General features: G+C 37.3%; 1 protein-coding gene and 3 non-coding genes across 4 annotated transcripts; 1 reads left to right on the top strand and 3 right to left on the bottom strand.

The window, feature by feature from the left end:
• Positions 1-4061: 4061 nt before the first annotated feature.
• LOC112764458 (small nucleolar RNA R71) lies at positions 4062-4165 on the top strand. Its single transcript, XR_003183206.1, has one exon. It is a non-coding gene; the product is annotated as a small nucleolar RNA R71 (small nucleolar RNA).
• A 22072-nt stretch (positions 4166-26237) lies between these two features.
• On the bottom strand, positions 26238-26345 carry LOC112764416 (small nucleolar RNA R71). The gene has a single exon (XR_003183160.1). It is a non-coding gene; the product is annotated as a small nucleolar RNA R71 (small nucleolar RNA).
• Positions 26346-40350: 14005 nt separating this feature from the next.
• Positions 40351-44361, bottom strand: LOC112726402 (3,9-dihydroxypterocarpan 6A-monooxygenase-like). The gene is made up of 2 exons (XM_025775779.3): positions 43434-44361; positions 40351-41193 (listed from the first exon to the last, which is right to left on the bottom strand). The coding sequence occupies exons 1-2, from the start codon at positions 44346-44348 to the stop codon at positions 40546-40548; spliced, it is 1563 nt and encodes a 520-aa protein (XP_025631564.1). The 5' UTR covers positions 44349-44361; the 3' UTR covers positions 40351-40545.
• Positions 44362-51870: 7509 nt separating this feature from the next.
• Positions 51871-51978, bottom strand: LOC112766181 (small nucleolar RNA R71). Its single transcript, XR_003184179.1, has one exon. It is a non-coding gene; the product is annotated as a small nucleolar RNA R71 (small nucleolar RNA).
• Between the last annotated feature and the right edge of the window lie 20111 nt (positions 51979-72089).

Genomic DNA, 72089 nt, shown 5'->3' with positions numbered 1-72089 from the left:
ATTTACCTGAAATCACAGAAAAACACACAAACTCATAGTAAAGTCCAGAAATGTGAATTTAACATAAAAACTAATGAAAACATCCCTAAAAGTAGCTTAAACTCACTAAAAACTATATAAAAACAATGCCAAAAAGCGTATAAATTATCCGCTCATCACAACACCAAACTTAAATTGTTGCTTGTCCCCAAGCAACTGAAAATCAAATAGGATAAAAGAAGAGAATATACTATAAATTCCAGAATATCAATGAATATTAATTTAATTAGATGAGCGGGACTTGTAGCGTTTTGCTTCTGAATAGTTTTGGCATCTCACTTTTTCCCTTGTAGTTCAGAGTGATTGGCGTCTCTGGGAACTCCGAATTTTGGATAGTGTTATTGACTTTCCTAGTTAAGCATGTTGATTCTTGAACACAGCTACTTATGAGTCCTGGCCGTGGCCCTAAGCACTTTGTTTTCCAGTATTACCACCGGATACATCAATGCCACAGACACATAACTGGGTGAACCTTTTCAGATTGTGACTTAGCTTTGCTAGAGTCCCCAGTTAGTGGTGTCCAGAGCTCTTTAGCACACTCTTTTGCTTTGGATCACGACTTTAACCACTCAGTCTCAAGCTTTTCACTTGGACTTTCATGACACAAGCACATGGTTAGGGACAGCTTGATTTGGCCGCTTAGGCCTGGATTTAATTTCCTTGGGCCCTCCTATCCATTGATGCTCAAAGCCTTGGATCCTTTTTACCCCTTGCCTTTTGGTTTTAAGGGCTATTGGCTTTTTCTACTGCTCCTTCTTTTTCTTTCTATATTTTTTTTGCCATTTTTTTTTCGCAAGCTTCCTTTTTCACTGCTTTTTCTTGCTTCAAGAATTAATTTCATGATTTTTTTCAAATCATCAATAACATTTCTCTTTGTTCATCATTCTTTCAAGAGCCAACAATTTTAACACTCATAAACAACAAGATCAAAAATATGCACTGTTCAAGCATTCATTCAGAAAACAAAAAGTATTGCCACCACATCAATATAATTAAATTAAATTCAAGGATAAATTCGAAATTCATGTACTTCTTGTTCTTTTGAATTAAAACATTTTTCATTTAAGAGAGGTGACGGATTAATGGATTTTATTCATAGCTTTAAGGCATGGTTACATACTAATGATTATGAAGTAGAGACACAAAACATAGATAAACACAACATTAAAAACAGAAAATAGAAAGAAATAAAGAGCAAGGAATGAATCCACCTGAGTGAGGGTGGCGCCTTCTTGAAGGTCCAATGGTGCTTTTTGAGCTCCTCTATGTCTCTTCCTTGCTTCTGTTGAATGATTCCTAGTAATTTTGGTGTTTCTACCCTTAGTTGCTTCCAATATTTGTGTGGAGGATAACTTATTCCCTGAGGTATCTCAGGGATCTCTTGATTTGCAGCCACATGTTCTACCACTGAGCTATGACGGCTTATATTCTTTCCATCTCCCAAGACTCATAGGTGGAAGCTTTTGTCTTCCCTTTGAGGTTTCTCTGGCCTTAGGTGCCATTAATGGTAATGGAAAAGCAAAAACGCTATGCTTTTACCACACCAAACTTAAAATTTTGCTCGCCCTCGAGCAAGAAAGAAAAGAAGAGAAGAAGAAGAAAAAGAAGAAAATGGAGGTGAGTGAGGGGAGATGGATTCGGCTATATGGGTGGGATTGGGTGGGAAAGAGAAGTTGAATTGTAAAGGTAGGTGGGGTGTATGGCGAAGAGTGGATAGATGTAGGTGGTGAATGAAAAATAGAAGGGATGACCATGAATGGAAAGAGAGAGGGCGAGGTAGGTGGGGATCCTGTGAGGTCCACAAATCCTGAGATGATCCTGTGGGGTCCACAGGTCCTGAGGTGTCAAGGAATTCCATCCCTGCACCAAATAGGCATGTAAATTGCCTTGGCACACCATTCTGGCGTTTAAACGCCCATTGGTGCACGTTCTGGGCGTTCAACGCCCATGTAAAGCATGTTTCTGGCGTTGAACGCCAGTTTCATGCTTGTTACTGGCGTTCAGCGCCAGTTTTTCCTCTCTGGGCACATTCCTGGCGTTCAGCGCCAGGATGTTGCTTGTTTCTGGCGTTGAACGCCGGCCAGATGCACCTTACTGGCGTTGAACGCCAGCCCGTGCGTCCTCCAGGGTGAAAATTTTTTTTCTTCTGTTTTTGACTCTGTTTTTAATTTCTTTGATTTTTTCGTGACTCCTCATGATCATGTACCTAATAAAACACAAAATAACAATAAAATAAAATAAAATAAAAATTAGATAAATAAAATTGGGTTGCCTCCCAACAAGCGCTTCTTTAATGTCAATAGCTTGACAGTGGCTCTCATGGAGCCACAGGGTGATCAGGTCAATTTTAGTGTGTAGTCCCAACACCAAACTTAGAGTTTGGATATGGGGTCTGAACACCAAACTTAGAGTTTGATTGTGGTCTCACAACACCAAACTTAGAGTTTGACTGTGTGGGCTCTTCTTGACTCTGAACTGAGAGAAGCTCTTCATGCTTACTCTCTTTTGTCACAGAGGGATGGCCATGTGCTTTAAACACAAGGTAGTCCCCATTCAATTGAAGGACTAATTCACCTCTGTTGACGTCTATCACAGCTTCTGCTGTGGCTAGGAAAGGTCTTCCTAGGATGATGCATTCATCATCTTCCTTCCTAGTGTCTAGGATTATGAAATCAGCAGGGATGTAAAGGCCTTCAACCTTCACCAGCACGTCCTCTACTATTCCATAAGCTTGTCTCATTGACTTGTCTGCCAATTGTAATGAGAACAAGGTAGGTTGTACCTCAATGATCCCCAGCTTCTCCATTACAGAGAGTGGCATAAGATTTATCCCTGACCCCAGATCACATAGAGCTTTTTCAAAGCTCATGGTGCCAATGGTACAAGGTATTAAGAACTTGCCAGGATCTTATTTCTTTTGAGGTAGAGTTTTCTGAATCCAAGTATCTAGTTCACTAATGAGCAAGGGAAGTTCACTTTCCCAAGTCTCATTACCAAACAGCTTGGCATTCAGCTTCATGATAGCTCCTAAATATTGAGCAACTTGCTCTCCAGTCACATCTTCATCCTCTTCAGAGGAAGAATAGTCTTCAGAGCTCATGAATGGCAGAAGGAGATTTAATGGAATCTCTATGGTCTCTATATGAGCCTCAGATTCCTCTGGATCCTTGATAGGAAACTCCTTCTTGCTTGAAGGACGTCCCAGGAGGTCTTCCTCACTAGGATTTTCGTCCTTCTCCTCCCTTGTGCATTCGGCCATGTTGAGTATATCAATGGCCTTGCACTCTCCTTTTGGATTCTCTTCTGTGTTGCTTGGGAGAATACTGGGAGGAGTTTCAATGACTTTCTTACTCAGCTGGCCCACTTGTGCCTCCAAATTTCTGATGGAGGATCTTGTTTCATTCATGAAACTAAAAGTGGCCTTTGACAGATCAGAGACTATATTAACTAAATTAGAAGTATTTTGTTCAGAATTCTCTGTCTGTTGCTGAGAAGATGATGGATATGGCTTACTATTGCTCAGCCTATTGCGTCCACCATTGTTAAAGCCTTGTTGAGGCTTTTGTTGATCCTTCCAGGAGAAATTTGGATGATTTCTCCATGATGGGTTATAGGTGTTTCCATAAGGTTCACCCATGTAATTAACCTCTGCCATGGCAGGGTTCTCAGGATCATAAGCTTCTTCAGGAGCTACCTCTCTAGTACTGTTGGATGCATGTTGCAATCCATTCAGATTTTGAGAGATTATGTTGACCTGTTGAGTCAACATTTTGTTCTGAGCCAATATGGCATTCAGAGCATCAATTTCAAGAACTCCTTTCTTCTGAGGTATCCCATTATTCACGGAATTCCTCTCAGAGGTATACATGAATTGGTTGTTTGCAACCATGTCAATGAGTTCTTGAGCCTCTTCAGGCGTTTTCTTCAGGTGAATAGATCCACCTGCAGAATGGTCCAATGACATTTTCAAAAATTCAGAGAGACCATAATAGAATATATCTAATAGGGTCCATTCTGAAAACATGTCAGATGGACATCTTTTGGTCAACTGCTTATATCTTTCCCAGGCTTCATAGAGGGATTCACCATCTTTTTGTTTGAAGGTTTGAACATCCACTCTCAGCTTGCTCAGCTTTTGAGGAGGAAAGAATTTATCCAGAAAGGCAGTGACCAGCTTATCCCAGGAGTCCAGGCTATCCTTAGGTTGTGAATCCAAGCATGAGTCTGTAGACTTCAGGATCAACTCCATTCGTCTTTACAGTCTCACAGATCTGCAAGAACTCAGTTAAAAACTGATAAGGATCCTCAGATGGAAGTCCATAAAACTTGCAGTTTTGTTGCATTAATGCAACTAGTTGAGGCTTAAGCTCAAAGTTATTGGCTCCAATGGCAGGAATGGAGATGCTTCTTCCATCAAACTTGGATGTTGGCTTTGTGAAGTCACCAAGCATTCTCCTTGCATTATTATTATTATTATTTTCGGCTGCCATCTCCTTCTCTTGTTCGAAAATTTCTGAAAGGTTATTTCTGGATTGTTGTAATTTAGCTTCTCTTAATTTTCTCTTCAGAGTCCTTTCAGGTTCTGGATCAACTTCAACAAGAGTGCCCTTTTCCCTGTTCCTGCTCATATGAAAGAGAAGAAAACAAGAAAAGAAAAAGGAATCCTCTATGTCACAGTATAGAGATTCCCTTATGTTAGTAGAAGAAGAAAGGGGTATAAGAAAGAAGAAGGATGGATTCGGATTTTTGGATGAGGAGAGGTGAAGAGAAGTGTTAGTAATTAAATAATTAAATAGAATAAGAGAAGAGAAGAGAAATTTCGAAAATAATTTTTGAAAAAGAGGTTAGTAATTTTCGAAAATCAAAGACAAAATATAATGAAAATTAAAATTTAAAACAAAAAGAATTTTTGAAAAAGGGAGGGAGAATTTTCGAAAATTAGAGAGGGAAAAGTAGTTAGGTGGTTTTGAAAAAGATAAGAAACAAACAAAAAGTTAGTTAGTTGATTGAAAAAGATTTGAAATCACATTTTGAAAAAGATAAGAAGATAAGAAAAAGATAAGATATTTTGAAATCAAATTTTGAAAAAGATAAAATTTTTGAAAAAGATAAGATAAAAGATAAAAAGATATATTTGAAAAAGGATATTTTGAAAAAGATTTAATTTTAAAATTGACTTAACTAACAAGAAATTACAAGATAAGATTCTAGAACATAAAGATTGAACCTTTCTTAACAAGAAAGTAACGAACTTCAAATTTTTGAACCAATCACATTAATTGTTAGCTAATTTTCGAAAATTTGATATAAAGATAAGAAAAAGATTTTTGAAAATATTTTGAAAAATAATTTTGAAATTTTCGAAAATTATATAAAAAATGAAAAAGATATGATTTTTGAAAAAGATTTTGAAAAGATAAGATTTTTAAAATTGAAATTTTGACTTGACTTGTAAGAAACAACTAATTTTAAAAATTTTTGACCAAGTCAACCCAAAATTTCGAAAATTTGGAGGAAAATAAGGAAAAGATATTTTTTTTGATTTTTTGAATTTTTAATTATGAGAAAGAAAAACAACAAAAATACTCAATGCATGAAATTTTTAGATCAAAACAATGAATGCATGCAAGAATGCTATGAATGTCAAGATGAACACCAAGAACACTTTGAAGATCATGATGAACATCAAGAACATATTTTTGAAAAATTTTTGATGCAAAGAAAACATGCAAGACACCAAACTTAGAAATCTTTAATGCATGAAAAATATGAATGCAGGAATGCACATGAAAAACAACAAAAGACACAAAACAAGAAATCATCAAGATCAAACAAGAAGACTTGTCAAGAACAACTTGAAGATCATGAAGAACACTATGAATGCATGGGATTTTCGAAAAATGCAAGAAAATTTTTAAAGCATGCAATTGACACCAAACTTTAAAATTAACACAAGACTCAAACAAGAAACACAAAATATTTTTGATTTTTTATGATTTTCTAATTTTTTGTATTTTTATTAATTTTTTCGAAAAACATTTTTGGAAAAAAAACGAAAAATAAAAGAAAAATTTTTGAAAAAGATTTTTGAAAAGAAAATTACCTAATCTAAGCAACAAGATGAACCGTCAGTTGTCCATACTCGAACAATCCCCGGCAACGGCGCCAAAAACTTGGTGGACGAAATTGTGATCAATGTTCTAACTATTTTGTATGAAATCATTATTATGGCACTGGTTGAATTCACAACTCCGTTCAACTAACCAGCAAGTGTACTGGGTCGTCCAAGTAATAAACCTTACGTGAGTAAGGGTCGATCCCACAGAGATTGTTGGTATGAAGCAAGCTATGGTCATCTTGTAAATCTCAGTTAGGCAGATTAAATTGGTTTATGGGTTTTGAAAATAGAAATAAGAAAATAAATAATAAAAGGGATAGAATACTCATGCAGATTCATTGGTGGGAATTTCAGATAAGCGAATGGAGATACTGTATGGCTCAAGGACGCCTGCTCTCCTACTGCTTCAACTCAATCCTTCTTACTCCTTTCCATGGCAAGCTGTGTATAGGGGTTCACCATCAGTGGTGGCTACTTTCAATCCTCTCGGGAAAATGATCCTATGCGGCTGTCACTCGCACGGCTAATCATCTGGAGGCATCACCCATGGTTGATGGCTACATCCCATCCTCGCAGTGAAAACTACGCTCACGCACTCTGTCACAGCACGGCTAATCACTGGTTGGTTCCTGCGCCTACTGGAATAGAATCCCTTGATTCTTTTGCGTCTGTCACTAATGGCCAGTGATGAGCGGATAATTTGTATGCTTTTTGGCATTGTTTTTAGTATGTTTTTAGTATAATCTAGTTAGTTTTTAGTATATTTTTATTAGTTTTTAGTTAAAATTCACTTTTCTGGACTTTACTATGAGTTTGTGTGTTTTTCTGTGATTTCAGGTATTTTCTGGCTGAAATTGAGGGTCCTGAGCAAAAATCTGATTCCGAGACCAAAAAGGACTGCAGATGCTGTTGGATTCTGACCTCCCTGCACTCGAGGCGGATTTTCTGGAGCTACAGAAGCCCAATTGGCGCGCTCTCAACGGCGTTGAAAAGTAGACATCCTGGGCTTTCCAGCAATATATGATAGTCCATACTTTGCCCAAGATTTGATGGCCCAAACTGGCGCTCAAAGTCTCCCTCAGAAATTCCAGCGTTAAACGCCGGAACTGGCATAAAACGTGGAGTTAAACGCCCAAACTGGCATGAGAACTGGCGTTTAACTCCAGAAAAGGTCTCTACACGAAATTCCTTCATTGCTCAGCCCAAGCACACACCAAGTGGGCCCGGAAGTGGATTTTTCTGTCATTTACTCATTTCTGTAAACCTTAGGACACTAGTTTACTATTTTATAGGATCTTTTGACATTGTATCAGTACGCTATGCAACCTTTTGATGACCTTATGACATTTTACACGTTTTCGTCCATAGCATGAGTCTCTAAACCCCATGGTTGGGGGTGAGGAGCTCTGCTGTGTCTTGATGGATTAATGCAATTACTACTGTTTCTCATTCAATCATGCTTGCCTCCATTCCAAGATAATACTTGTTCTTAATCCGGATGAATGTGATGATCCGTGACAATCATCATCATTCTCAACCATGAACGTGTGACTGACAACCACCTCCGTTCTACCTTAGATTAAGTAGTTATCTCTTGGGTTCTTTAATCGGAATCTTCGTGGTATAAGCTAGACTGATGGCGGCATTCAAGAGAATCCGGAAGGTCTAAACCTTGTCTGTGGTATTCTGAGTAGGATTCAATGATTGAATGACTGTGACGTGCTTCAATCTCCTGAAGGCGGGGCATTAGTGACAGACGCAAAAGAATCACTGGATTCTATTCCGGCCTGATTGAGAACCGACAGATGGAATGCCGTGCCGTGACAGGGCATTAGGAATCGTTCCAATGAGAGGATGGGAGGTAGCCATTGACAACGGTGAAACCCTACATACAGCTTGCCATGGAAGGAGACTTGCGTGACTGAAGAAGAAGACAGTAGGAAAGCAGAGATTCAGAAGATGGAGCATCTCCAAACCTCAACCTATTCTCCATTACTGCAAAACAAGTAACCATTTCATGTTCTTTTGCTTTTCACAATCAATCCTGATAATTTCTAATATCCTGACTAAGATTTACAAGATAACCATAGCTTGCTTCAAGCCGACAATCTCTGTGGGATCGACCCTTGCTCACGCAAGGTATTACTTGGACGACCCAGTACACTTGCTGGTTAGTTGTGCGGAGTTGCAAAAGTGTTATTGTAATTTCGTGCACCAAGTTTTTGGCGCCGTTGCCGGGGATTGTTGAGTTTGGACAACTGACGGCTTATCTTGTTGCTTAAATTAGGACTGTTTTATTTTTGTTGGTTTAGAGTCTTTTAGTTGAGTCTAGTTTCATATTCTAAGTTTGGTGTCAATTGCATGCTTTTATTTTTCTTTTAATTTTCGATTTTTACATGTTCTTAGTCCCATTTTGATTCATAAAAATTCTAAGTTTGGTGTCCTCTTTGTGTTTTTCCCTTAAAAATTTTCGAAAATTTTGTGTTTGATTTTCTAAAATTTTAAGTTTGGTGTCTTTTTGTGTTTTTCTCTTTCCTCTTTTTAAAAATCAAATCTTTTTCATAAAAATTTTTCAATCATATCTTTCTAATTGCTGTTTTCAAAATCTTTTTAATTAACTAATTGATTCAGTTTTCCATTTGCTTTGATTTTATTTTCTTTTTGATTTTCGAATTTTTACTTTAATTTTCCTTTGTTTTATTTTATTTTTTCGTTTATTCAAAAAAAAAAAACAAAATTTATCTCTTTGCAATCATTATCATTTCTCTTTTGTCCATCATGGACTTAAGTGGGATCAATCAGTCCAAAAGGACTCTGGGGTCATATGCTAACCCCATTACAGCTGCATATGGGAGTAGCATCTGTACACCTCCCATCAAAGCAAGCAGCTTTGAACTAAATCCTCAACTCATTATCATAGTGCAGCAAAATTGCCAGTATTCCGGTCTTCCACAGGAAGAACCTACTGAGTTTCTGGCACAATTTTTACAAATTGCTGACACAGTACATGATAAAGAGGTGGATCAGGATGTCTACAGACTATTACTGTTTCCATCTGCTGTGAAAGATCAAGCTAAGAGGTGGTTGAATAACCAACCTACAGCAAGCATAAAGACATGGAAACAGTTGTCAGACAAATTCCTGAATCATTTTTACCCTCCAAAGAGGATGACACAGCTAAGGCTGGACATCCAAGGCTTTAAACAAGAGGATAATGAATCCCTTTATAATGCCTGGGAGAGGTATAGAGGTATGTTAAGAAAATGTCCCTCTGAAATATTTTCAGAGTGGGTACAGTTAGACATTTTCTACTATGGGCTTACAGAAAAAGCTCAGATGTCTTTAGACCACTCAGCTGGTGGATCTATACACATGAGGAAAACAATTGAAGAAGCTCAAGAGCTTATAGACACTGTTGCTAGAAACCAATATTTGTACTCTAGCAATGAGTTCTCTCCAAAAGAGGAAGTCATGACAGTAGCCACTGACCCTAGTCCTCAAGAACAGATAATTGAGCTTAATCAACAATTGCTCCTGATAACAGAACAGTTAGCAGATTTTAAAGAGATGCTCAATGAAACTAAAGTTGCTAACAAGAGCATAGAACTGCAGTTAAATCAAGCAAAACAGCAAATATCTAAACAGATAACAGAGGAATGTCAAGCAGTTCAATTGAGGAGTGGGAAGACCCTGAGTAACACTGCTCAAAAGAGTAAAAAGTCAAACAAGGAACAATTGACAGAGGACAACCACACCACTGTTCAAAATCCCTCTGAGGACAGTAAGAGCCCAGAGAGGAATGCTATTGGCGTTCAAACGCCAGAAAGGGAAGGAAAGCTAGCGTTAAACGCCCATTCCTTGCCCAGTTCTGGCGTTCAAACGCCAGAAAAGGGAGAGAAGTTGGCGTTTAACGCCCAAACTTCACCCATTCCTGGCGTTCAGACGCCTGAGGAGAAGCAGACACCTGAGAGTGCTAACAGTAATCCCTCTAACAAGGCTTCTTCAACCACTTCTGTAAGGAATAAACCTGCAGCATCTAAGGTTGAAGAATATAAAGCCAAGATGCCTTATCCTCAAAAACTCTGCCAAGCGGAACAGGATAAGCAATTTGCCCGCTTTGCAGACTATCTAAGGACTCTTGAAATAAAGATTCCGTTTGCAGAGGCACTTGAGCAAATACCTTCTTATGCTAAGTTCATGAAAGAGATCTTAAGTCATAAGAAGGATTGGAGAGAAACTGAAAAAGTGTTTCTCACTGAAGAATGCAGTGCAGTCATATTAAAGAGCTTACCAGAAAAGCTTCAAGATCCAGGAAGCTTTATGATACCATGCACATTAGAAGGTGCTTGCACTAAGACAGCCCTATGTGATCTTGGAGCAAGCATCAATCTAATACCTGCATCCACTATCAGAAAGCTTGGGTTGACTGGAGAAGTCAAACCAACCCGGATATGCCTCCAACTTGCTGATGGCTCTATTAAATACCCATCAGGCATAATTGAGGACATGATTATCAAGGTTGGGCCATTTGCCTTTCCAACTGACTTTGTGGTGCTGGAAATGGAGGAGCACAAGAGTGCAACTCTCATTCTAGGAAGACCCTTCCTAGCAACTGGACGAACTCTCATTGATGTACAAAAAGGGGAAGTAACCTTGAGGGTCAATGAGGATGAGTTCAAGTTGAATGCTGTAAAAGCTATGCAGCATCCAGACACACCAAATGACTGCATGGGCGCTGACATCATTGACTCTCTGGTAGAAGAGATCAATATGGCTGAGAGCCTAGAATCAGAGCTTGAGGACATCTTCAGAGATGCTCAACCCGATCAAGAGGAACTAGAGGAGGCAAAGGAATTTTCGAAAATTCCTCAGGAGGAGGATAAGCCTCCCAAGCCTGAACTCAAACCACTACCATCATCCCTGAAATATGCATTTCTGGGAGAGGGTGACACTTTTCCAGTGATTATAAGCTCTGCTTTAAATCCACAGGAAGAGGAAGCACTGATTCAAGTGCTAAGGACACACAAGACAGCTCTTGGGTGGTCCATAAGTGATCTTAAGGGCATTAGCCCAGCTAGATGCATGCACAAGATCCTGTTGGAGGATAATGCCAAACCAGTGGTCCAACCACAAAGGAGGCTAAATCCTGCCATGAAGGAGGTGGTGCAGAAAGAGGTCACTAAATTACTAGAGGCTGGGATTATTTATCCTATTTCTGATAGCCCCTGGGTGAGCCCTGTCCAAGTTGTTCCCAAAAAGGGAGGCATGACAGTGGTTCATAATGAAAAAAATGAACTGGTTCCTACAAGGACAGTCACAGGGTGGCGCATGTGTATTGATTACAGAAGGCTCAATACAGCCACCAGAAAGGATCATTTTCCTTTACCATTCATAGACCAAATGCTAGAAAGACTAGCTGGCCATGATTATTACTGCTTTTTGGATGGCTATTCAGGCTACAACCAAATTGCAGTAGACCCCCAGGACCAAGAGAAAACAGCATTCACCTGCCCTTCAGGCGTGTTTGCCTATAGGAGAATGCCTTTTGGTCTGTGCAATGCACCTGCAACCTTTCAGAGGTGCATGCTCTCTATCTTCTCAGATATGGTAGAGAAATTTCTGGAAGTCTTCATGGATGACTTTTCAGTATATGGAGACTCATTTAGCTCCTGTCTTAATCACCTAGCACTTGTCTTGAAAAGATGCCAAGAGACTAACCTGGTTTTAAACTGGGAGAAATGTCACTTTATGGTGACTGATGGAATTGTCCTTGGGCACAAAATTTCAAGCAAGGGAATAGAGGTGGATAAGGCAAAGGTAGAGGTAATTGAAAAATTACCACCACCTGCCAATGTTAAGGCAATCAGAAGCTTTCTGGGGCATGCAGGATTCTACAGAAGGTTTATAAAGGATTTTTCAAAAATTGCAAAACCTCTTAGTAACCTGTTAGCTGCTGACACACCATTTGTGTTTGACACACGGTGTCTGCAGGCATTTGAGACCCTGAAAGCTAAGCTGGTTACAGCACCAGTCATCTCTGCACCAGATTGGACATTGCCATTTGAACTAATGTGTGATGCCAGTGATCATGCCATTGGTGCAGTGTTGGGACAGAGGCATGACAAGCTTCTGCACGTCATTTACTATGCCAGCCGTGTTCTAAATGACGCACAGAAGAACTACACAACCACAGAAAAAGAGTTACTTGCAGTGGTCTATGCCATTGACAAGTTTAGATCCTATCTAGTGGGATCCAAAGTGGTTGTGTATACTGACCATGTTGCTCTTAAATATCTACTCACAAAGCAGGATTCAAAACCCAGGCTCATTAGATGGGTGTTGCTTCTGCAAGAGTTTGATATAGAAATAAGAGACAGAAAAGGGACAGAGAACCAAGTAGCAGATCATCTGTCCCGAATAGAACCAGTAGCTGGGGCGTCCCTCCCTTCTACTGAGATCTCAGAGACTTTCCCAGATGAGCAACTATTTGCCATTCAGGAAGCTCCGTGGTTTGCAGATATTGCAAATTTTAAAGCTGTGAGGTTCATACCCAAAGAGTACAGTTACATGCAGAGAAAGAAATTAATTTCAGATGCCAAGTACTACCTCTGGGATGAACCATATCTCTTTAAGAGATGTGCTGACGGAGTGATCCGCAGGTGTGTACCCAGAGAAGAAGCACAAAGGATCCTATGGCACTGCCATGGATCACAGTATGGAGGACATTTTGGAAGTGAGCGAACAGCCACTAAAGTCCTCCAATGTGGCTTCTACTGGCCTACTCTCTATAAAGATTCCCGAGAGTTTGTGCGTAACTGTGACAGTTGCCAAAGAGCTGGTAACCTGCCTCATGGATATGCCATGCCTCAACAAGGGATATTAGAGATAGAGTTGTTTGATGTATGGGGAATTGACTTCATGGGGCCATTCCCACCATCATACTCAAACACTTACATTCTGGTGGCAGTGGACTATGTATCTAAGTGGGTAGAAGCGATTGGTACACCCACCAATGATACTAAGACCGTACTGAAATTCCTCCAGAAAAACATTTTCAGCAGATTTGGCGTTCCCAGAGTGCTAATCAGTGATGGGGGCACTCATTTCTGCAATAAACAGCTACACCTTGCTATGGTTAGATATGGAATTAGCCACAAAGTGGCAACTCCGTATCATCCACAGACAAATGGGCAAGCTGAGGTCTCTAACAGAGAGCTAAAGAGAATCCTGGAACGGACTGTGATGGCCCGAAGAAAGGATTGGGCAAAGAGCTTGGATGATGCTCTGTGGACATACAGAATAGCATTCAAGACTCCTATAGGAACCTCTCCATACCAACTGGTGTATGGGAAGGCCTGCCATTTGCCTGTGGAACTGGAACATAAAGCCTACTGGGCAACCAGATTCCTAAACATGGATGCACAGTTAGCTGGTGAAAAAAGACTGCTCCAGCTAAATGAGCTAGAGGAGTTCAGACTCAATGCCTTTGAAAATGCAAAAATTTATAAGGAAAAGGAAAAGAAATGGCATGACAAGAAGTTGTCAACCAGAGTCTTTGAGCCAGGACAAAAAGTTCTGCTCTTCAACTCTAGGCTCAAACTGTTTCCAGGAAAACTCAAATCCCGTTGGAGGGGTCCGTATGTGATTACAGGAGTGTCACCATATGGATATGTTGAGCTTCAGGATATTGATTCTGACAAGAAGTTCATTGTTAATGGACAGAGAATCAAGCACTATCTTGAAGGAAATTTTGAGCAGGAATGCTCAAAACTGAGACTTGAGTGATTCTCAGTGAAAGTCCAGCTAAAGACAGTAAAGAAGCGCTTGCTGGGAGGCAACCCAGTCATTAGGAGGTTATATGATTAGTTCCTACAGAGGCAAATATCAAAAATGAAGGAATTCACAGAGTTACAGAAGGATTCAGCTCAAAAAGCAGAGAAAATGAGCTTACTGGCGAAAAAATGCCAGTAAGGGGCATTTTGGGCGTTAAACGCCAGAATGGGTACCATTCTGGGCGTTTAACGCCAGGAATGGTGCCATTTTGGGCGTTAAACGCCAGAATGGGCACCATTCTGGGCGTTTAACGCCAGGTGTGCAGCATCACTGGACGTTCAGAAAAACGCCCAGTGAGGAAGGTTTTCTGGCGTTTAACGCCAGCCAGGGCACCTGGATGGGCGTTAAACGCCCAAAAGGGGTGCCATATGGGCGTTAAACGCCAGAATGGGTGCCATTCTGGGCGTTTAACGCCAGAAAGGTGGGGGGACCACACTTTTGTTTTCAACTCAATTTTTTTCAAACTTTCCTCTTTTTACCCATACTCTTCTACATAAATGCACTTCAACCTTTCATCATTCACTTTCAAATCTTCACAAATCAAAACCATTCTTCAAATCTATTTCAAAATAATCTCAAATCTTCTTCAAAAACTCACCCTTTTCTCAATTTCTTTCCATATCTTTTCAAATTCCCTTTCAAATCTCTCTTTTGGTTTTCGAAATTCTCCTCCCCCCACTCTATAAATGAACGTTCCTCACCCCTCCTTCCTCACACCATTCGAATTTCCTCTCCCTCTCTCTCTCTCTTCTCTTCTTTCTTTTCTTTTTGCTTGAGGACAAGCAAAACCTCTAAGTTTGGTGTGCTTTTCCGTGATCACTAAGCCAAGACTCATCAAGATCATGGCTCCTAAGGGAAAACAAACCAACTCAAGAGGAAAGAAAGAGACTAATCCAAAGAATCTTTGGAATCAAGAGAAGTTCTTAACCAAAGAACATGAAGACCATTATCACAAAATAATGGGTCTGAGGTCAGTGATCCCGGAAGTTAAATTTGATCTGAAAGAAGATGAATATCCGGAGATCCAAGAGCAAATTCGAAACAGAGGATGGGAAGTTCTGACCAATCCTGAAATAAAGGTTGGAAGGAACATGGTTCAGGAATTCTACTTTAATCTGTGGTTGACAGATAAGCAGAGAATGACTGGAACTGCTTACCATACCTACAGAACCATGGTCAGAGGGAAAGTTATGTACTTTCATCTGGACAAAATAAGAGAAATCTTCAAACTACCTCAACTACAAGATGATCCTGACTCCTTCAATAGGAGGATGGTGAGAGTAGATAAAGGGTTGGATCAAGTTCTAGAGGACATTTACCTCCCTGGGACTAAGTGGATAACCAATTCAAAGGGTGTCCCAAACCAACTCAAGAGGGGAGACCTCAAGCCAATTGCAAGAGGTTGGCTAGACTTTATTGGGCGTTCCATATTGCCCACTAGCAACCGTTCTGAGGTCACCATCAAGAGAGCAGTGATGATTCATTGCATTATGCTTGGAAAAGAAGTGGAGGTTCATCATGTGATTGCTTGTGAGATTTACACAATTGCAAATAAGAATTCCACTGAAGCCAAATTGGCCTACCCAAGCTTGATTTCCTTGCTCTGTAAAGAGGCTGGGGTGAAGATGGGAGTAAATGAGTTTATACCCATTGAACACCCAATCACCAAGAAGTCAATGGAAGGACAAGTGCAAGACAACTCCATCAAGAGGAGGGCGCAGGAATTCCTCCCTGAATTCCCAAGAATTGACTACTGGTCCAGCCTAGAAGCATCTATTAACAAGCTGCAAGAGACTATGGAGCAACTGAAGGAAGAACAGCAGAATCAGAACTGCATGCTCTGCAAATTGCTGAAGGAACAAGAGAAGCAGGGGCGTGAACTCCAAGAGTTGAAACGCCAAAAGCTTTCCTCTCAAGCTGAGGGAGCATCCACTTCTCAAAATCAAGGTTGTTGAGTCCTAACTCTGTGAAAACCTCTATCATTAGGAGCCTCTATTTTTTTGTTTTATTTTCCTTTGTTTTGTTTTCTATTTTTATTTTTAGTTTCATCCTATATCTATTTTTTGAGCTTTGTTTTAATCCATAATTAATAAAATTAAAAATTTTATGCCTTAAAGATATGAATGTCCTATGAATCCATCACCTCTCTTAAATGAAAAATGCTTTAATCACAAAAGAACAAGAAGTACAGGATTTCAAAATTTATCATTGAAACTAGTTGAATTAGCTTGATGTGGTGACAATACTTTTTGCTTTCTGAATGAATGCTTGAACAGTGCATATGTCTCTTGAATTTGTTGTTTTGAGAATGTTAAAATTGTTGGCTCTTGAAAGAATGAGGAAAAAGAGAACTGTTATTGAGGATCTAAAAATCATTAGACTGATTCTTGAAGCAAGAAAAAGCAGTGGATACAAAAAAAAATTTCGAAAAAAAAAAAGAGAAAAGAAAGAAAGAAAGAAAAAGAAAAAGAAAAGAAATAAAGTTGTGATCCAAGGCAACAAGAGTGTGCTTAAGAACCTTGGACACCTCTAATTGGGGACTTTAGCAAAGCTGAGTCACAATCTGAAAAGGTTCACCCAATTATGTGTCTGTGGCATGTATGTATCCGGTGGTAATACTAGAAGACAGAGTGCTTTAGGCCACAGCCAAGACTCATACACTAGCTATGTTCAAGAATCATTATGCTCAATTAAGAGAATCAATAACACTATCTGAGTTCTGAGTTCTTATAGATGCCAATCATTCTGAACTTCGAGGGATAGAGTGAGATGCCAAAACTGTTCGGAGGCAAAAAGCTACTGGTCCCGCTCATCTAATTGGAACTATGTTTCCTTGATATTTTGGAGTCTATAGTATATTCTCTTCTTTTTATCCTATTTTGATTTTCAGTTGCTTGGGGACAAGCAACAATTTAAGTTTGGTGTTGTGATGAGCGGATAATTTGTATGCTTTTTGGCATTTTTTTAGTATGTTTTTAGTATAATCTAGTTAGTTTTTAGTATATTTTTATTAGTTTTTAGTTAAAATTCACTTTTCTGGACTTTACTATGAGTTTGTGTGTTTTTCTGTGATTTCAGGTATTTTCTGGCTGAAATTGAGGGTCCTGAGCAAAAATCTGATTCCGAGACCAAAAAGGACTGCAGATGCTGTTGGATTCGGACCTCCCTGCACTCGAAGCGGCTTTTCTGGAGCTACAGAAGCCCAATTGGCGCGCTCTCAACGGCGTTGGAAAGTAGACATCCTGGGCTTTCCAGCAATATATGATAGTCTATACTTTTCCCAAGATTTGATGGCCCAAACCGGCGCTCAAAGTCTCCCTCAGAAATTCCAGCGTTAAACGCCGGAACTGGCATAAAACTTGGAGTTAAACGCCCAAACTGGCATGAGAACTGGCGTTTAACTCCAGAAAAGGTCTCTACACGAAATTCCTTCATTGCTCAGCCCAAGCACACACCAAGTGGGCCCGGAAGTGGATTTTTCTGTCATTTACTCATTTCTGTAAACCTTAGGACACTAGTTTACTATTTTATAGGATCTTTTGACATTGTATCAGTACGCTATGCAACCTTTTGATGACCTTATGACATTTTACACGTTTTCTTCCATAGCATGAGTCTCTAAACCCCATGGTTGGGGGTGAGGAGCTCTGCTGTGTCTTGATGGATTAATGCAATTACTACTGTTTCTCATTCAATCATGCTTGCCTCCATTCCAAGATAATACTTGTTCTTAATCCGGATGAATGTGATGATCCGTGACAATCATCATCATTCTCAACCATGAACGTGTGACTGACAACCACCTCCGTTCTACCTTAGATTAAGTAGTTATCTCTTGGGTTCTTTAATCGGAATCTTCGTGGTATAAGCTAGACTGATGGCGGCATTCAAGAGAATCCGGAAGGTCTAAACCTTGTCTGTGGTATTCTGAGTAGGATTCAATGATTGAATGACTGTGACGTGCTTCAATCTCCTGAAGGTGGGGCGTTAGTGACAGACGCAAAAGAATCACTGGATTCTATTCCGGCCTGATTGAGAACCGACAGATGGAATGCCGTGCCGTGACAGGGCATTAGGAATCGTTCCAATGAGAGGATGGGAGGTAGCCATTGACAACGGTGAAACCCTACATACAGCTTGCCATGGAAGGAGACTTGCGTGACTGAAGAAGAAGACAGTAGGAAAGCAGAGATTCAGAAGATGGAGCATCTCCAAACCTCAACCTATTCTCCATTACTGCAAAACAAGTAACCATTTCATGTTCTTTTGCTTTTCACAATCAATCCTGATAATTTCTAATATCCTGACTAAGATTTACAAGATAACCATAGCTTGCTTCAAGCCGACAATCTCTGTGGGATCGACCCTTGCTCACGCAAGGTATTACTTGGACGACCCAGTACACTTGCTGGTTAGTTGTGCGGAGTTGCAAAAGTGTTATTGCAATTTCGTGCACCACCCACCACTTGCAAGTTTGAAGCACGTCACAGTCATTCATTACCGGAATCCTACTCGGAATACCACAGACAAGGTTAGACTTTCTGGATTCCCAGGATCCTACTCGGAATACCACAGACAAGGTGAGACTTTCCGGATCCTCATAAATGCCGCCATCTATCTAGCTTATACCACGAAGATTCTGTTGGGGAATCTAAGAGATACGCATTCAAGCTCGGTTGCATGTAGAACGGAAGTGGTTGTCAATCACGTGCGTTCATAAGTGAGAATGATAATGATCGTCACTTTCATCATTACACTCATCATGTTCTTGGGTGCGAATGAATAACTTGGAATAAGAATAAGAGAGATTTGAATAAAAGACAATGGAATTGCAATAATACTTGAGGTACAGCAGAGCTCCACACCCTTAATCTATGGTGTGCAGAAACTCCACCGTTGAAAATACATAAGTAAAAGAGGTTCAGGCATGGCCGAATGGCCAGCCCTCTCCATGATCAAGTGACCGAATATTCAAGAGATTAAACTGTCAAGAGATGTCTAATACAATAGATAAATGTTCTATTTATAATAAACTAGCTCCTAGGGTTTACATAAGTAAGTAATTGATGCATAAATTCACTTCCGGGGCCCACTTGGTGTATGTTTGGGCTGAGCTTGATTAATCCACGAGCTGAGGCTTCTCTTGGAGTTGAACTCCGAGTTATGACGTGTTTTGGGCGTTCAACTCCGGATCATGACGTTTTTCTGGCGTTTAACTCCAGACAGCAGCATGAACTTGGCGTTCAACGCCAAGTTACGTCGTCATTCTTCGAATAAAGTATGGACTATTATATATTGCTGGAAAGCCCTAGATGTCTACTTTCCAACGCCGTTGAGAGCGCGCCAATTAGAGTTCTGTAGCTCCAGAAAATCCATTTCGAGTGCAGGGAGGTCAGATTCCAACAGCATCAGCAGTCCTTTTGTCAGCCTTCTTCAGAGTTTTGCTCAAATCCCTCAATTTCAGTCAGAATTTACCTGAAATCACAGAAAAACACACAAATTCATAGTAAAGTCCAGAAATGTGAATTTAACATAAAAACTAATGAAAACATCCCTAAAAGTAGCTTAAACTCACTAAAAACTATATAAAAACAATGCCAAAAAGCGTATAAATTATCCGCTCATCACTGGGCGTTCAAAACGCCCAGTGAAGAAGGACAGACTGGCATTTAAACGCCAGCCAGGGTACCTGGTTGGGCGTTTAACGCCCAAAACGGTATAGTTTTGGGCGTTAAACGCCAAAATGTGCACCATTCTGGGCGTTTAACGCCAGGATGGCACAAGAGGGAAGATTCTGTTTTCAATGCAATTTTTTTCAAGTTTTCAAAGTTTTTCAAAATCAAATCTTTTTCAAATCATATCTTTTCAATCAAATCTTTTTCAAAATCAATTTCTCTCTATTTTTAAAAATACTTGCTATCAATCAATGATTTGATTCAACATTTCTAGTATGTTGCCTTTTCTGTTGAGAAAGGTTTAATGTTTGAATCATATCTTTTCTTGTTAGCCAAGTTTTTAATTTTCAAAATCAAATCTTTTTAAAATGTTTTTTAAATCATATCTTCTCAATCACATCTTTTTAAAACTAATCATATCTTCTTAACCACATCTTTTTCAAAATAGTTTTCAATCAATTCTTTTTGATTTCTAATTGCAAAATCTTTTTCAAAAATCACTTGATTTCTTTTCCACTTTCATTTTCGAAAATCAATTAGTGTTTTTCAAAAATGTTTTCAAAATCTTTTACTTAATTTTCGAAAATTACTTCCCTTCTTCTTACATCCTTCTATTTATGGACTAACACTATTCCTTAATGCAAAATTCGAACTCCATCTCCTTTGATAAGTTCGAATTTTCTACTTCTATCTTCTACTTTTCTTTTCCTCTGACACCTGAAGGAATCTCTATACTGTGACATAGAGGATTCCACATTTTCTTGTTCCCTTCTCTTTCTTATGAGCAGGAGCAAGGACAAAAGCATTCTTGTTGAGGCTGATCCTGAACCTGAAAGGACCTTGAAGAGAAAGCTAAGAGAAGCCAAAGCACAACTCTCTGTAGAGGACCTAACAGAAATCTTCAAAGAAGAAGAACCCATAGCAGCCGAAAACAACAACAACAATGCCAACAATGCAAGGAAGGTGCTGGGTGACTTTACTGCACCTACTCCCAACTTTTATGGGAGAATCATCTCTATCCCTGCCATTGGAGCAAACAACTTTGAGCTCAAGCCTCAATTAGTTTCTCTAATGCAACAGAATTGCAAGTTCCATGGACCTTTTACTATTGTATTTTCAAGAGTTTGCCTGACTAAGATTTACAAGGTGACCATAGCTTGCTTCATACCAACAATCTCTGTGGGATCGACCCTTACTCGCGTAAGGTTTATTACTTGGACGACCCAGTACACTTGCTGGTTAGTTGTGCGAAGTTGTGTTTATGCCATGGTATTGAACACCAAGTTTTTGGATTCATTACCGGGGATTAATTGATTTGTGAAAAGTATTGATCACAATTTCGCGCTATCAGAAGGTTTGTCTGTGAAGTTGCGTTACCCAGAGTTGGGATTTACTCCAACTGGTTGGGACTGTCCGTCTTGAAAATCTCTTGAAGGTTGCCCAATGGACTAGGTTGAGGAAGTTTCCGATTACCTAGTAACATTATGTAATTATTTAAGTAATTTTCATCTTGTAGAAAATAAAGATGATTCTTCTAATGAAGTAGAATCACATAGGGTTAGTAGTTTTTATAATTATCATTATATCAGCTCGATTTCTTCAGTCGAGTCTTGTCATGATTTAGATATTTCTTCTATATGTAATGAAAGTGATGCTTCAAATCCAATGGCTGATTTAATAGCAAAAGCACATTATAGTGGAAGTCGAAGTGATATTAATAAAGTAAATAATTCTGTTTGTTCTATTTCTAATGAAGTTATTGATTTCACCTTTAACTGCATCTATGATTTAGAGCCTTTGGGTTTCGAGAAACATTATGTAAAACATGAGAAGGGATTGGATTCTCAAGATCCCTTAGAAGAAATTAATTTGGGAACTACTGAGGATGTTCGAATTACTTATATTTGCAAAGGTCTTGCTGATCCTTTTTGAACTGAACTTTTTCATCTTTTACATGAGTTTAAAGACTGTTTTGCTTGGGATTATCATGAGATGCTCGCTCTCGATCGTTCTTTTGTGGAAAATCGGTTAGCATTAAAACCAAATGCTAGACTTGTGAAGCAAACTCCACGATGTTTTGCTCCAAAAATCAATGAAAATATTAAAGAAGAAATAGAACGCTTGATTAAAGCGAAATTTTTTCGAACTGCATGCTATGTTGAGTGGGTTTCGAATATTGTCCCTGTGATGAAGAAAAATGGGAAGTTAAGAGTATGCATTGATTTTCGAGATTTGAATAATACTACTCCAAAAGATGAATACTTTATGCCAATTGTAGATATGTTGATTAATTTTGCAGCAGGAAACGAAGTATTAAGTTTTATAGACGGTTATTCAGGATATAACCAAATCTTCATTACAGAAGATGACGTGTCCAAAATTGCTTTCCTTTGTCCGAGGGCATCAGGTTCTTATGAATGGGTAGTTATGCCTTTTGGTTTAAAGAATGCAGGTACAACGTACCAGTGAACAATGAATGCTATTTTCGATGAGTTTATTAGAAAATTCATGGAGGTGTATATCGATGACGTTACGGTCAAATCGATTTCAGTGATTCAACACATTGACCACTTAAGAAAGGCATTTCTTACCATGAGGAAAAATGGATTAAAAATGAACCCTTTCAATTGTACTTTTGGGGTATCGGCTGGAAATTTCTTGGGTTTTGTTATTCATAAGAAAGGAATTGCAATTGATAAGAATAAGGCAGATGCAATATTAGCATTGTCTGCACCTAAATCGAAAAAAGAGGTGCATCCCTTCTTAGGTAAGGTGAAATTAAAAAATGATTCATAGTTTGAATGGACGAATGAACATCAATTAACGTTCAATTCGATTAAGATTTATTTTTCCAAGGCTCTGATTATGGCAAATGTTCGTTTGCATGAGCCTTTGAAATTATACATTGCAGCATCTAAAGACACAATTGGGTGCATTGATGAGCGGATAATTTATACGCTTTTTGGCATTGTTTTTAGTATGTTTTTAGTATGTTTTAGTTAGTTTTTATTATATTTTTATTAGTTTTTAGTTAAAATTCACTTTTCTGGATTTTACTATGAGTTTGTGTGTTTTTCTATGATTTCAGGTATTTTCTGGCTGAAATTGAGGGACCTGAGCAAAAATCTGATTCAAAGGCTGAAAAGGACAGCAGATGCTGTTGGATTCTGATCTCCCTGCACTCGAAGTAGATTTTCTAGATCTACAAAAGCCTAATTGGCGCGCTCTCAACTGCGTTGGAAAGTAGACATCCTGGGCTTTCCAGCAATATATAATAGTTCATACTTTGCTCGAGATTTGATGGCCCAAACTGTCATTTCAAATCAGCTCAAAACTGCCCGGCGTTAAACGCCGGAACTGGCACAAGAATGGGAGTTAAACTCCCAAACTGGCACAAAAGCTGGCGTTTAACTCCAAGAAAAGTCTCTACACGAAAATGCTTCAATGCTCAGCCCAAGCACACACCAAGTGGGCCCGGAAGTGGATTTTTATGTCATTTACTCATCTTTGTAAACCCTAAGCTACTAGTTCTCTATAAGTAGGACCTTTTGCTATTGTATTATCATTTTTAGATCTTTGAATCTTTTGATCACGTTTTGGGGGCTGGCCTCTCGGACATGCCTAGACCTTGTTCTTATGTATTTTCAACGGTGGAGTTTTTACACACCATAGATTAAGGTGTGGAGCTCTGCTGTACCTCGAGTATTAATGCAATTACTATTGTTCTTATATTCAATTCGGCTTATTCTTGTTCTAAGATATCACTTGTTCCTCAACTTGATGAATGTGATGATCCGTGACACTCATCATCATTCTCACTTATGAACGTGTGCCTGACAACCACCTCCGTTCTACCTTAGATTGAGTGGATATCTCTTGGATCCCTTAATCGGAATATTCGTGGTATAAGCTAGAATTGATGGCGGCATTCAAGAGAATCCAGAAGGTCTAAACCTTGTCTGTGGTATTCTGAGAAGGATTCAACGATTGAATGACTGTGACGAGCTTCAAACTCGCGATTGTGGGGCGTTAGTGACAGACACAAAAGAATCACTGGATTCTATTCCGACATGATCGAGAACCGACAGCTGAATAGCCGTGCTGTGATAGAGTGCGTTGAACATTTTCACTGAGAGGATGGGAGGTAGCCACTGACAACGGTGAAACCCTACATACAGCTTGCCATGGAAAGGAGTAAGAAGGGTTGGATGAAGACAGTAGGAAAGCAAAGAGACGGAAGGGACAAAGCATCTCCATACGCTTATCTGAAATTCTCACTAATGAATTACATAACTATCTCTATCTTTATTTTATGCTTTATTCATAAATCATTCATAACCATTTGAATATGCCTGACTGAGATTTACAAGATGACCATAGCTTGCTTCATACCAACAATCTCCGTGGGATCGACCCTTACTCGAGTAAGGTTTATTACTTGGACGACCCAGTACACTTGCTGGTTAGTTGTGCGAAGTTGTGATAAAGAGTTGAGATTGCAATTGAGCGTACCATGTTGATGGCGCCATTGATGATCACAATTTCGTGCACCAAGTTTTTGGCGCCATTGCCGGGGATTGTTTGAGTTTGGACAACTGACGGTTCATCTTGTTGCTTAGATTAGGTATTTTTCAGAATTTTTAAGAATGAATTCTAGTGTTTCAAGGTGATGTTCTTATCATCACCAAAGCTGATTGATCTTCATCAATTTAGCTCTTGAATGCAATGTCCTGCTGAAGCTTGGCTAGCCAAGTCTAATTCCTTTAGACTGATGCTTTAGACTAACATTGCATGATTCTTGGAATTCTTATTAAAAATTTTGAATCTCTTTATTTTCTTTTTCCACATAATTTTTGAAAAATCCAAAAAAATTACAAAATCATAAAAAACCAAAAATATTTCTTGTTTGAGTCTAGTGTCTCATTTTAAGTTTGGTGTCAATTGCATGTTTCTCTTCTTCTTGCATTTATCATGTGTCTTCATTGATCTTCAAGTTGTTCTCGATGATTTACTTGTTCTGATCTTTAAATTATCTTGTTTTGTGTGTTTTATTGTTTCTCATATGCCTTCTCAATTTGTTAGTGTTAGTAGTATACAAACTTCTAAGTTTGGTGTCTTGCATGCATTGTTTATTTAATTTTAGTTGCATTTTGATTTTTTCTCATCATTAAAAATCCAAAAAAAAATTTAATTTGTGTCGTTTCAAGTCAATAATACAGAAAATTGAAGATTCAAAACATTCAGCAGAGGAAGTACACAGAAAAAGCTGGGCGTTCAAAACGCCCAGTGAAGAAGGAAAACTGGCGTTTAAACTCCAGCGAGGGTACCTGGCTGGGCGTTTAACACCCAAAAGGGTAGCATTTTGGGCGTTAAATGCCAGAATATATACCATTCTGTGCGTTTAACGCCAGGATGGCACAAGAGGGAAGATTTTTTTTTCAATTCAAATTTTTTTCAAGTTTTCATAATTTTTCAAAATCAAATCTTTTTCAAATCATATCTTTTCAATCATATCTTTTCAAAATCAATTTCTTTCCATTTTCAAAAATACTTGCTAACAATTAATGATTTGATTCAACATTTCAAGTATGTTGCCTTTTCTGTTGAGAAAGGTTTAATGTTTGAATCATATCTTTTCTTGTTAGCCAAGTCATTGATTTTAAAAATCAAATCTTTTTAAATTGTTTTCCAAATCATATCTTCTCAATCATATCTTTTTAAAACTATATCTTTTCAATCATATCTTTTTAATCACATCTTTTTCAAAATAAGTTTTCAATCATATCTTTTTTATTTCTAATTTCAAAATCTTTTTCAAAAATCACTTAATTTCTTTCCCACTCTTAGTTTTCGAAAATCATCAATCAATTTTCAAAATTCTCTTTCAAAATCTTTTAACTTACTTTCAAAAATTATTCCCTTCTTCTCACATCCTAATTCTTCTACCTCCTCCTTCTATTCCTCTGACACCTCAAGGAATCTCTATACTGTGACATAGAGGATTCTATATTTTCTTGTTCTCTTCTCTTTCATATGAGCAGGAGCAAAGGCAAAAGCATTCTTGTTGAGTCTAACCCTGAACCTGAAAGGACCCTGAAGTGAAAGCTAAGAGAAGCTAAAGCACTACTCTCTGTAGAGGACCTAACAGAAATCTTCAAAGAAGAAGACATGGCAGCCAAAAACAACAACAATGCCAATACTGCAAGGAAGGTGCTGGGTGACTTTACTGCACCTATCCCGACTTCTATGGGAGAAGCATCTCTATCCCTGCCATTGGAGCAAACAACTTTGACCTTAAGCCTCAATTAGTTTCTCTAATGCAACAGAATTGCAAGTTCCATGGACTTCCATTGGAAGATCCTCATCAGTTTTTAGCTGAATTCTTGCAAATCTGTGACATTGTCAAGACTAATGGGGTTGACCCTGAGGTCTACAGACTTATGCTATTCCATTTTGCTATAAGAGACAGAGCTAGGATATGGTTGGACTCACAACCTAAAGAAATCCTGAACTCTTGGGAAAAGCTAGTCAATGCCTTCTTGGCAAAGTTCTTTCCACCTCAAAAATTGAGTAAGCTTAGAGTGGAAGTCCAAACCTTCAGACAAAAGGAAGGTGAATCCCTCTATGAAGCTTGGGAAAGATACAAACAATTGATCAGAAAGTGTCCTTCTGACATGCTTTCTGAGTGGAGCATCATAGGATCTCTTCATCTGAAAAAGACGCTTGCAGAAGCTCAAGAACTGATTGAAATGGTTGCAAATAACCAATTCATCTACACTTCTGAAAGGAATCCTGTGAACAATAGGACGAATCAGAAGAAAGGAGTTCTTGAGATTGATACTCTGAATGCCATATTGGCTCAGAACAAAATATTGACTCAGCAAGTCAATATGATTTCTCAAATTTTGTCTGGAATGCAAGCTGCACCAGGCAGTACTAAGGAAGCTTCATTTGAAGAAGAAGCTTATGATCCTGAGAACCCTTCAATGGAAGAGGTGAATTACATGGGAGAACCCTATGGAAACACCTATAATCCTTCATGGAGAAATCATCCAAATCTCTCATGGAAGGATCAACAGAGACCTCAATAAGGTTTCAACAACAATAATGGTGGAAGAAACAGGTTTAGCAATGGCAAGCCTTTTCCATCATCTTCTCAACAACAGACAGAGAATTCTAAGCAGAGCCACTCTAACTTAGCAACTATGGTCTCTGATCTAATCAAAACCACTCAAAGTTTCATGACTGAAATAAGGTCCTCCATTAGAAACTTGGAGGCACAAGTGGGTCAGCTGAGTAAGAAAGTTACTGAACTCCCTCCTAGTACTCTTCCAAGCAATACAGAAGAGAATCCAAAAGGAGAGTGTAAGGCCATAAACATGGCCAAATTTGGAGAGGCGGAAGAGGTAGTGATCGCCACTGAGGAAGACCTCAATGGACGTCCACTGGCCACCAATGAGTTCCCTAATGAGGAACCATGGGAATCTGAGGCTCACATTGAGACCATAGAGATTCCATTGGATTTACTTCTGCCATTCATGAGCTCTGATGAGTATTCTTCCTCTAAAGAGGATGAAGATGTCACTGAAGAGCAAGTTGCTAAATACCATGGAGCAATCATGAAGTTAAATGACAAGTTATTTGGTAATGAAACTTGGGAGGATGAACCCCCTTTGCTCACTAAAGAGCTAGATGACTTGTCTAGGCAGAAATTACCTCAAAAGAGACAAGACCCTGGAAAGTTCTCAATACCTTGTACAATAGGCACCATGACCTTCAAGAAGGCTCTGTGTGACCTAGGGTCAAGCATAAACCTCATGCCTCTCTTGTAATGGAGAAGCTAGGGATCTTTGAGGTGCAAGCTGCAAGAATCTCACTAGAGATGGCAGACAATTCAAGAAAACAAGCTTATGGACTTGTAAAGGATGTTCTGGTAAAGATTGAAGACCATTACATCCCTGCTGATTTCATAGTCCTAGAGACTGGGAAGTGCATAGATGAATCCATCATCCTTGGCAGACCCTTCCTAGCCACAGCAAAGGCTGTGATTGATGTTGACAGAGGAGAATTGGTTATTCAGGTGAATGAAGAATCCCTTGTGTTTAAGGCTCAAGGATATCCCTCTGTAACCATGGAGAGGAAGCATGAAGAGCTTCTCACAAAACAGAATCAACCAGAGCCCCCACAGTCAAACTCTAAGTTTGGTGTTGGGAGGCCACAACCAAACTCTAAGTTTGGTGTTGAATCCCCACATTCAAACTCTAAGTTTGGTGTTGGGAGGTTCCAACATTGCTCTGAGTATCTGTGAGGCTCCATGAGATCCTAATGTCAAGCTATTGACATTAAAGAAGCGCTTGTTGGGAGGCAACCCAATGTTATATTTATCTATTTTTCTTTTATTATTTTATGTTTTCTGTAGGTTGATGATCATGGGAAGTCACAAAATTAATTGAAAAAGCAAAAACAGAATGAAAAATAGAAAGAAAAATAGCACACCCTGGACGAAAACCTACTGGCGTTTAAACGCCAGTAAGGGCAGCAAATGGGCATTTAACGCCCAGTCTGGCACCATTCTGGGCGTTTAACGCCAGAAAAGGGCACCAGACTGGTGTTAAATGCCAGGAAAGGGCAAGAAGCTGGTGTTAAACACCAGAAATGGGCACCAGCCCGGCGTTTAATGCCAGAATTGGCATAAAGAGAATTTTTGCTCGCCATTTGGTGCAGGGATGAATTTTCCTTGACACCTCAGGATCTGTGGACCCCACAGGATCCCCACCTACCCCACCATTCTCTCTCCCCAAAAACCCCTCACCTATCAAATCCCACTATTCTCTTCACCACTCACATCCATCCTTCATAAAACCCCACCTACCTCACCATTCAAATTCAAACCACTTTCCCTCCCAAACCCACCAATTATGGCTGAACCATACACCCCCTCTCCACTCCTATATAAACCCATCTTCACTCCTTCATTTTCACACAACCTAAACACTACTTCTCCCCTTGGCCGAACCACAAAGCCTCCTCCATCTCCTCTATTTCTTCTTCTTCTACTCTCTTCTTTCTTCTTTTGCTTGAGGACGAGCAAACCTTCTAAGTTTGGTGTGGTAAAAGCATTGCTTTTTGTTTTTCCATAACCATTTATGGCATCTAAGGCCGGAGAAACCTCTAGAAAGTGGAAAGGGAAGGCAAAAGCTTCCACCTCTGAGTCATGGGAGATGGAGAGATTCATCTCAAGGGTGCATCAAGACCACTTCTATGAAGTTGTGGCCATGAAGAATGTGATCCCCGAGGTCCCTTTCAAACTCAAAAAGAGTGAATATCCGGAGATCCGACATGAGATCTGAAGAAGAGGTTGGGAAGTTCTTACCAACCCCATTCAACAAGTCGGAATCTTAATGGTTCAAGAGTTCTATGCCAATGCATGGATCACCAAGAACGATGATCAAAGTGTGAACCCGGAACCAAAGAATTGGCTTACAATGGTTCGGGGGAAATGCTTGGATTTTAGTCTGAAAAATGTAAGATTGGCATTCAACTTGCCCATGATGCAAGGAGATGAACACCCTTACACTAGAAGGGTCAACTTTGATCAAAGGTTGGACCAAGTTCTCATAGACATTTGTGAAGAGGGCGCTCAATGGAAGAGAGATTCAAGAGGGAAGCCAGTTCAACTGAGAAGGTATGACCTCAAGCCCGTGGCTAGAGGATGGTTGGAGTTTATCCAACGCTCAATCATTCCCACTAGCAACTGGTCCGAAGTTACTATAGACCAGGCTATCATGATTCATAGCATCATAATTGGAGAGGAAGTAGAAGTTCATGAGGTTATATCCCAAGAACTTTATAAGGTGGCGGACAAGTCCTCTACCTTGGCAAGGTTAGCTTTCCCTCATCTCATTTGTCAGCTCTGTTATTCAGTTGGAATTGACATAGAGGGAGACATCCTCATTGATGAGGACAAGCCCATCACTAAGAAAAGGATGGAGCAAACAAGAGATCCCACTCATCATGAAATCGCTGAGATGCCTCAAGGGATGCACTTTCCTCCACAAAACTATTGGGAGTAAATCAACACCTCCCTAGGAGAATTGAGTTCCAACATGGGACAACTAAGGGTGGAGCACCAAGAACATTCCATCCTCCTCCATGAAATTATAGAAGATCAAAGAATCATGAGAGAGGAGCAACAAAGGCAAGGAAGAGATATTGAGGAGCTCAAGCACTCCATAAGATCTTCAAGAGGAAGAACAAGCCGCCATCACTAAGGTGGACTCGTTCTTTAATCTCCTTGTTCTTTATTTTCCTGTTTTTCGAATTTTCATGCTTATGTTTATCTATGTTTGTGTCTTATGATCATTAGTGTCTTAGTGTCTATGCCTTAAAGTTATGAATGTCCTATGAATCCATCACCTTTCTTAAATGAAAAATGTTCTTAATTGAAAAGGATAAGGATTGCATGAATTCTGAATTTTATAACAGATTAATTATTTTGATGTGGTGGCAATACTTTGACTTCTGAATGTATGCTTAAACAGTGCATATGTCTTTTGAATTTGTTGTTCATGAATGTTGGCTCTTGAAAGAATGATGAAAAAGGAGACATGTTACTGAGGATCTGAAAAATCATAAAAATGATTCTTGAAGCAAGAAAAAGCATTGAATTAAAAAAAACGAAAAAAAAGGGGGAAAAGAAAAAGAAAAAAAATAATAAAGTTGTGATCCAAGGCAAAAAGAGTGTGCTTAAGAACCCTGGACACCTCTACTTGGGGTCTCTAGCAAAGCTGAGTCACAATCTGAAAAAGTTCACCCAGTTATGTGTCTGTGGCATGTATGTATCCGGTGGTAATACTGGAAGACAGAGTGCTTTGGGCCACGGCCAAGACTCATAAAGAAGCTATGTTCAAGAATCATCATACTTAACTAGGAGAATCCATAACACTATCTGGATTCTGAGTTCCTAGAGAAGCCAATCATTCTGAATTTCAAAGGATAAAGTGAGATGCCAAAACTGTTCAGAGGCAAAAAGCTAAAGCCCCACTCATCTAATTAATAATGATCTTCATAGATGTTTTTGGAGTTCATTGCATATTCTCTTCTTTTTGTCTTATTTGATTTTCAGTTGCTTGGGGACAAGCAACAATTTAAGTTTGGTGTTGTGATGAGCGGATAATTTATACGCTTTTTGGCATTGTTTTTAGTATGTTTTTAGTATGTTTTATTTAGTTTTTATTATATTTTTATTAGTCTTTAGTTAAAATTCACTTTTCTGGACTTTACTATGAGTTTGTGTGTTTTTCTGTGATTTCAGGTATTTTCTGGCTGAAATTGAGGGACCTGAGCAAAAATCTGATTCAGAGGTTGAAAAGGACTGCAGATGCTGTTAAATTCTGACCTCCCTGCACTCAAAGTAGATTTTCTGGAGTTACAAAAACCCAGTTGGTGCGCTCTCAAATGCGTTGGAAAGTAGACATCCTGGGCTTTCCAGCAATGTATAATAGTTCATACTTTGCTCAAGATTTGATGGCCCAAACCGACGTTCTAAATCAGCTCAAAACTGCCCGGCGTTAAACGCCGGAACTGGCACAAGAATGGGAGTTAAACGCCCAAACTGGCACAAAAGCTGACGTTTAACTCCAAGAGAAGTCTCTACACGAAAATGCTTCAATGCTCAGCCCAAGCACACACCAAGTGGGCCCGAAAGTGGATTTTTATGTCATTTACTCATCTTTGTAAACCCTAAGCTACTAGTTCTCTATAAGTAGGACCTTTTGCTATTGTATTATCATTTTTAGATCTTTGAATCTTTTGATCATGTTTTGGGGGCTGGCCTCTCGGCCATGCCTAGACCTTGTTCTTATGTATTTTCAACGGTGGAGTTTCTACACACCATAGATTAAGGTGTGGAGCTCTGCTGTACCTCGAGTATTAATGCAATTACTATTGTTCTTCTATTCAATTCGGCTTATTCTTGTTCTAAGATATCACTTGTTCCTCAACTTGATGAATGTGATGATCCGTGACACTCATCATCATTCTCACTTATGAACGTGTGCCTGACAACCACCTCCGTTCTACCTTAGATTGAGTGGATATCTCTTGGATCCCTTAATCGGAATCTTCGTGGTATAAGCTAGAATTGATGGCGGCATTCAAGAGAATCCAGAAGGTCTAAACCTTGTATGTGGTATTCTGAGTAGGATTCAAGGATTGAATGACTGTGACGAGCTTCAAACTCGCGATTAGTGGGCGTTAGTGACAGACGCAAAAGAATCACTGGATTCTATTCCGACATGATTGTGAACCGACAGCTGAATAGCCGTGCTGTGACAGAGCGCGTTGAACATTTTCACTAAGAGGATGGGAGGTAGCCACTGACAATGGTGAAACCCTACATACAGCTTGCCATGGAAAGGAGTAAGAAGGGTTGGATGAAGACAGTAGGAAAGCAGAGAGACGGAAGGGACAAAGCATCTCCATACGCTTATCTGAAATTCTCACCAATGAATTACGTAAGTATCTCTATCTTTATTTTATGCTTTATTCATAATTTATTCATAACCATTTGAATCTGTCTGACTGAGATTTACAAAATGACCATAGCTTGCTTCATACCAACAATCTCCGTGGGATCGACCCTTACTCGCGTAAGGTTTATTACTTGGACGACCCAGTACACTTGCTGGTTAGTTGTGCAAAGTTGTGATAAAGAGTTGAGATTGCAATTGAGCGTACCATGTTGATGGCGCCATTGATGATCACAATTTCGTGCACCAAGTTTTTGGCGCCGTTGCCGGGGATTGTTTGAGTTTGGACAACTGACGGTTCATCTTGTTGCTTAGATTAGGTATTTTTCAGAATTTTTAAGAATGAATTCTAGTATTTCAAGGTGATGTTTTTATCATCACCAAAGCTGATTGATCTTCATCAATTTAGCTCTTGAATGCAATGTCCTGCTGAAGCTTGGCTAGCCAAGTCTAATTCCTTTAGACTGAAGCTTTAGACTAACATTGCATGATTCCTGGAATTCTTATTAAAAATTTTGAATCTCTTTATTTTCTTTTTCCACATAATTTTTGAAAAATCCAAAAAAATTACAAAATCATAAAAAACCAAAAATATTTCTTGTTTGAGTCTAGTGTCTCATTTTAAGTTTGGTGTCAATTGCATGTTTCTCTTCTTCTTGCATTTATTATGTGTCTTCATTGATCTTCAAGTTGTTCTTGATGATTTACTTGCTCTGATCTTTAAATTCTCTTATTTTGTGTGTTTTGTTGTTTCTCATATGCATTCTCAATTTGTTAGTGTCAGTAGTATACAAACTTCTAAGTTTGGTGTCTTGCATGCATTGTTTATTTGATTTTAGTTGCATTTTGATTTTTCCTCATCATTAAAAATCCAAAAAAAATTTTAATTTGTGTCTTTTCAAGTCAATAATACAGAGAATTGAAGATTCAGAACATTCAGCAGAGAAATTACACAGAAAAAGCTGGGTGTTCAAAACGCCCAGTAAAGAAGGAAAACTGGCGTTTAAACGCCATCCAGGGTACCTGGCTGGGCGTTTAACGCCCAAAATGGTAGCATTTTTGGCGTTAAACGCCAGAATGTATACCATTCTGGGCGTTTAACGCCAGGATGGCACAAGAGGGAAGATTTAACGCTAATTGTATGTTAGCCCAAGATGATGAGAATGGGCATGAGCGGGCTGTTTATTACCTTAGTCGAGTTCTAACTAATATCGAAATAAGGTATTCCCCGATAGAGAAATTATGTTTATCTTTATATTATGCCTGTATGAAACTTAAATGTTATATGGTGGCTAAATTGGTGAAGGTTATAGCACAAACTGATCTCATCAAATATATGTTAAGTTTTCCAACGTTACGGGGGTGTTTAGGAAAATGGATGCTAGCCTTGACAGAATTTGATTTACAATATGTCCCAGCCAAGGCTGTAAAAGGTCAGGTCATTGCAGATCTTCTTGTGGATAATTCGAATAATCTAAATGACTAGGGGGCAAATGTAATCGATATTGAGGTCGATTATTAGAAGTTATATTTTGATGGATCGAAGCATAAAGATGGCGCGTGAGTTGGAATTCTTATTTTCTCACCAGAAGGGATTCCATCAGAATTCTTGTTTGAATTAAAATATCCCTGATCGAATAATGTGGCAGAGTGCGAAGCTTTGATTTTGGGTCTTGAGATATTAATTAGTAAAGGGGCTTTGGAAGTTTAAATATTTGGGGATTCTCAGTTAGTTTTAAAGCAGTTATCAAATGAGTTTAAATGCAATAATTTGCAAACATATTTAACTACTGCTTGGGAATTGTTAACTTCCTTTCGAAAAGTTTCTTTGGTTCACATCTCCAGGATCCATAATAAAATTGCTAATGAATTAGCCCAGATTGCTTGGAAATATAGAATCGGTCCAGAAATACTTCAAAATTGTCTTGTATTTGTCAAATATTAGTGTCTGCGAGTAAAAGAGAAGTTTTGTGCATAGATGAATGGAAAGATTCTGACTAGAGAAATCCTATTGCTCAGTATTTAAAGGATCCCAGTATTCCAGTCGATAGAAAGATAAAATTGCAAGCAATAAGTTTTTTCTTGATGGCTGATGAGTTCTATAAGAAGGGGATCGATAGGAGTTTGTCGAGATGTTTAGGCCAAGATGATCAAAACATTGTTTTAGGTGAAGTCCATAATGGGATATGTGGTGCCCATCAAGCTAGAAAAAAGATGAAATAGGTGTTAAGCAACCATGTGTATTGGCCATCTATGATAAAAGATTGCATCGATTATGCAAAAGCATGTCAGGAATGCCAGAAACATGGTTCGATACAGTAGATTCTGGCATCCGAGTTACATTTGATAATCAAATCATGGCCATTTAGAGGTTGGGCTCTAGATTTGATTGGGCTGATTCACCCTCCTTCATCGAAACAACACAAGTTTATCTTGGTAGCAATTGATTATTTCACAAAGTGAGTTAAAGCAATTCCTCTAATAGAAGTTGGTCAAAGTGAAATAATAGGCTTCTATTATCCATCGATTCGGAATTCTTCAAACATTAAGTACTGATCAAGGAACTATATTTACTGGTCAGCGAATCAAAAATTTTGCAGCCTCGATGAGTATCAATATGATTACCTCAACCCCTTATTATGCGCAGGCTAATAGGCAAGTAGAGGCAGTAAATAAAATCTTGATAAATTTGATAAAAAAAAAAAAGCATATCAGGAACAAATCTCGAACGTGGAATGAGACTTTAAGCCATGTATTATAGGCTTATCGAAATTCACCAAGGGTCAACAAATACTTCGCCCTATATATTGGTTTATGGCCACGATGCAGTGCTACCATTAGAAATTAATTTGAATACTTTGAGAATATCAAAGCAGAATGATTTGCCAGCTATTGATTACTGGAATGCAATGTTTGATGAATTGAATGAATTACATTCAGAGCGAATATTGGCACTTGAAAATATGGTTTGACAAAAAGAAAGTATTTCTCGAAGTTATAATCGTCGAATAAGGTTGAAGTATTTTAATATAGGCGAGTTGGTTTTGAAAGTTATTTTGCCAATAGAAAAGAAATCAAAATTTCTTAACAAATGGTCCCATACTTAGGAAGGCCCTTTTCAAGTAATAGATTCATATTCTGGAAATGCATATCAAATCAAGGATATCGAGTCAGGAAAGATAATTGATTCGATTAATGGAAAGTACTTGAAACAGTATTACTGTTGGTTAAATTAAAGTCAAACAGGCATAAGTCCAGAAAAGAAAACCATTACAAAAATTAAAGCCTGAAGTAAAGAAATTCAAGATGCCAAAAGTTTTGCCAAGTCTGAACGCAGCTTTGCCCTTTTGTTGTCCAAAGCTATAAGTGCCTCAACCTACTTAAACTTGTCAAATTGGATTATTTCAAGTTGTTTCTCGTATTCTTCTCGCTTAGTCTCAATCAAAACAATCTCTTGGATGAGATTTTGTTGTTCCTGCTGAGCAGTAGTCAGAGGTTTGGCTATGTCAGCTCGTCTTTGGCGTATTTTGGCAAGCTTTTCACTGATTTAGGCTAATTTTGTTTTAAGTCTTACCTCTTCCTTGTCATAAAAAGCTTGAACAGAAATAGTGTGAGAGATTCTTAAATCGAATCTTTCACGGAAAGCTTTGATTGGTTGAAGGGTTGTAGTGCAACTCTCCACTTCGGTTTTGATCTTAACTTCTTTGTTTTCGATCTCTTGAAGCTTGCTTTGGTAAGCTACGCTGTCATTGGCAAGTTGTTTGCATTGTTGGACTATGGGAGAATGTGGGGTAGAAGACAGGAGTTCAAAGGCAGAATTTAGAAGATCAGATAGAAGCTAGTTGAGAAGTGCATCACTGATCCAGGCAACAGGTGGATGACCCAGGAGTTTAAGAAGAGAACGAAGTTGTTCTCGAATATCAACACTCAACTCGAATGAAGGTCTCAATGTAGAATGTCTTGGAAGTGTTGGCACTGGTACAGGCCCCTCGTCCTCCTAGATAGCTTGGTTTAAGACAGAGATCAAGTTGGCTAAAGTAGCACTTGGAGGTGTGGTAGAAGCGCTCAAATTTCCAGATACTGGTCTAGGGGGAGTTTGAAATCCAGCCTGTTGAGGAGAACTGGAGAATCCTTGGGGAGTTTCTAAGACTCTGGATCGAGACGAATCTGAATTGGTAGTCTCAGCAATTCGAGAAACAGAGTCAGAATTTGGGGCCACTTGGTTTTCAGCAAAAAGTGCAGCCTGATTGTTTGGTGAGACTGGACCAAGGATTTAAGTTTGTGTTGGAGAATGCTATGATGGGTCTTTCGTCAAATTGACTATCTGTGTCCCATGGGGAGGAGAAAAAATAACCTGTAGTGGTTTAACTGACCTCGTAACTTGAATTGAATCATGAGATGTGGAATGTTCTAGGTCAAGGTGTTGTTGCAGAAGTGGTTGATCAGGTGCCACAGGAGATGTGATTGAGTAAGCAGCAGTGGTAGGCTGATATAGAAGGTACACAATTATAAGTTAAGACTTATTTTAATTTAAAAGAAACACATAAAGAAATGATAGTGTTACCAGGATAAGTCTTGGTCTCCGAATTAGTTTAGGACCAGGATCTGAATCGGCTGTATCCTCTGATTGAGAGGAAGCCGCAAGGGTATCCTTAACGGTTTATTCACTCCTCTCAGAGCTTTCACTTGATGGTTGCAGCCATAACTGATAAAAGCTCAAAATTAAGAGTAATTAAGTAAATGTAAATTTTAGAATATTTCAAGTTAAAGGACATAAAGATAAATAGAAATGGTTACCCTTCTAAAGGTCCTGATGGAAGTTCTTCGACTTTTGTGTGGTGGCTGTCGAGCAGTGTCAGCCTTTCTTTTGTGGGTTCTTTCTGGGAAACTTTTCGCAGTAGGGGCTGTTCGAATAACAGATTGGTGAATTTCCTCTAAGGTACAGGTATACCTTGAGTAGTAAGCAGCCCACCATTCAAAGCATGATTTGGTAATGTAGGAGCTGCGGTCATAGACCAGGAAATTGAAACATTCCTTGCGTTGCTGAGTCTTTAAGAGGCAAGTGTTGAACTCTTCTTGAGAAGTTAAAGTAATGTGGCAGAATGGGTCACCATTTCGAGGCAGTGGCGTTGGGATTGCTTAAGAAAATCCTAGTTGCCTGGCTGATAAATGAGGAGCATACAGGGTTACTTTGAATCTTTTCTTTTTGTGTTGGGGCAGCCCTGTAGGAATTACTTGGACAGCTAACATGTTTGCCCAATTCCAGTTTGCAAGCTCATTTTCCTCGTTGTTGTTGGGCAAGAGTACACGGTCAAGCTATGCAGGACCACAATTTCGACGCATAAAAGGAGCAAAATTGAGGTTGTCATTGTCAAAGCCTTTACAAGAATGAAAGAGGAAAAAAATAGCCCAAAATCGGTCTTCATCTGATTGTGTGTTAGGAAAATTGGACTTGTAATCAGCCAATCAAAAACCTTCAATATGTTGTTTATCAGTACCGCCGCTTCCAGGTTTTATCATAAATTTTTCAAAAATGGCATTAAGCCATAATTGGAGAAGCCAGAGAGGGCCCCTGTACTGATTATAATATTGTCGCGGAGACAATGGATGAATTGACCAAGCTCCTCGAAAATATGCCCTAGAAGGAGTTTGGCAAAATTAAGTGCTTTCCCTTCGTGAAGCAGAGCAGCCAAGGGAAGAAAGAGCTTTGACATCTGAATACTTCGAGAACAGAAAATGATCACATTCAGCCAATAAAACAAGAAGACTACGTGCTCATTATCTGTAACATCAGTGTCTTCTTCACCCATGTTATGAGCAATGAAATCACTATAAGAATTGGTTAAGGTAACATTGTATTGCCACTCAGGTTGCAAGTCAGGAATACAATCTGGCGGACTTATCGGAAGCCCTGTGATAGTGGCTACATCTAAAAGAGACATACCGATCATTCCACAAGGAAGGTAAAAGTTGTTGGTTGTCCTATTCCAAAAATAAGTCACAGCCCCAATCATCCAAGGGAGCATTGCAGGTGAGAAATGGGAGAGCCTTAGTAGTTCCTATATCCCTAAGCCCCCCAGTCAGCATTTTTTATGGGTGTAAGGTGCTGATACCAGGTCGTGAAGTTGAATCCTTGAGGATTAATCTTTGGATTATTCCTTAAAGGTTTTTGATTAATGAAGAAAGAAATATTGAGGGACTGGTTAATCAACAAATATTCCCCCTCAATACTAGGGAAGAAAGGAAGTTTCTTGTTCGCCCTCTCTAGGGATTCAACCGGTCCGAAGAAACAATGAGTATCTGTACCCACTGTGAAAGGGGTCAAGATCCTAGTATCATTTACTTGAAGTTGAGGATCGTCAATGACTTCATCATTGACTTGATTCAGTATACGAAGGGATGGTGGAGCTGGTAGTGTTACTGCAGGACCTTTACCTTTGTCTTGAGCAGCAACATGAGAGGAAGAAGTGGCCATGGCAAAACAAAAAAAAAAGAAAGTTTTTGAAAGGTTGAAGGTAACGCGAGAGAGCTTGAGACAAGAGAAATTTAGAGAGAAAGGGTTCGAGAAAAGTTGAATAAAGGTGAAAATGTTGAATTTAAAAGGATTACTGTAGCCGTTATTACAGAAAGAATACGAAAAGAGGTAACTTCGCAAAGAAGGCAAAGTGGAAGAAAGAGAAAGCGCAAGCCTCGAGAAACGTGTCGAGTGGATCAGTATTAATGGGAAGTTAAATGGTAATTATTACTGATTTAAAAATTGAAGTTTGAATTTGGATTAAGTGTTTCATCTTCCAATAGTGCTATCGAAGACAAACACATTAATCCAATGGGACAATTTGTTGATCGGAAAAATATTTTTCGACGAAGGCAAATGGTTCGAAGTAGTAAAGAGGTCAAAGACATAAGCAATTTTCGAAAAGATACATGTGCAAACATTAGACGGAGGTACTCGACGCGAATTCGATCTCAAGGCCCTTATTAAATCGAACAAGGTACTCGAGTAAGGTAATCGAATAAGTTATTCGAATAAGTGGATCAAGCAGTTATGGTAGTGGAGAAGTTAAAGGCTTTTATCACGCAAGGAAATTATGGGTAACGTTTATAGACAAAGAGGCGGGAACAGTTACCAAGGGATATGCATTCAAGGCTGTGATTTTGTAATTAATGGTAGTTAATTGTCAGTTACCAAATGTAGATTATAAATAGTAGAAAGTTTAGGGAATAAAGGTTGGAACTTTAACTCAGAAAATCACTCAAGCACACTCACATCCCCGGAGAATTCCTGAGTCTGCGATTGAGTCACTTTTCTGTAGGGTTCCTTCCACATTTTCTTCTTTCAATTTATTTTCTTTAAACTTTATCTTTCAAGCAAGTTTATCTTTTAAGTGTTCTTTACTGTCAATGTCCAATTTACATTTCTGCACTTTTAATTTTCATGTCAAAGCCCCTTGACTCAGTCAAAGGCATTTTATTGCTTTTTTTTAAGTTTCAATGCAAACTTTTCCGTTTTTAGTACATTTTTTTTCGAAAATTTTATTCATTCGTTTCTTTTATCGATTTCCAAATTTTATTTTATCTTTTATCTCAAATGCCATCTAATGGAAGACACTTTGATACACTTTTAAAAAACTGGTACCTGCAAAGAGAAGTAGGTTTCACTCCCAAACCACTAGATATCGAACCACCATCGATTTGTTAAAAATGGACAAAATAATAGGATTCAGTTTTTTCTTATGGAACAGTAGGGTCACATTTTTATGTTTCCAAAAGCACCAAACAACTACAAAAACAATTGTCATCCACTCCTACTCTTTAACATTTTTTCGCACGCCTTTTTTCATCCACATGTCAAAACAACCTCTAAGATCTCCCTCCTACAGCCATGCAACATTTCATGATCTAAGAATCGAACTCCATAGTCTCCATGCATGTTCACAGCTAAAAAATAGATTATGAGTTGTCTCCTGAGTGATCCCACACAAGACACAATTAACTTCTACATCAGATATTATGCCACACTTACCTAATCTTTTTCTAGTATTTTATTCTATACTTTTAAACATTGATGGCTATCTAATGTTCAAAAACAATCAATTCTGATAGTCATATAGTATTTTTCTTTGGTCGTTATTCTAAACCTTGATGGACACTCACATTTTTATATTTATTCACTGATCAGTATTTACGTCAAGAGTACATTCAAGTACGATACATACATATATATAGACTACGTCCTTAAAATCAAGAACAAAGTAACTATGACAATTGAATCCAACATAACAAGATAATTGGTAAACTATTATTCCTTATATATGTGTGTGGCTACTAAGATGATAGCAATATACCATGATCATGAGATGGATGGAAAAGGTACAAGCCTTGATTTTGGGATACAAATAAGTGGTTGAGCTCTTGAGAGAATAAATGAAGGTCCTTCTTCCATATCAATAACACCATTAACAATATTCTCCCCAACAACCTTCCATTTAAAGCATTGAATCATAGCAGCAAGGCTTGTATGAGCAACATTGAGTGCTAAAGATGTTCCAGGACACCCTCTTCTACCGCTTCCAAAAGGCAAGAATTGAAAATGTTGACCTCTAACTTCAAAAGTTTGACCCTTCGTTCCAAGAAACCTTTCAGGCTTGAACTCGAGAGGGTTATCCCAGTTCTTTGGATCTCTTCCAATAGCCCACACATTTATGAGGATTTTAGTTCTTGCTGGAATGTGAAATCCATTAATGGTGCAATTCTCAGATGACTCTCTCATTATGAATGGTGATGGAGGGTGAAGCCTTAGTGCTTCATTAACTATGGCTTGGATATAAGGAAGATTTGGTATGTCAGATTCTATCACTATTCTGGGTTTTCCACTACTTGTTACCAATAAATCAATTTCATTTCTTGCTTTTTCCATGGCAGTTGGATGGTTAATCAGTTCTGCAAGTGCCCATTCTATTGTTGCTGCAGTTGTATCAGTTCCACCTCCAAACATATCCTGATAAAGGAAAAATGCAGGTTTTATTAAAAAATATTGGAAGAATAATCATAACATTATTTATGAATGCATGATAAAATTATCTGATGTAATAGAATTTTTTTAAAATTAATTGACTTATTATTCAAAAAGAATATTTATTTTTAACTATCTTTTTCTTACAAATTATAACGAATTTAAAAGTTGTTACTCACATTTACCCCTTTATTAATGAACACAAAAAATCTTAAGCATCTAAATTAGGTTTCTTCGGATTAGATATGGTATATAAATAAGGTAAAATTGTTCATACATGATTTTCAGTTTAATGTATGTATAAGATTATATACAGAATTTATTGATAAATCTCTTACGTATTTTTATTTCCAAATGTTTGGTTGATGGTATAATAGAAGGTTTTACGAATATATATATATATATATATATATATATATATATATATATATATATATATATATATATATATATATATATATATATATATATATATATAGTGTGTGTGTGTGATGATGACTTTGGCGACTCAATAAGTAATGGCTAAGTTTGATTAAAAGTTGACTGGTAAATTAAGGAATGACATGTGGTAAGTAAATTTATTATTATATATTTAAGAAAATGTAAAAAATTGTAAATAAAAGAAGTTTTCTGTCAGAGCAAAAAGAAAAATATAATATTTTATTTTTTTTGTGAGACTTTGTAGTGATCTAACAAAAACTGAAAATTAATTACTTAAGAATAGCAAACCAAAATTTTATGTATCATGAGTAAAAGAGACACAAAAATCTCTGTAACTTCTTGTTTAAAGAACAATAAAATGTCTTAAAAAAATAAATTGGGTTGATCTACTGATCCATTAATTTATTAATTTGCTTAAATAAATTGAGTATATATTACACATTTAAAATATTAATATCTTTGTTTTTAAAATAATTTTTTAAGATCAATAACTACATCTATGTTAAAAAAAATTGAAAGTGGACGAAATTATAAAACAAAACAAAAATAAAAAAATTAAAATAATTGATAACAAAAAGCAATGAAGGTATATTATATTCTAATCTTTTTATTTTTAAATAATTATAATATAATAATGTAAAAGATAAATCTTAAAAATATTTAAATTTATTATTGATAGATAAAATTATTCTTAAATGAATGAAAATATTTAATTAATTAATATATTTGACAAATATAATATATTTAAAAAAAGTAAATTCATCATCATATATATCTCTTTTCTTTTTTTTGAACCATCTCTCCCTTTTATTATCATAATTTCTGTTTTTTTTTACTTAGATTTTTTATTATTCTTTAAATAAATAATAACAAGAGATATTTTTGGTATTTACATTGCATTTTTTTCTTTTTTCATCGGTAATCTATCGCACTTACTACACTCAACATTCTCCTTAAATGTATGATCAGCAAATTTTTCATCATGTATCATCTATTGAATAGCCTATTTTAACCTTTTAGTCATGTTTACTCTCTTATTATTGGACCACCCAAAACCTATATATATATATATATATAATGAAAGTTTGAATTTATTTATAATTAGTTTTTTTTACTGTCACAAAAAATTCCTATTAAAAATGCAGAATATTGTTTTATAATCGCTGCTTGTAAAAAAAAAAAAAAAAGCCTTTTGTTGATAATTAATTATATTAATATTTTTATACATTTTTTACACAATTCCTAACAAAAAATATTACTCATTTTTTGTAGTGATTTTTATTTTTTAGTCTTTAACGTTTAGATTAAATCTTAATTTTGTTCTCAACATTTAAAATATTTTACTTTTATTCCAAATATTTTACTTTTTTTATTTAGTTCACTAGTTAAAATTAATTTTTTTTTCAAATGTATCATTTTTTTGTTATGATTTCTTTTTAAATAACCGTAAAGACTGTAATTAGTGGCCATCATGACGATGGTTATAGTGATTTGGGAGTGATAGTGATAAAATAATAAAAAAAACAAATAATAATAATAATAAAAGAATATTTAAAAAATTAATTTTAATAAAAAAATTAAAATATAACAAAATAAAATATTAAATAAAACGTTTCATTGTTTCAACATCAGAATCGAAATTAAAATTTAATATAATAATGCCTTTTAAGTCAAACATTATTTTTAAGTCAAGCATAGATTTTCTCAAAATTTATATGTACAAGATCGAGAAATTAATGTGAGAAAAGATTTAAATAGTGTTTGAGAGAAGATTATATTATTACCATCAAGAAGCCTTTAATATTGTCTCTGGTTATTTTAACCTCTGAGCTTTGATCTTCTGAAATAGTTAGAAGAGCATCAAGTACATCCTTGGCACCATCAGTATTTCCCGTTGACTTTTGACATCTTCTATCCTCTTCATGTTCTTGAATGATACCCTCTAACATGATATCAAACTTTTCACGAACCTCCTTCACTTTCTTCCCGAAGCCTTGAAAATCAAACCCTTTACAAAACCAAAAGTGATCTTGCAAGTTAATCTTTGCACTCAACAAGGCAGATTCTTTCACCATTTCTATCACCTTATCAGCATCATCATTGTGAATGTCAAAGCAGCTTTTGCTTATAGCCATTCTCATCACTATGCTATTTGTTAGCTTTAAGAGCTCATCCACCACGTTCACTGCCTCGCTCGCTTCGCCTTTCTTTCGAAGCGTCTCCAACAATCTCTTGATCTCCTCTTCCCTAATCGGGGAGAGGAGTTCAAGCATCCGTCCATTAAGAAGCTCTGACATGCAGAGCTTCTTCATGAACTTCCAGAAGGTTCCGTAAGGCGCGAACGCTAAATCGGATTTGTCATAAGTTAGGGAACTAATTGCGATATTTGCAGGTCTGTTAGCGAAACAGACTTCATGTGTTTTCAAGATCTCTTTGGCTATTTCAGCCGAGCTGACGAAGACCGTGGGGTTAGAGCCGAGATAGAGCTGAATCAAGGGTCCATAACGGTTTGAAATCTTATGAACAGCTCTGTGAAGAGAAGGTTGTAGTAAATGGAAGTGTCCAATGATTGGTAAGGCCAATGGACTAGGTGGAAGGTGAAGCTTCGATGATCGAGTTTTGGTGAGTATGGCTTGGAATAATATTGTAGCTGCTAGCCAAATTGAGAAGATTGCTATGTATTCTTGAAAATTATCCATTATCTTGTTAATGATTTTTGAGGGCTATAATGGCTTGTGCTTCAAAGAGATTTATTTATAGAGTGCAGTTTGCTATGTCCTTGAGCAATGAGTACTTGCATTGAATGGTCCTAAAATATATTTAACTTATTGCTGTTTAATTTAAACATATGTTTTATTTATAAATAGGAAATATTGTCCATAACTATGTATTTTTTATTTAGGAAAATTAAATTTTGCTGCGGGTGATGCTTAAGAAAACTAAATTTTTGTTGTGAAAAACTATAAAATTTAAGTTTCTATAGTATTAAATAAATATAAAGTTAAAAAATATTAATAATTTTAAATTAATATTTTTTTAGAAAATAAATTAGAATCAATATTAAATTAATTAGTATCATTTATATTTATATAGCATAACTATATATTAATTATAAGATTGTATTTTATTATTCTGATTTTTCTAGTACCTATATATACTTCTGGTATATTGTACTTTCTTACATACTAAATAATACACAAATCCTTTCTCCAGTTTTGTCTCTTGCTTTTAACATGGTATCAATGAATAGGTTTTTTTTTCCCAATAACAATTAGTTTCTAACTCTTGTGTTTTGTCCCCTCCAACAGTACTTGGTCCTTATTTTTCGATCTTTTCCCGACGTCTTGGTTCGTCATCACCACTACCACTGCCTTCGTCTCGTCGTGAAGTTTTCAACGCCACCAGAATCGCCACCGGACACGCCGCCCGATGTTCCCTGTCCGTTTGAAGTTCTCCTCCTTTCAAATACCTCCAGTGCCGTTAGATCAGCGTCCCAGACTGACGGCTCAGTGTCACGCCAAGTGTCAGCCAGACGCTCCACGGATCCGCGCTTGACCCACACTACCCGACCTGACGCGCTTCGCGACCCACGTGCCACTCCTCGCGTCGTCAACACTGACGCGTTCTCCTCCTCCAATCACGTGGTCCCATGCGCCTTCCCTGTTGACGTGGCATCTGATGTTGCGCTTACATGGCAGACAATGGGACCCTCCCTAAGGTTTTTTGGTGTGTTCTTTTTTATTCTACTCTCCATTTTCTCGTTCTCTGCCCCAAACTTACAGTTTTCTTCTCCTCTCTTTGATCTTTGTCTCTACTATTATGGATAAGTCATATATTTTCGCTACCACAGACAGAAAGGATAAATTATGTCGAAATTGTAACAATTCTGGGCACTTCTTCTCAGACTGTCCTTCTGTTGAATGTCACAAATGTCAACAAAAAGGTCACATTAGTTATAATTGTCCACAAGTATTATGCCATTACTGCAAGCTTTCGGGACATTTTATTACTGCCTGTCTTACTTGCCCACCACGTCCTAGTCACCTCGAGCATCATTCTCATCCCAACTTCTCCAAGAATGTGTCTGCTTCTGCTGTTTTTACTGCTACTGAATTTACCACCTCTGCTCCTCTCAACCCGTCTTTTATCTCTCTCTCTGATATTGCGTTTCTTCTTAAGCATCTTCTCTCCCTTTCTGGTAATACTCCTGCTGCTTTTTTGACTCCTCTAGGTAATTCTAAATAGTATTTTGACTCGGTTTGCTTTAATCACATGTCTCCATTGCGTAATCTTTTCTTGTCTCTGTTTACCACTACAATGCACCTTCTATCAATACTGGTAATGGTTCCCTCTTGTACGTAATACACAAGGGATCTATCTCCCAGTCGACTCTTAATCTTTCTGATACTTATTATATTCCCAAATTGAACTTTAATCTTATTTCTGTTGGTCAACTTATTGACCTGGGTTTTGATGTCACTTTTTCCATTTTTGGTTGTCGTGTATAGGATCGTCGGACGGGATAAATCATCGGGACTAGACGTAAGGTCGGAAGGTTGTTTGAACTCAAGAATCTTCATATTCCTCATGTGTCAAATCTCTATGCTGCTTCTTCTTTATCTACCCTTCACTTATGGCATTAACGTCTTGCCCACAGCTCCTTAGAAAAATTGTGTCCTCTTGTGTCTTAGGGTATTTTGGTTCAGGTTCCTAATGAGTCTTTTGATTGCATTTCTTGTCAAACTGCCAAACAACATGCTTTATCTTTTCACAATAATTTCTCTCTCACTTGCTCTCCTTTTGATCTTATTCACTCTGATGTTTAGGGCCCTCCCACTACTTCTCTAGGAGGAGCTCGATAATTTATCATTTTCATTGATGATTATTCATGCTTTATTTGGGTTTATTTGATGACTAATTGCCATGAGTTACCTCAGATTTATATTAACTTTGCCACTATGATTAAAACTTGATTTTCCAATGTCATTAAGGTTTTTTGACGCAATAATGATATGGAATACCATGATTCCAAACTTTTAACCTTTCTTGCAGAACAGGGTACTTTGTTTGAATTTTCTTGTCCTAGTACGTCTCAACAAAATGGACGAGCTGAATGCAAACACTATCAAATTCTTGACTCTGTTCATGCAATGCTTCCTTCTTCTTCGTGTCCTGAGTGTACTTGGGGTGAAGCTGTTCTTACTGCTGTGTTATTAGTAAACTTCCTTCTTCTGATCTTGGTAACGTTACTCTTTTTGAGCGTCTTTATCATACCTCTTCAGATTACAGTTCTCTTCGATTTTTTAGTTGTACTGTTTTCTTCTTCTTCAGCCTCATGAATATAGTAAACTTGAACCTCGGGCTCGTATGTGTTGTTTCCTTGGTTATGACACTTAACACAGGGTTATCATTGTTGGGATCCTCTCTCTAAACATATTCGTATATCTCGTCATGTTGTCTTCTGGGAGCATCACATGTTTTCTCGGTTTTCCTCCTTTGAGTCCATTCATCGTACTTAGTCACCTTTTTTCGCTAACCCTAATGTTGATATTTTTTCTAGTGATGATTCTACAGGTTCTATCTCAAGTCACCCTCTACAGCCTCCTGTTCTTCTGCCTTATCCATCTTCTAATGATTCCAGACCGGACGACGATCTTGCTCCTACCGTCATGCCTCCTCCTTCCACTCGTTCTTCTAGGGTAAGAAATCTACCTCCTCAACTTCTTGATTATCATTTTTTTCTACTATTCTTTATCAACATGTAAGTCATTCAGAGAAGTCTCCACAAATCCAAATTGGCAACAAGCAATGTAGGAAGAAATATAGGAACTTGAAAAAGCACACACTTGGAATTTGGTTGATCATCATTCTAATTAGGAAGTTATGAGAAGTAGATGGGTTTACAAGATCAAAACTCACTCTGGTGGTTTTATTGATCGTTATAAGCCACGATTGACTGCTCAAGGTTGTATATAAGAGTATGGTATTGACTATGAAGAGACTTTTGTTCATGTTGCTCGTCTCACATCTGTTCGAGCTCTTCTTGCCATTTCTGCGGTAAAAAAATTGTCTATCAGTCAGATGGACATGAAGAATGCATTTCTTAATGGAGATTTGAAAAAGAAGGTCTATATGAAACCTCATCCGGGTTATTCTTGTCCTTCTAGCAAAGTTTGTCTCTTTCGTAAGGCACTTTATGATCTTAAGCAAACTCCTCGTGAATGGTTTGACAAGTTCATCACCACTATATGCAATCTCAATTTCACTTGCAGCCCTCATGAGAATGCTCTCTTTATTCGTAAAAGTGAACGTGGAGTTATTCTTCTACTTTTATATGTTGATGATATGATCATTACTAGCGATGATGTTGATGGTATCTTTGATCTCAAATCCCATCTTCACCATATTTTTAAGATGAAAGATCTTAGTTCTCTCAGTTATTTTATTGCTCTTAAGGTCATATCCACAGATGATGGTATCTATCTTTCTCAAGTTAAGTATGATTCGGATCTTCTTGCTCGAGCCGATATTACAGATAGTCGCACTAAATCTATGCCTCTTGAGTCTAATGTTCGTTTTACTCCTATGGATGACACTATTTTGGATAATCCTACTCTTTATCGACAGTTAGTCGGAGGACTAGTCTACTTAACTGTCACCCGACCAGACATTGCCTATCTAGTTCATGTTCTTAGCCAGTTCTTGTCAGCTTCTGGTATTACTCACTATGTGGCAGTTCTTCGCTTCTTCACTACGTCAAAGACACCCTATTTCATAGCCTTTATTTTTTGCCCATTCATCTTTATCCCTTCATGCGTACTCAGATGCTGACTGGGCTGGTGATCCCACTAATCGTCATTCTACTACTGGTTATTGTTTGTTTCTAGGCAACTCTCTCATTTTCTACCGAGCTAAGAAGCAAACGTTCATTGCTCGATCAAGCACGAAAGCTGAATACCATGCTCTCGCTGACACCACTAGTGAGGTTGTCTCGATTTGTTGGCTTCTTGAAGACTTTGGTGCACCGCAGTCGTCCCCAACTGATGTTTTTTGTGACAACCTGATGAGCGGATAATTTATACGCTTTTTGGCATTATTTTTTTTATGTTTTTAGCATGTTTCAGTTAGTTTTTATTATATTTTTATTAGTTTTTATTTAAAATTCACTTTTCTGGACTTTACTATGAGTTTGTGTGTTTTTTTGTGATTTCAGGTATTTTCTACACACCATAGATTAAGGTGTGGAGCTCTGCTGTACCTCGAGTATTAATGCAATTACTATTGTTCTTCTATTCAATTCAGCTTATTCTTGTTCTAAGATATTCATTTGCACCCAAGAACTTGATGAATGTGATGATTATGTGACGCTCATCATCATTCTCACTTATGAACGCATGCCTGACAACCACTTCCGTTCTACAAGCAAACAAGGCTTGAATGTTTATCTCTTGGATTCCTTAATCAAAATCTTCGTGGTATAAGCTAGAATTGATGGCGGCATTCAAGAGAATCCGGAAGGTCTAAACCTTGTCTGTGGTATTCTGAGTAGGATTCAAAGATTGAATGACTGTGACGAGCTTCAAACTCCTGAAGGCTGGGCGTTAGTGACAGACGCAAAAGAATCACTGGATTCTATTCCAACCTGATTGAGAACCGACAGATGATTAGCCGTGCTGTGACAGAGCGCGTTGAACATTTTCACTGAGAGGATGGGACTGTAGCCACTGACAATGGTGATGCCCAACATACAGCTTGCCATGGAAAGGAGTAAGAAGGATTGGATGAAGACAGTAGGAAAGCAGAGAGATGGAAGGGACAAAGCATCTCCATACGCTTATCTGAAATTCTCACCAATGAATTACATAAGTATCTCTATCTTTATTTTATGCTTTATTCATAAATCATCTATAACCATTTGAATCTGTCTGACTGAGATTTACAAGATGACCATAGCTTGCTTCATACCAACAATCTCCGTGGGATCGACCCTTACTCGCGTAAGGTTTATTACTTGGACGACCCAGTGCACTTGCTGGTTAGTTGTGCTAAGTTGTGACAAAGAGTTGAGATTGCATTTGAGCGTACCATGTTGATGGCGCTATTGATGATCACAATTTCGTGCACCAAGTTTTTGGCACCGTTGCCGGGGATTGTTTGAGTTTGGACAATTGATGGTTCATCTTGTTGCTTAGATTAGGTATTTTTTTCAGAATTTTTAAGAATGAATTCTAGAGTTTCAAGGTGATGTTTTCATCATCACCAAAGCTGATTGATTTTCATCAATTTAGCTCTTGAATGTAATGTCCTGCTGAAGCTTGGCTAGCCATGTCTAATTTCTTTAGACTGAAGCTTTAGACTAACATTGCATGATTCCTGGAATTCTTATAAAAAATTTTGAATCTCTTTATTTTCTTCTCCATAATAATTTTTGAAAAATAAAAAAAATTACAAAATCATAAAAAAACCAAAAATATTTTATGTTTCTTATTGAGTCTAGTGTTTCATTTTAAGTTTGGTGTCAATTGCATGCATTCTTTGAATTCATTCATGTGTCTTCATTGATCTTCAAGTTGTTCTTGATGACTTCATTGCTCTGATCTTTAAATTCTCTTGTCTTGAGTGTTTTGTTGTTTCTCATATGCATTCTCAACTTGTTAGTGTCAGTAGTATACAAACTTCTAAGTTTGGTGTCTTGCATGCATTGTTTATTTGATCTTAGTTTCATTTTGATTATTCCTCATTATTAAAAATCCAAAAAAAATTTTAATTTGTGTCTTTTCAAGTCAATAATACAGAGAATTGAAGATTCAGAACATACAGCAGAGAAATTACACAGAAAAAGCTGGGCGTTCAAAATGCCCAATGATGAAGGAAAACTGGCGTTTAAACGCTAGCCAGGGTGCCTGGCTGGGCGTTTAATGCCCAAAAGGGTAGCATTTTGGGCGTTAAACGCCAGAATGGATACCATTCTGCGCGTTTAATGCCAAGATGGCACAAGAGGGAAGATTTTGTTTTTAATTCAATTTTTTTTCAAGTTTTCATAATTTTTCAAAATCAAATCTTTTTTAAATCATATCTTTTCAATCATATATTTTCAAAATCAATTTCTTTCCATTTTTCAAAAATACTTGCTAACAATTAATGATTTGATTTAACATTTCAAGTATGTTGCCTTTTTTATTGAGAAAGGTTTAATGTTTGAATCATATCTTTTCTTGTTAGCCAAGTCATTAATTTTAAAAATCAAATCTTTTTAAATTGTTTTTCAATCATATCTTTTCAATCATATCTCTCTAAAACCATAACTTTTCAATCATATCTTTTTAATCACATCTTTTTCAAAATAGTTTTCAATCATATCTCTTTGATTTCCAATTTCAAAATCTTTTTCAAAATCACTTTATTTCTTTCTCAATCTTAGTTTTCGAAAATCAATTACCATTTTTTCAAAATTTCTTTTAATTAATTCACTTTAATTTTCGAAAATTTCTTCCCCTCTTCTCACATCCTTCTATTTATGGACTAACACTCCTCCACCATCAACAATTCGAACTCCATCTCTCTTGATAAGTTCGAATTCTTCTACCTTCTCCTTCTATTCTTCTTTTCCTCTGACACCTCAAGGAATCTCTATACTGTGACATAGAGGATTCCATATTTTCTTGTTCTCTTCTCTTTCATATGAGCAGGAGCAAAGACAAAAGCATTCTTGTTGAGGCTGACCCTGAACCTGAAAGGACCTTGAAGCGAAAGCTAAGAGAAGCTAAAGCACAACTCTCTGTAGAGGACCTAACAGAATTCTTCAAAGAAGAAGACATGGCAGTCGAAAACAACAACAATGCCAACAATACAAGGAAGGTGCTGGGTGACTTTACTGCACCTACTCCCGACTTCTATGGAAGAAGCATCTCAATCCCTGCCATTGGAGCAAACAACTTTGAGCTTAAGCCTCAATTAGTTTCTCTAATGCACCAGAATTGCAAGTTCCATGGACTTCCATTGGAAGATCCTCATCAGTTTTTAGCTGAATTCTTGCAAATCTATGACACTGTCAATACCAATGGGGTCAACCCTGAGGTCTACAGACTCATGCTATTCCCTTTTGCTGTAAGAGACAGAGCTAGGATATAGTTGGACTCACAACCTAAAGAAAGCCTGAACTCTTGGGAAAAGCTAGTCAATGCCTTCTTGGCAAAGTTCTTTCCACCTCAAAAATTGAGTAAGCTTGGAGTGAAAGTCCAAACCTTCAGACAGAAGGAAGGTGAATCCTTCTATGAAGCTTGGGAAAGATACAAATAATTGATCAGAAAGTGTCCTTCTGACATGCTTTCTGAATGGAGCATCATAGGTATCTTCTATGATGGTCTGTCTGAACTGTCCAAGATGTCATTGGACAGCTCTACTGGAGGATCTCTTCATCTGAAGAAGACGCTTGCAGAAGCTCAAGAACTCATTGAAATGGTTGCAAATAACCAATTCATGTACACTTCTGAAAGGAATCCTGTGAACAATGGGACGAATCAGAAGAAAGGAGTCCTTGAGATTGATACTCTGAATGCCATACTGGCTCAAAATAAAATATTGACTCAGCAAGTCAATATAACTTCTCAAAGTCTGTCTGGAATGCAAGCTGCACCAGGCAGTACTAAGGATGCTTCATCTGAAGAAGAAGCTTATGATCCTGAGAACCCTTTAATGGAAGAGGTGAATTACATGGGAGAACCCTATGGAAAACCCTATAATTCTTTATGGAGAAATCATCCAAATCTCTCATGGAAGGATCAACAGAGACCTCAACAAGGTTTCAACAACAATAATGGTGGAAGAAACAGGTTTAGTAGTGGCAAGCCTTTTCCATCATCTTCTCAGCAACAGACAGAGAATTCTAAGCAGAGCCACTCTGACTTAGCAACCATGGTCTCTGATCTAATCAAAACCACTCAAAGTTTTATGACTGAAACAAGGTCCTCCATTAGAAACTTGGAGGCACAAGTGGGTCAGCCGAGTAAGAAAGTTACTGAACTCCCTCCTAGTACTCTTCCAAGCAATACAGAAGAGAATCCAAAAGGAGAGTGTAAGGCCATCAACATGGCCAAACTTGGAGAGGAGAAAAAGGCAGTGAGCGCCATTGAGGAAGGCCTCAATGGACGTCCACTGGCCTCCAATGCGTTCCCTAATGAGGAACCATGGGAATTTAAGGCTCACATTGAGACCATAGAGATTCCATTGGATTTACTTCTGCCATTCATGAGCTCTAATGAGTATTCTTCCTCTGAAGAGGACGAAGATGTCACTGAAGAGCAAGTTGCTAAGTGCCTTGGAGTAATCATAAAGCTAAATGACAAGTTATTTGGTAATGAGACTTGGGAGGATAAACCCCATTTGCTCACCAAAGAACTGGATGACTTGTCTAGGCAGAAATTACCTCAAAAGAGACAGGACCCTGGGAAGTTCTCAATACCTTGTACCATAGGCACCATGACCTTTGAGAAGGCTCTGTGTGACCTAGGGTCAAGCATAAACCTCATGCCTCTCTTTGTAATGGAGAGGCTATGGATCTTTGAGGTGCAAGCTGCAAGAATCTCACTAGAGATGGCAAATAATTCAAGAAAACAAGCTTATGGACTTGTAGAGGATGTTCTGGTAAAAGTTGAAGACCATTACATCCCTGCTGATTTCATAGTCCTAGAGACTGGGAAGTGCATGGATGAATCCATCATCCTTGGTAGACCCTTCCTAGCCACATCAAAGGTTGTGATTGATGTTGACAGAGGAGAATTAATCATTCAAGTGAATGAAGAATCCTTTATGTTTAAAGCTCAAGGATATCCCTCTGTAACCATGGAGAGGAAGCATGAAGAGCTTCTCTCAAAACAGAGTCAAACAGAGCTCCCACAGTCAGACTCTAAGTTTGGTGTTGGGAGGCCACAACCAACTTCTAAGTTTGGTGTTGAACCCCCACATTCAAACTCTAAGTTTGGTGTTGGGAGGTTCCAACATTGCTCTGAGTATCTGTGAGGCTCCATGAGAGCCCACTATCAAGCTACTGACATTAAAGAAGCGCTTGTTGGGAGGCAACCCAATGTTATATTTATCTATTTTTCATTGTTATTTTATGTTTTCTATAGGTTGATGATCATGGGAAGTCACAAAATCAATTGAAAAAGCAAAAATAGAATGAAAAACAGAATGAAAAATAGCACACCCTGGAGGAAAATTTGCTGGCGTTTAAACGCCAATGAAGATAGCAAATGGGCATTTAACGCCCAGTCTGGCACTATTCTAGGCAGCGGCACCAGACTGGCGTTAAACACCAGGAAGGGGCAAGAAGCTGGCGTTAAACGCCAGAAATGGGCACCAGCCCGGCGTTTAACGCCAGAATTGGCAGAAGGAGCATTTTTGCTCGCCACTTGGTGCAGGGATGAATTTTTCTTGACACCTCAGGATCTGTGGACCCCACAGGATCCCCACCTACTCTACCACTCTCTCTCTTCTTCATCCATTCACCAATCACCTCAACACCTCTTCCCCCAAAAACCCCTCACCTATCAAATCCCACTATTCTCTTCACCACTCACATCCATCCTTCATAAAACCCACCTATCTTACGATTCAAATTCAAACCACTTTCCCTCCCAACCCACCCATACATGACCGAACCATACACCCCCTCTCCACTCCTATATAAACCCATCTTCACTCCTTCATTTTCACACAACCTAAACACTACTTCTCCCCCTTGGCCGAACCACAAAGCCACCTCCATCTCCTCTATTTCTTCTTCTTCTACTCTCTTCTTCCTTCTTTTGCTCGAGGACGAGCAAACCTTCTAAGTTTGGTGTGGTAAAATCATTGTTTTTTGTTTTTCCATAACCATTTAAGGCATCTAAGGCCAGAGAAACCTCTAGAAAGAGGAAAGGGAAGGAAAAAGCTTCCACCTCCAAGTCATGGGAGATGGAGAGATTCATCTCAAGGGTGCATCAAGACCACTTCGATGAAGTTGTGGCCATGAAGAAGGTGATCCCCGAGGTCCCTTTCAAACTCAAAAAGAGTGAATATCCGGAGATCCGACATGAGATCCGAAGAAGAGGTTGGGAAGTTCTTACCAACCCCATTCAACAAGTCGGAATCTTAATGGTTCAAGAGTTCTATGCCAATGCATGGATCACCAAGAACCATGATCAAAGTGTGAACCCAAACCCAAAGAATTGGCTTACAATGGTTCGGGGAAAATGCTTAGATTTTAGTCCGGAAAATGTAAGGTTAGCATTCAACTTGCCCATGATGCAAGGAGATAAACACCCTTACACTAGAAGGGTCAACTTTGATCAAAGATTGGACCAAGTCCTCATAGACATTTGTGAAGAGGGCGCTCAATGGAAGAGAGATTCAAGAGAAATGCCGGTTCAACTGAGAAGGCATGACCTCAAGCCCATGGCTAGAGGATGGTTGGAGTTTATCCAACGCTCAATCATTTCCACTAGCAACCGATCCGAAGTTACTATAGACCGGGCTATCATGATTCATAGCATCATGATTGGAGAGGAAGTAGAAGTTCATGAGGTTATATCCCAAGAACTTTATAAGGTGGCAGACAAGTCCTCTACCTTGGCAAGGTTAGCCTTCCCTCATCTCATTTGTCACCTCTGTTATTCAGTCGGAATTGACATAGAGGGAGACACCCTCATTGATGAAGACAAGCCCATCACTAAGAAAAGGATGGAACAAACAAGAGATCCCACTCATCATGAAATCCCTGAGATGCCTCAAGGGATGCACTTTTCTCCACAAAACTATTGGGAGCAAATCAACACCTCCCTAGGAGAATTGAGTTCCAACATGGGACAACTAAGGGTGGAGCACCAAGAACATTCCATTCTCCTCCATGAAATTAGAGAAGATCAAAGAATCATGAGAGAGGAGCAACAAAGGCAAGGAAGAGACATTGAGGAGCTCAAGCACTCCATAAGATCTTCAAGAGGAAGAACAAGCCGCCATCACTAAGGTGGACCCGTTCTTTAACTTCCTTGTTCTTTATTTTCCTGTTTTTCGAATTTTTCATGCTTATGTTCATCTATGTTTGTGTCTTATGATCATTAGTGTCTTAGTGTCTAAGCCTTAAAGTTATGAATGTCCTATGAATCCATCACCTTTCTTAAATGAAAAATGTTCTTAATTGAAAAAGAGAAGAATTGCATGAATTTTGAATTTTATAACAGATTAATTATTTTGATGTGGTGGCAATATTTTTGATTTCTGAATGTATGCTTAAACAGTGCATATGTCTTTTGAATTTGTTGTTCATGAATGTTGGCTCTTGAAAGAATGATGAAAAAGGAGACATGTTACTGAGGATCTGAAAAATCATAAAAATGATTCTTGAAGCAAGAAAAAGCAGTGAATACAAAATAAATAAATAAATAAATAAATAAATAAATATTTTAAAATCATTATCCAAAGCAAAAAGAGTGTGCTTAAGAACCCTGAACACCTCTAATTGGAGACTCTAGCAAAGCTGAGTCACAATCTGAAAAGGTTCACCCAGTTATATGTCTGTGGCATGTATGTATCCGGTGGTAATACTGGAAGACAGAGTGCTTTGGGCCACGGCCAAGACTCATAAAGTAGCTGTGTTCAAGAATCATCATACTTAACTAGGAGAGTCAATAACACTATCTGGATTCTGAGTTCCTATAGAAGCAAATCATTCTGAATTTCAAAGGATAAAGTGAGATGCCAAAACTGTTCAGAGGCAAAAAGCTAAAAGCCCCGCTCATCTAATTAATACTGATCTTCATAGATGTTTTTGGAATTCATTGCATATTCTCTTCTTTTTATCTTATTTGATTTTCAGTTGCTTGGGGACAAGCAACAATTTAAGTTTGGTGTTGTGATGAGCGGATAACTTATACGCTTTTTGGCATTGTTTTTAGTATGTTTTAGTTAGTTTTTATTATATTTTTATTAGTTTTTAGTTAAAATTTACTTTTCTAGACTTTACTATGAGTTTATGTGTTTTTCTGTGATTTCAGGTATTTTCTGGCTGAAATTGAGGGACCTGAGCAAAAATCTGATTCAGAGGCTGAAAATGACTGCAGATGCTGTTGGATTCTGACCTCCCTGAACTCGAAGTGAATTTTCTGGAGCTACAGAAATCAAATTGGCGCGCTTTCAATTGCGTTGGAAAGTAGACATCCTGGGCTTTCCAGCAATGTATAATAGTCCATACTTTTCTCGAGATTTGATGGCCCAAACAGGTGTTCCAAGTCAGCTCAAGAATTCTGGAGTAAAACGCCAAAACTGGCACAAGAATGGGAGTTAAACGCCCAAACTGGCACAAAAGCTGGCGTTTAACTCCAAAAAAAGTCTCTACACATGAAAGCTTCAATGCTCAGTCCAAGCACACACCAAGTGGGCCCGGAAGTGGATTTTTATGTCATTTACTCATCTTTGTAAACCCTAAGCTACTAGTTCTCTACAAATAGGACCTTTTGCTATTGTATTAGACATCTTTCAATCTTAGGATCTTTTGATCATGTTTTTATGATTGAATCCTCTTTGGGAGGCTGGCCATTCAGCCATGCCTAGACCTTGTTCTTATATATTTTCAACGGTGGAGTTTCTACACACCATAGATTAAGGTGTGGAGCTCTGCTGTACCTCGAGTATTAATGCAATTACTATTGTTCTTCTATTCAATTCAGCTTATTCTTGTTCTAAGATATTCATTTGCACCCAAGAACTTGATGAATGTGATGATTATGTGACGCTCATCATCATTCTCACTTATGAACGCGTGCCTGACAACCACTTCCGTTCTACAAGCAAACAAGGCTTGAATGTTTATCTCTTGGATTCCTTAATCAGAATCTTCGTGGTGTAAGCTAGAATTGATGGCGGCATTCAAGAGAATCCGGAAGGTCTAAACCTTGTCTGTGGTATTCTGAGTAGGATTCAAGGATTGAATGACTGTGACGAGCTTCAAACTCCTGAAGGCTAGGCGTTAGTGACAGACGCAAAAGAATCACTGGATTCTATTCCAACCTGATTGAGAATCAACAGATGATTAGCCGTGCTGTGACAGAGCGCGTTGAACATTTTCACTGAGAGGACGGGACTGTAGCCACTGACAATGGTGATGCTCAACATACAACTTGCCATGGAAAGCAGTAAGAAGGATTGGATGAAGACAGTAGGAAAGCAGAGAGACAGAAGGGACAAAGCATCTCCATACGCTTATCTGAAATTCTCACCAATGAATTACATAAGTATCTTTATCTTTATTTTATGCTTTATTCATAAATCATCTATAACAATTTGAATCTGCCTGACTGAGATTTACAAGATGACCATAGCTTGCTTCATACCAACAATCTCCGTGGGATCGACCCTTACTCGCGTAAGGTTTATTACTTGGACGACCCAGTGCACTTGCTGGTTAGTTGTGCGAAGTTGTGACAAAGAGTTGAGATTGCAATTGAGCGTACCCTGTTGATGGCGCTATTGATGATCACAATTTCGTGCACCACAACCGCAGTGCTATTCAGATTGCCCATAATGATGTGTTTCATGAACGTATCAAACACATTGAGATTGATTGTCACTTTGTTCGGCAATGCATCCTTATTGATATTGTTCGTCTCATCACTGTTGGAACCCTGGATCAGACTGCTGATATCTTCATGAAGGCTCATCATCCGACTCGTTTTCGAACTCTGACATCCAAACTCAAGATGGTATCCTTAGCTCCCACTTGAGTTTGAGGGGGGATGTTAGAGAATAAATTAGAATCAATATTAGATCAATTTGTATCGTTTATATTTATATAGTATATTTGTATATTAATTATAGGATTGTATACTTTTATTACTCTGATTCTTCTAGCATCTATATATACTCCTTGTACATTATACTTTTCTACATACTGAATAATACACAAATCCTTTCTCTAGATTTGTCTCTTATTTCTAATATTTTTAAATTGGTTATTTAGCAAAATTTTATTATTATTTATTTTTTCTATATGTTATTTTGCTTAAAAGTGTGAACATTAGACAACTTTAAATTAATAATGATCTACAGGAATAGTTTTACTAAATTTAGCCTTAATTAATTTTAAAACTTAATATTCATGAAGACTCGCTATTATTTAAGAAAACTAAATTCATTAATGTTATGTTGCTATCTTAGATGGTCAACTTCATTTTATTGGTGGTGAAGGAGTAGTTATCTGTGGAAGAGACAGTATTGATAATTTTAATATAATGAATATACAAAAATAATAAAGAATTTATCTAAGATGTATTCGAAAAACACATATTAAAGATATTATTAATTTAATTATTTTAATAATTAAAATAGTTGATTACTTAGCTTTATCATATATAATGATTATTTTTAGTGTTTATAGAAGATGCTTTTATATCAAATTGTGTTCTAAATGCAAAAAAGTATTTGGAAATCATAAATAATTATAATTTAGTTTTCTTTTCTTTTATTTATATTTATTAATTATTGTTAGAATAAAAATATAATATTATATATAATAATAAATAATATATACAGAAAATTACACATGTTAAACTAAATAAAATAAATTGAGATTATTGTATCTTTCTAACACTACTCTCTAAATGTGAGTAGTGTTATTTTTCCTTGAATAATGGAGGAGTTTACATATTTATTACTTTCTTATTAGTTTGTTTGGGGAATTAACAACTGAGCATGACGTACCTTTCGTAACCGGAGAAGGCATTTTATGTCACATAACTTCATTTCAAAGTTTAGACAAATACGTGCTTCTTAATTTTATTTCGCCTTTCGCATCTTGTCTTTTATTTATGGACTTTGAATAAAGATGCTTACCTTAATTGTATATGATGCCACTGCCACATATATTCGGCAAAAGTTACGAGCCTCACGAAGGAATAATCGCTAGAAAAAGTGCATATTCTTGCTGGAGTCATTCTCACAATAAGGATCTCAGTTCAGCTGCTGTGTTTTAGACGGTTATAGTTGGAATGACCAAGAATACAGTTTTAAAATAAAATATAATTTTAAAATAAATATTTCTATATAAAATATATAATTTTTTTTTTGTGATTTACTACAATTTACAAACTTGGACTAATACTTCCTCTCCCCATATCTTCGATTTGACACTGCTTAAGTACCAAAAAAAAAACCAATATAAAAACTTTTTCTTAATGAATCATGTTACATGCATGCATCTCAAAAATAGTATTGTAGATAAAAATTATATTTAATATTTTATAAAAGAATTTTTTTATATTACCGTGAATAACTCCAGTGATTAATTATTTTGTTAAAAACATGTGTAAATTAATATGTATATATAAATACATATTGATTGATTTAATAATTAATTTTTAGTATATATTTAGTAATTTTTTTTCTTTAACTTAACGATGTATTGGTTATTAATTAGGATATTTGCTAAAGAAACAAATTAAAAAGAGAAATTTTATTGAAAATGAGTTTGGTTAACAATTGGCACAAGGTTACTTGTTAATAGGGAAGTAAAAATTAAATTAAAAATAAAATTAAGTTTTTTTAATATAGTTTTAATATACTTTTATCTTATTAAATACATTAAAAATATCAAATTAGTAATTAAAGTAATTCTATCAAGTATTTAAAAATTAAAATTCTTAATGCAAAATTATGTATTTATTTGGAATTTTTAGAGAGAACTTCAAAATTCAAGAGATTTCAATTTCCCTACCTATATATCAAAATTTAGCTACCAAATAAACTATTAGTATACAATATATATTGAAATAAAATACTATTGAAAATAACAAAATATGTATTTATATAAAAAAATTAATAAAACCAACGATATATTTTATGAATAAAAATAATCTAACTATCTTTTTCAAGCAAAATATTTAAAAATATAATGAATAAAACTATTTCAACCAAACAAAACATTTTAAAACTAAAAGAGAATTTAATTTAAGAATATTCCATCCAAACACACCCTTAACACTGTAAGTTCACTTGTTTGCTTATTTCTCTTTTAATTTATTGATAGGGGCTATCTCATATCCTCTACTCACTTTCATCATTTGCCATTTTATATAATTGATATTGCTTAAGCGCCAGCAGACTTAAATCCTTTTTTTTTTTTTTTTTTTGTCTCCAATGGCTTGATGGTTCACTTAGGTTTATTTTCAATTATTGAAAGCCAATGAGAAGGAAATGAAGTCATATTACCTTAATTAATTCCGAAAACAGAGCTTTTCATTAAATGAATGATTATATCAAATTAATATAATCTAGCAAAGGTTGGATTATTGGTTATTAAATTAATGGACCAAAAGATTTAGAGTTAATACTTAAATGGCCCTTGAAATTTGATCCACAATTTAATTTAATCCTCAAATTTTTAATTGATTTAAACTATACTCTAAAATTTTAACGCATATCTCAAATTAGTCCTTCTGGCTATTTTTATCACCGAAAAAATGACGTGACAAATTTAGTTAACAGCTGAAAGTGGCACAAAAAAAAATGATGTCGTTTTTCAAAATTCCACTTCCCTGTTCCTTCATTGCTGAAGGGGTGTAAAATTTTTATGATACCAAATCCAAACAAACCAACAAAAAGCTCCTGCAACATCCTTCCACCATCGCTGTACTCGTAATCGTTGCCACCTCTTTTTTGGTCGTGCAACCTTAGCCACTGCACCAACGTGCACTGTTCATCGTCCCGTAATTCTCCTCCTCCTCCTTATACTGTATCTTTTTGTTTTTTCTCTTTATCCATTTTGTCTTGGTCGGAATAATCAGCCTCTAAATCAGCCACTTTAATTACATGAAAGTTTCCGAAATAATGAGGGAGGAGGCAGTGATTTTGGCGTCGACGGTTTTGAGAACGTGGAGGGAAATCTCGGCAAAGGAAGAGGGTGACTTGAGGTTGTAGTGTTGCACTGGAATCCTATCCCCCATTCTGTATTTACTTTTTCAATAATAATAATAATAATAATAATAATAATAATAATAATAATGATGATGATGATGATGATAATAATAATGATAATTAAGAATAATGATAATAATAATAATAATAATGATAATGAAGAATCAGTTTGAAGTGAAATGGAAGAAGTAGAAGAGGTTGTGGTTGTGGTTGTGGTTGTTGTTGTGAATGAAACAATTCCTCATGCGTGTGTAGATGAAGGTGATGATGATTACTTGATCAGTGAAATTGGGTTGGAGAAAAGCCATGGAAAAAAAAAGAGAGTGCGAGTGATGGATTTAACAGCTATACAGAGGGAGAAGGAACAAAAAACAAGAGACGAGTCTAAAGCTGAGGATGAGACCATACTTGAGGTTTTTGAAGCTCGAAGCAGTACCCAAGCCATGGCTACTTGAGGAGGAGGAAGAATAAGAAGGAGAGTCAAATGATGTCGTTTTGGAATAATGGTAATCAGTGGCTAAGAGAAGTGGGGGTTGAATCTTAGCCCCTTTTTGCTGATTATCACTTTCTGCCTTTTAAGATAGCTTCAGGAGATATTTCTACTTTTTGTCTCATAACAAGTCAAGAGACATTTTCTTTTTGTCTCGTAACCAGTTAGGAGATATTTTTCAATTTTGTCTCCTACGCAACAGAAACAGAAATGGAGTAGAAGAGAAAGAAAGAGTCACACCCAGAAGTATATTGTTTCAGCTACAAAGTGCAATGCAGCCTACATCCAGTTTCCATCACAACAGTGACAGAATTTCACTATAATCAACTGATTACATACACCAATTCTTCCCTAGGAACTACCTATTCCTATCCGGGACAAGTCCAGAATCTATCTCCAAAACTAAACTTGACTTGGTCACCTACCAAGCTTTTAACTGCAAGGTGCTAACCCAACTTGCAAGGGAATCCCCACAGGATCATGAAACACAACACAGATGTACAAAGGAACTCTTAGACATCTATGGTTTTTTCTTTAATTTTGCACTCTCTGACTTTTTTCTCTCACTGGCTTTTTCTTACAAACTTCACTCTATTTGCCTTTTTCACCAAGAGATTCAGACAGACAAAACTAAAGAAAAGAAAACAAAATGTAACACATTGAAGGAGAAGAATTCTTGTAAGCTTCGGGTAGCTATGAGAACTCTGTGCTCACTCTCCTTATCTCAACCCTTGGCAATTCACCCTTATTATAGAAGGGGAAGCTTCCAAGGTTGAAACAAGTTCAACCAAGCCACCTTTTTCTTCTTCAATACAAAGGCTGGTTCGGACAAAGAGAAGAGAGAAGGAAAACCAAAAGCAAATCAACATGCATGTACCTCTCTCTCATCCCTTCTCATCAAGCTTCACCAATTTGAGCCTTCCATCTTGACTTTGCCCCCAAGAAAGAATTCTGACCCCTGATGAACTTTTGATCCTTGACAGCTCCATCTGTTCTATTTTTGCTTCTTCTTCCACGTAGCTACATTAGCTACCTTTTGTCTTGGATGAACAAAAGTGGAAACGAGCTTCACCTCAGGGATCTACTTCTCTGATCGAGACATATTGCTTCTACTTTTGGCATGGAGATCTTGAAGCTTCTTCTTCACATCTTGCCTTTTGTGGTAAAAATCTCAGTCACGCCATGCTTTAGATCTTCTTTTCTCAAAGATCATCATCAACCTAAGCGTTTGCTTCTTCATAGCTTCTCTGTAACTGTACTTCTCTTTTGAGAACTTGCTCTTTCTTCTTTCCTGTTGATATGACCGAAAGCAAAGAGAGAGAGGAGAGAGAAGAGAGAAAAAGCCTTGGATGCAATGAATGGAATTAATTCTCACAAAAAAAAATTAATTTGGGCTATTCACATGATACTTGGCCCAAATAACCTTTGCAAAATAATTCAGCCACAATGCTTAGAATCCTTTTTGTATAAAGGCTGAATATTTTCTTATCATATTGGGTTTGTGTAACTTTTTGGCCCAATAACAAAATCTGCACATTCAACAAAATTATTAAACAACCAATTGAAATAAAAAATCAAGTTAGTAATTTTGTAATTAATATTTTTAACAATGTTTGATCATCATCATATTTCAAGTTTTTCAAACTCAACAATCTCCCCCTTAATGACAAACATTATTAAAAAATTGAATTAAAAAAGGTTAAGGATTAAGAGAACTCCCTTGAAGATTTTGAATCCTCCCGCTTTCCATGTATCATATAGCTCCCTTTTAATGTGTGCCATTTTTCCAGTGAAAGCAGTACATGTATCATGCTTTAAACAGTTCCAAAAAAAATTATGTATTCAACATATGAAACTTTTCAAACACGGACATGTTAAGAGAATATATTATTGAGCAAATAGACAAGACTCAATTTGTTATCCTTTTGATAACATGATGCTCAAAAACATGATCTTGTAAAAAGAGTATGCCTGAGTGCATTCAAAGTACATTTCAACACAACTCAACATACTGCATATATTAATGTAAACATATTCCTGCCAAAAAATATTTCCTGCTTACTGAAGCAATAAAACACGCAGCCGGCATATAACACACTTTTAATCATAAAAACAAAGCATCAAAAATGGCATGGAGCAATAATCATCAGAAATTCAGAGCACAAGAATTGGATTCCCAATTCTATTTTCTTTAATAGATCAACCCCTTTTTCTTTTTTTTTTTAATTTTTCTCCCCTTTTTGTCATCAAGGAGGGACCTTGCAAAAAATTGTGAGAAGCAATGTAATCCATAATCATTAAACAGAACAAGTATTTAAATTATGGTTACAGTCATCCAAATAAAAAGAAACAGTTCAAAATAAAATAGTCCAAAATAAATTAAGTCTATAAAACCAAAGAAATTGTGTCCATGAGTAGCAGGGAACAAATCTTCAGGCATCAGAGAGATTAACACTAGAGTCAAGAAGGTCATCTTCCTCGTTGGTATGGACAATGTCCTTTTCTGCAGTTTTCATATGCTTGATGAGTAGATTCACCATTTCATGGCATTTTGTCCATGCTTTTTCATTTTCAAAGGCATGTTTGCGAGCCTCTTTGTATGATTTTGCCATGAGGTTGGACATATTTGAAAACTCAGTAAGAACATCCTTAATATTTTCAGAGAATTGAGAGGTTTTAGGAGGAATACTCTCCTCTTCACTTTCATAGACCTCAGATGCCTTAGAATTTTTACCCTTCTTTCCTTTAGCAGCCTCAGGAATACCTGATGAGCGGATAATTTATACGCTTTTTGGCATTGTTTTTAGATAGTTTTTAGTAAGTTTAAGCTACTTTTAGGGATGTTTTCGTTAGTTTTTATGTTAAATCACATTTCTGGACTTTACTATGAGTTTGTGTGTTTTTCTGTAATTTCAGGTAAATTCTCCCAAGCAATACAGAAGAGAATCCAAAAGGAGAGTGCAAGGCCATTGACTTAGTCAACATGGCCGAATGCATAAGGGAGAAGAAGGACGAAAATCCTAGTGAGGAAGACCTCCTGGGACGTCCTTCAAGCAAGAAGGAGTTTCCTATTAAGGATCCAGAGGAATCTGAGGCTCATATAGAGACCATAGAGATTCCATTAAACATTCTTCTGCCATTCATGAGCTCTGAAGACTATTCTTCCTCTGAAGAGGATGAAGATGTGACTGGAGAGCAAGTTGCTAAATACTTAGGAGCTATCATGAAGCTGAATGCCAAGTTGTTTGGTAATGAGACTTGGGAGAGTGAACCTCCCTTGCTCATTAATGAACTGGATACTTGGATTCAGAAGACTCTACCTCAAAAGAAGCAAGATCCTGGCAAGTTCTCAATACCTTGTACCATTGGCACCATGAGCTTTGAAAAAGCTCTATGTGATCTGGGGTCAGGGATAAATCTTATGCCACTCTCTGTAATGGAGAAGCTGGGGATCATTGAGGTACAACCTGCCTTGTTCTCATTACAATTGGCAGATAAGTCATTGAGACAAGCTTATGGAATGGTAGAGGACGTTTTAGTAAAGGTTGAAGGCCTTTACATCCCTGCTGATTTCATAATCTTAGACACTAGGAAGGAAGAGGATGATTGCATCATCCTTGGAAGACCTTTCCTAGCCACAGCAGAAGCTGTAATAGATGTCAACAGAGGTGAGTTAGTCCTTCAATTGAATGGGGACTACCTTGTGTTTAAGGCACATGGCCATCCCTCTGTGACAAAAGAGAGTAAGCATGAAGAGCTTCTCTCAGTTCAAGGTCAAGAAGAGCCCACACAGTCAAACTCTAAGTTTGGTGTTGTGAGGCCACAACCAAACTCTAAGTTTGGTGTTAAGACCCCATATCCAAACTCTAAGTTTGGTGTTGGGACCACACTAACATTGACCTGATCACCTTGTGGCTCCATGAGAGCCACTGTCAAGCTATTGACATTAAAGAAGCGCTTGTTGGGAGGCAACCCAATTTTATTTATCTAATTTTATTTTATTTTGTTTTATTGTTATTTTTGTGTTTAATTAGGTACATGATCATGAGAAGTCACGAAAAAATCAAAAAAAATTAAAAACAGAGTCAAAAACAGAAGAAAAAAATTTTTCACCCTGGAGGACGCACGGGCTGGCGTTCAACGCCAGTAAGGTGCACCTGGCCGGCGTTCAACGCCAGAACAGAGCACCATTCTGGCGCTGAACGCCAGAAACAAGCAACATTCCGGCGCAGAACGCCAGGAATGTGCCCAGAGAGGAAAAATTGGCGCTGAACGCCAGTAACAAGCATGAAACTGGCGTTCAACGCCAGAAACATGCTTTACATGGGCGTTGAACGCCCAGAAGGTGCACCAATGGGCGTTTAAACGCTAGAATGGTGTGCCAAGGCATTTTACATGCCTATTTGGTGCAGGGATGGAATTCCTTGACACCTCAGGATCTGTGGACCTCACAGGATCCCCACCTACCTCGCCCTCTCTCTTTCCATTCATGGTCATCCCTTCTGTTTTTCATTCACCACCTACATCTACCCATTCTACCCCATACACCCCACCTACCTTTACAATTCAACTTCTCTTTCCCACCCAATCCCACCCATATAGCCGAATCCATCTCCCCTCACTCACCTCCATTTTCTTCTTCTTCTTCTTCTTCTTCTTCTCTTCTTTCTTCTCTTGCTCGAGGGCGAGCAATATTTTAAGTTTGGTGTGGTAAAAGCATAGCTTTTTTTGCTTTTCCATTACCATTAATGGCACCTAAGGCCAGAGAAACCTCAAAGGGAAGACAAAAGCTTCCACCTCTGAGTCTTGGGAGATGGAAAGACTAATATAAAGCCGTCTTAGCTCAGTGGTAGAACATGTGGCTGCAAATCAAGAGATCCCTGAGATACCTCAGGGGATAAGTTATCCTCCACACAAATATTGGAAGCAACTAAGGGTAGAAACACCAAAATTCCTATGAATCATTCAACAGAAACAAGTATGAGACATAGAGGAGCTCAAAAAGCACCATTGGACCTTCAAGAAGGCGCCACCCTCACTCAGGTGGATTCATTCCTTGTTCTTTATTTCTTTCTGTTTTCGGTTTTTAATATTGTGTTTATCTATGTTTTGTGTCTCTACTTCATGATCATTAGTATGTAACCATGCCTTAAAGCTATGAATAAATCCATTAGTCTTTCACCTCTCTTAAATGAAAAAAGTTTTAAATTCAAAAGAACAAGAAATACATAAATTTCGAATTTATCATTGAATTTAATTTAATTATATTGATGTGGTGACAATACTTTTTGTTTTCTGAATGAATGCTTGAACAGTGCATATGTCTTTTGATATTGTTGTTTATGAGTGTTAAAATTGTTGGCTCTTGAAAGAATGATGAACAAAGAGAAATGTTATTAATGATCTGAAAAATCATGAAATTGATTCTTGAAGCAAGAAAAAGCAGTGAAAAAGAAGAAGCTTGCGAAAAAAAAACATGGCGAAAATTTTAGAAAGAAAAAGAAAAAGCAAGCAGAAAAAGCCATGAGCCCTAGGCAAGGGTAAAAAGGATCCAAGGCTTTGAGCATCAATGGATAGGAGGGCCCAAGGAAATAAAATCCAGGCCTAAGCGGCTAAATCAAGCTGTCCCTAACCATGTGCTTGTGTCATGAAGGTCCAAGTGAAAAGCTTGAGACTGAGTGGTTAAAGTCGTGATCCAAAGCAAAAAGAGTGTGCTTAAGAGCTCTGGACACCACTAACTGGGGACTCTAGCAAAGCTGAGTCACAATCTGAAAAGGTTCACCCAGTTATGTGTCTGTGGCATTTGTGTATCCGGTGGTAATACTGGAAAACAAAGTGCTTAGGGCCACGGCCAAGACTCATAAGTAGCTGTGTTCAAGAATCAACATGCTTAACTAGGAAAGTCAATAACACTATCCCAAATTCTAAGTTCCTAAGAGACGCCAATCACTCTGAACTTCAAAGGAAAAAGTGAGATGCCAAAACTATTCAGAAGCAAAAAGCTACAAGTCCCGCTCATCTAATTAAATTAATATTCATTGATATTTTAGAATTTATAGTATATTCTCTTCTTTTATCCTATTTTGATTTTCAGTTGCTTGGGGACAAGCAACACTTTAAGTTTGGTGTTGTGATGAGCGGATAATTTATACGCTTTTTGGCATTGTTTTTAGATAGTTTTTAGTAAGTTTAAGCTACCTTTAGGGATGTTTTCATTATTTTTTATGTTAAATTCACATTTCTAGACTTTACTGTGAGTTTGTGTGTTTTTCTGTAATTTCAGGTAAATTCTGGCTGAAATTGAGGGACTTGAGCAAAACTCTGAAGAAGGCTGACAAAAGGACTGCTGATGCTGTTGGAATCTGACCTCCCTGCACTCGAAATAGATTTTCTGGAGCTACAGAACTTCAATTGGCGCGCTCTTAACGGTGTTGGAAAGTAGACATCCAGGGCTTTCCAGCAATATATAATAGTTCATACTTTATTCGAAGAATGACGACGTAACTTGGCGTTGAACGCCAAGTACATGCTGCTGTCTGGAGTTAAACGCCAGAAAAACGTCATGATCCGGAGTTGAACGCCCAAAACACGTCATAACTCGGAGTTCAACTCCAAGAGAAGCCTCAGCTTGTGGATAGATCAAGCTCAGCCCAAGCATACACCAAGTGGGCCCCGGAAGTGAATTTATGCATCAATTACTTACTCATGTAAACCCTAGTAGCTAGTCTAGTATAAATAGGATAAGTTACTATTGTATTAGACATCTTTGGTCTCAGTTTTATTTCATTCTTCATCTTAGGAGACTATTGATCACGTTAGGGGGGCTGGCCATTCGGCCATGCCTGAACCTCTTTTACTTATGTATTTTCAACGGTGGAGTTTCTGCACACCATAGATTAAGGGTGTGGAGCTCTGCTGTACCTCAAGTATTAATGCAATTCTATTTTCTTTTATTCAATTCTCTCTTATTATTATTCCAAGATATTCATTCGTACCCAAGAACATGATGAATGTGATGATTAAATAACCCTCATTATCATTCTCACTTATGAACGCACGTGATTGACAACCACTTCCGTTCTACATGCAACAAGAGCTTGAATGTGTATCTCTTAGATTCCCCAACAGAATCTTCGTGGTATAAGTTAGATAGATGGCGGCATTCATGAGGATCCGAAAGGTCTAAACCTTGTCTGTGGTATTCCGAGTAGGACTCTATGATTGAATGACTGTGACGAGCTTCAAACTCCTGAAGGCTGGGCGTGATGACAAGCGCAAAAGAATCAAGGGATTCTATTCCAACCTGATTGAGAACCGACAGATGATTAGCCGTGCTGTGACAGAGCATAGGAACGTTTTCACTGAGAGGATGGGATGTAGCCATTGACAACGGTGATGCCCTACATACAGCTTGCCATGGAAAGGAGTAAGAAGGATTGAGTTGAAGCAGTGGGAGAGCAGGCGTCCTTGAGCCATACAGTATCTCCATATGCTTATCTGAAATTCCTACCAATGAATCTGCATAAGTATTCTATCCCTTTTTATTATTTATTTTCTTATTTCTATTTTCGAATCCATAAACCAATTTTAATCTGCCTAACTGAGATTTACAAGGTGACCATAGCTTGCTTCATACCAACAATCTCTGTGGGATCGACCCTTACTCACGTAAGGTTTATTACTTGGACGACCCAGTACACTTGTTGGTTAGTTGAACGGAGTCGTGAATTCAACTGGTGCCACAATAATAATTTCATACAACTTAAAGAATAGTGATCACAATTTCGTCCACCAAGTTTTTGGCGCCGTTGCCGGGGATTGTTCGAGTATGGACAACTGACGGTTCATCTTGTTGCTCAGATTAGGTAATTTTCTTTTCAAAAATCTTTTTCAAAATTTTTCTTTTCTTTTTCGTTTTCTCCAAAATATTTTCGAAAAAAAAATTAATAAAAATACAAAAAAATCATAAAATCATAAAAATCAAAAATATTTTGTGTTTCTTGTTTGAGTCTTGTGTGAATTTTTAAGTTTGGTGTCAATTGCATGCTTTTAAAAAATTTTCTTGCATTTTTCGAAAATCTCATGCATTCATAGTGTTCTTCATGATCTTCAAGTTGTTCTTGACAAGACTTCTTGTTTGATCTTGATGATTTCTGGTTTTGTGTTGTTTGTTGTTTTTCATGTGCATCTTTGCATCCATAATTTCCATGCATTAAAAATTTCTAAGTTTGGTGTCTTGCATGTTTTCTTTGCATCAAAAATTTTTCAAAATTATGTTCTTGATGTTCATCATGATCTTCAAAGTGTTCTTGGTGTTCATCTTGACATTCATAGCATTCTTGCATGCATCTTGTGTCTTGATCCAAAATTTTCATGTTTTGGGTCATTTTTATGTTTTTCTTTAAAAATTCAAAAATAAAAAAAAAATCTTTTCCTTATTTCCCTCCAAAATTTCAATTTTAAAAATCTTATCTTTTCAAAATCTTTTTCAAAAATCATATCTTTTTCATTTTTTCTATTTTTTTGAAAATTTCAAAAATCTTTTTCAAAATATTTTCAATATCTTTTTCTTATCTTTATATCATATTTTCAAAAATTAGCTAACAATTAATGTGATTGGTTCAAAAATTTGAAGTTTGTTACTTTCCTGTTAAGAAAGGTTCAATCTTTAAATTCTAGAATCTTATCTTGTAGTTTATTGTTAGTTAAGTCAATTTTAAAAATTAAATCTTTTATCTTTTATCTTATCTTTTTCAAAAATTTTATCCTTTTCAAAATTTGATTTCAAAATAGCTTATCTAACTTCTTATCTTCTTATCTTTTTCAATTTTGATTTCAAAATCTTTTTCAATCAACTAACTAACTTTTTGTTTGTTTCTTATCTTTTTCAAAACCAACTAACTACCTATCCCTCTCTAATTTTCGAAAATTCTCCCTCTCTTTTTCAAAAATTCTTTTTGTTTTAAATTTTAATTTTAATTATATTTTGTCTTTGATTTTCGAAAATTACTAACCTTTTTTTTTAAAATTTATTTTTGAATTTCTCTTCTCTTCTCTTCTTCTATTTAATTATTTATTTACTAACACTTCTCTTCACCTCTCTTCATCCAAAAATCCGAATCCATCCTTCTTCTTTCTTATACCCCTTTCTTCTTCTACTAACATAAAGGAATCTCTATACTGTAACATAGAGGATTCCTCTTTCTTTTCTTGTTTTCTTCTCTTTCATATGAGCAGGAACAGGGAAAAAGGCACTCTTGTTGAAACTGATCCAGAACCTGAAAGGACTCTGAAGAGAAAATTAAGAGAAGCTAAATTACAACAATCCAGAAACAACCTTTCAGAAATTTTCGAACAAGAGAAGGAGATGGCAGCCGAAAATAGTAATAATAATGCAAGGAGAATGCTTGGTGACTTCACAAAGCCAACGTCCAAGTTTGATAGAAGAAGCATCTCCATTCCTGCCATTGGAGCCAATAACTTTGAGCTTAAGCCTCAACTAGTTGCTTTAATGCAACAAAACTGCAAGTTTTATGGACTTCCATCTGAAGATCCTTATCAGTTTTTAACTGAATTCTTGCAGATCTGTGAGACTGTAAAGACGAATGGAGTTGATCCTGAAGTCTACAGACTCATGCTTTTCCCTTTTGTTGTAAGAGACAGAGCTAGAATATGGTTGGATTCACAACCTAAGGATAGCCTGGACTCCTGGGATAAGCTGGTCACTGCCTTCTTAGATAAATTCTTTCCTCCTCAAAAGCTGAGCAAGCTGAGAGTGGATGTTCAAACCTTCAAACAAAAAGATGGTGAATCCCTCTATGAAGCTTGGGAAAGATACAAGCAGCTGACCAAAAGATGTCCATCTGACATGTTTTCAGAATGGACCCTATTAGATATATTCTATTATGGTCTCTCTGAATTTTCGAAAATGTCATTGGACCATTCTGCAGGTGGATCTATTCACCTGAAGAAGACGCCTGAAGAGGCTCAAGAACTCATTGACATG

This window comes from Arachis hypogaea, chromosome 2 (genome assembly GCF_003086295.3).
Source record: "Arachis hypogaea cultivar Tifrunner chromosome 2, arahy.Tifrunner.gnm2.J5K5, whole genome shotgun sequence".
In the NCBI taxonomy this organism is placed as follows: Eukaryota; Viridiplantae; Streptophyta; class Magnoliopsida; order Fabales; family Fabaceae; genus Arachis; species Arachis hypogaea.
The sequence above is the reverse complement of the archived record's forward strand: the minus strand, read 5'-3'. Positions and strand labels throughout refer to the sequence as shown.

Coding starts and splice junctions, on each gene's coding strand:
- LOC112726402 (XM_025775779.3), bottom strand. CDS start 44,348: ATGGATAATTTTCAAGAATACATAGCAATCTTCTCAATTTGGCTAGCA. Junction 41,194..43,433: donor ATATTAAAGGCTTCTTGATG/GTAATAATATAA, acceptor TTCCTTTATCAG/GATATGTTTGGAGGTGGAAC.